This window comes from Chlorocebus sabaeus, chromosome 16 (genome assembly GCF_047675955.1).
Source record: "Chlorocebus sabaeus isolate Y175 chromosome 16, mChlSab1.0.hap1, whole genome shotgun sequence".
NCBI classification, from domain to species: domain Eukaryota; kingdom Metazoa; phylum Chordata; class Mammalia; order Primates; family Cercopithecidae; genus Chlorocebus; species Chlorocebus sabaeus.
Genome location: NC_132919.1, coordinates 14,124,758 through 14,196,846, shown reverse-complemented (window position 1 = coordinate 14,196,846; position 72,089 = coordinate 14,124,758). Strand labels below are relative to the sequence as shown.

At 45.5% G+C, this 72,089-nt stretch overlaps 1 protein-coding gene across 1 annotated transcript; it reads right to left on the bottom strand.

Moving 5' to 3' along the window:
• Positions 1–23,152: 23,152 nt before the first annotated feature.
• Positions 23,153–71,759, bottom strand: LOC103242418 (heparan sulfate glucosamine 3-O-sulfotransferase 3B1). Its single transcript, XM_008010432.3, has 2 exons — positions 70,718–71,759; positions 23,153–27,546 (listed from the first exon to the last, which is right to left on the bottom strand). The coding sequence occupies exons 1-2, from the start codon at positions 71,269–71,271 to the stop codon at positions 26,928–26,930; spliced, it is 1,173 nt and encodes a 390-aa protein (XP_008008623.1). The 5' UTR covers positions 71,272–71,759; the 3' UTR covers positions 23,153–26,927.
• Positions 71,760–72,089: the final 330 nt, after the last annotated feature.

Below are 72,089 nucleotides of genomic sequence, written 5' to 3'. Positions count from 1 at the left end.
CTCCTACTTCCGATCTCAAAGTAAGAGAAACTGCAATGAAAAAACCAAGTTTCTAAGCTCGTGGAAGGGAGGGCGGCCTGGCACTGTTTACTTCATGAGAGAGTCGTGGTTGAGAAAACAGAAATTCTCATGCCGATTGAAGTTTTAAAAATGTTCTGTAGAAAACAGAAACATTCTAACATTTTCATTTAGAAAACAAAAATAAATTCCTCCCTAAGGCATCCATGCTTTGGGCCGTAGATTAGGCCTTCAAAAATTACCTCATCAAGAATATAAACACGTCATTCTGAACGAAATGATGCCAATTCAAATTCCTGGTTAAAGACATTAGCTAGGCACAATGGCTTATGCTGGTACTCAGGAGAGTGAGGCAGGAAATCCTGAGCCCAGCAGTTCGAGACTCTAGCAAACTACAATGGTACCTGTGAACAGCACTCCATAGACAGTGGCAACATAGAGAGACGTCATCCCTAAAAAATAACATAAAATAATAACAAAGAAGAGCCTACCTACACTAAGAGTGAAAGGCAAAAAATGAGGGCATGGTTAGCATTTCATTGATTCCCCTGACACACACACACACACACATACATGGTCACATATGTACATGCTTTCCGTGTATACTCACAAACAAGGTTCATATTGTCAGTGATCTATAAAAAAATGAAGGACTTGCCAAAAAGAAAAGAAACAGAAAATACTTGACAATTAGAATATTTTGGCTGGGTGCGGGGACCCACGCCTGTAATCCCAGCACTTTGGGAGGCTGAGGTGGGATCACCTGAGGTCAGGAGTTCGAGACCAGCCTGGCCAACATGGTGAAACCACGTCTCTACTAAAATTACAAAAATTAGCCGGGTATGCTGATAATCCCAACTACCTGGGAGGCTGAGACAAGAGAATCACTTGAGCCTGGGAGCCAGAGGTTGCAGTGAGCAGAGATCAAGCCACTGTACTCCAGCCTGGCAACAGAACGAGACTCTGTCTCAAAAAAAAAAAAACAAAGAAAGAAAGGAAAAGAAAAAAATGGAGGACGTGGCTAGCATTTCATTGATCCCCCCAACACACACACATATATGTACACATATGTACCTGCTCCCCATATATACTCACAAACAAGGTCCACATGTCAGTGACCAAAAAAAAAAAAAAAAAAAAAAAAAAAATTTCAGGGACTTGTCAAAAAGAAAAGAAAGAGAAAATACTCGAAAATTATAATATCTTGGCTGGGCACAGTGGCTCACACCTGTAATCCCAGCACTTTGGAAAGCTCAGGTGGGTGGATCACCTGAGGTCGGGAGTTTGAGACCAGCCTGGCCAACATGGAGAAATCCCGTCTCTACTAAAAATTATACAAAAATTAGCTGGTTGTGGTGGCACATGCCTCTAATCCCAGCTGTCAGGAGGCTGAGACAGGAGAATCACTTGAACCCGGGAGGCGGAGGTTGCAGTGAGTTGAGATCATGCCACTGTATTCCAGCCTGGGTGGCAGAGTGAAACTCTGTCTCAAAAAAAAAAAGAAAAAAGAAAAAGAAAATTATAGTATCTTTTAGTTACATCTGTATAAAATCATTGGCATTCTATCTGATGGGATAGGGCTCAGGCAATATTTTTCATTCTCTCTTTTCCCAATAATGAAAATAAAAGCATTTAAAAACCCTGAACATAAAACCAGACTGATTGTTTTAACAAAAAGATTAATCAATAGAACCCAAATGTTCAAGTAATTTTTTTAAAAATTTGTATCCCTACTTCATTTTTTCTGAAAAGTAATTTGATAACACTTATTAAAACCCTTAACAATTTTATTCTGTTTGACCTAGAAATTGGAATTTTATAAATCTATACCAAAAAATTTTCCAAAATTCAGACCCAGGTTTATGCTCAAGATATCCACTGAAGTACTGATTACATGAACCTGGAAGCAATTTACATTCTAATAATAGAATTGGACATAAAAGCAAATTATGGTATATTCATGCTATAGAGTATACCACATTCTATATTTGCTCATCAAAAGTATCATAAAAATTATAATCCTTTAGAAATAATATCAACTAAAAATAAGAGGTAAACCTGTATGTTTGGTGTAATTTTGACTATAAGAAGTATATATACATATGCATGTATGTGTACACAAATACATACATGTTTCTGACATTTACAGGAGGTATATATGTGTGTGTGTATGATTTTGCAAGAGACAGATTATTATTCTTACATTTAGTAAATACATATTATTTCTAAATGCATCCATGCGTAAACCACTCCATCACACCTGCTCAATCATTTCAATCAGAACAACCCAGCCACGCTCTCAGGCTGCCAGGACCTCCCAAAGGTTCTAGAATGAGATTGTCACCTGGTATTCTATATTCTTGGATAATCAGGATGAGCACAAAAATTTATAGGAATTAATCACAACACCGATTTGTGAATCATACAAATTAAGACTTCATTTATTTTGAATTAGAAATAATCTCAATCTCCAGACTTGGTCAGACTCCCCTTAATGTACATACCTTGGACATCTCCCGTATGGCATTTATCACAATAAGACACTCACATGCGCTTCTTTGTTTAGAGCCTGTCTTCCCTCATGCATGAGAGCAGAGGTGGTATCTGTTTTGTGCCTCCCTCTATCCCTAGCATCAGCACCACATATGGGATAGCAGATGCCAGCACTGCCCAGTTCCGTGTCATCATGCCCCACCTTTGGGTTCACCTGCGGGGAAGGAGGACAGATGCCAGCAAACCGATGGCGTCCTACCTCAAGTCTCTGCTGCTTTCTATTTAGGAGTTTGCTAGAGATATGCAGACACGTCAATGTCTCCAGGGGTTCATCTCAACCAATGAGGAGCAGGAGGAAATGCCCCACCCCTATCCTCTTCATGGACCATTCTCAGATGCTCCACATGTTTTCTCAGAGTGTCCACAGCAGGATGGAGCCCTCCTCCTTAACACGACCTTCGTGGGCTCTCTGCCCTTCCTTGCCTCACTTTTCTCCTCTCTCATTCCTGCATCCTGGGGTGATCTCACAAATAAACTACCTGAACCCCCATTCCTTTCCTCAGACTCCTCTTAGAGGTAAGCCCAACTGAGACCTGTGGTTCCTAGTAGGTTTTTGATCAATATCCTTTGAACAGGTGGATGAGCGACTAAATTCTCACCGTGCCTCGTCTGGGGCTAACAGCGTGTAGTGAACCCTCTTCTCATAAATAGTATGAAATTATTGCAATAAAGAAGTCTCTGAGAGGAATCAACAAAACCAAATTTGATGGCAAACTTACGTCTTCTGAGTTTTATAAAACAATTAGGTGCTATTAACAAGTTGTTTGCATGGCTAAATAAAGCAGGTCTCTGAGAATCTATGCCTTTGTATCATGGCCATATTTTTCAGTTACAGGAAACCCTCATTGCATCCGGGGAGAAAGCTACCATTTTTGAAGGAGTCCAGTAGTCACAGATTCCCTCATTTCTGAGAAAATAAAGGTCATGGATTAAACTAAATTTAGGGTAGAAACCAAATAGTTCATTTTTTACTAGTTACACATCATTAGGAAAATATTCTCAGCTTCACTGTTCATGAGCCTCCTCGATTTTCCTGATGGCTCCTTTCAACATCTGGGAACAGCTGGACGAACTCGCTGTGCTGCCGTCAGTCCTTGTATGGCCCAGTGTAAACAATCATCAGGACACTGATTAATTTCTCAAGACTTTAAAATAATTAAGGTAACAATCATCCCTCACCCACACACTCCCCCATTTTTACAACCATTTAGGGGGGAGGTGGCGGAGGGCAACCATAACATTCAGCCCAGAGTTCCCATTACTGCCCTGTAGCTTGTAATAACGTGCACTCTTGACGGTCATCAGGGGAAAAGGTCCTCTGGCCTCCTGCAGCTCTAAGGGAGGAGTAAAACTGTTAGCCCCATGTACACCCTGGAGAGTTGCTCACCCCAATCAGTGTGAGGCACTTCTGCCTCTACTTTGTGAATTGGGAGAGGTCAGTATGACTGTGAGTTTCTCCTTAGGGGGAGAATTTACAGTGTGAACCCGTACAAAAGAATATTTAAGAGCGCACACCCAAAAGAATTGAAAGCAAGGTCCCAGATAATGACGTGCCCATGTTCATAGCAGCAATATGCACAGTAGCCAAAGGGGGAAGCACTGCAAATGTCCATCAACGAATGAATGAATAAACGAAACGTGGCATATGCATGGAGGGAATGTTTACCAGCTTTACAAAGGAAAAAGGCCAGGGGCAGGGGCTCAGGCCTGGAATCCCAGCACTTTGGGAGGCTGAGGCAGACGGATAGCTTAAGCCCGGGAGTTCAGACCAGCCTGGGCAACATAGTGAGACCCCGTATCAACAAAAAAATAAAAATAAAAATAAATAGTTGGACATGGTGGTTCACACCTGTAGTCCCAGCTACTCAGGGGCAGAGGTGAGAGGATTCCTTGAGCCCAGGAGGTTTCCGCTGCAGTGAGCCGTGATCATATCGCTGCAACCCAGCCTGGGTGACAAAGTGAGACACTGTCTCAAAAAAAAAAAAAAAAAAAAAGGAAGAAGAAGAAGCTGTTCAAGGTTTCTGGGACAGAATGCAGGTCCAGGGCCTATAGAAAGCAATGATGGATCCCTGAGCATCAAGAATGCATTCACGTTTTTCCTTGGTTCTTTGAGACCCTCCCTGAAATCCCCCCACCAGTTATGCCCTGGTTTCTTGTTTCTCCTCTGGATTCAATTCCACTTTGCAAGCATAGCCTTCCTGACCTCGCCAAGCCACCTGCCTGCTCCTACTCATGGTAGAGCACTGACTGTTCCACTGCTTGGCCCTCATCCTCTGGGCTTCTTGCTTGACTGTTGATTATGTATGCACTGTGGTCTTGCCCTCACTGTTGTACTGAGTATTAATTTCTGGTAGTATGACTGCATTGTAGTGGAAAGGTGATATGGTTAGGCTTTGTGTCCCCACCCAAATCTCATCTTGAATTGTAAACACCGTAATCCCCATGTGTCAAGGGAGGGGCCAAGTGGAGGTAATTGAATCATGGGAGTGATGCCCCCATGCTGTTTTTGTGATCATGAGTGAGTTTCCACAAGATCTGATGGTTTTATATGGGGCTCTTCCCCCTTCACTTGGCAATTCTCCTCCCTGCTGCTTTGTGAAGAAGGTGCATTGCTTCCCCCTCACCTTCCACCATGATTGTAAGTTTCCTGAGGCCTCCCCAGCCATGCTGAATTGTCAATCACAAATTTACAAATTTACAATTTACAAATCTCTGTCCTTTGTAAATTACTCAGTCTCTGGCAATTCTTCATAGCAGTATGAAAAAGGACTAATACAAAGGGTCTCTAGACAAAGAATCAAGAGACCTGTGTTTCAGCAGCTCTGACTTCATGTCCGCTCCACCGCCATTCTTCCCACATCTCTGGACCTCGGTTCCTCCATCTGCAAAGTCGAGGAGGAGGCTCTGGGATCGCCAAGGGCTTTTCAAGTTCTAACATCCTATCCTCTTGTTGACCTGTTCCTCCAAGGAGTACACAAATACCTGAGTGGATGACCAGGAGCATGTGCCACTGTATAACCCCCCAGAGATTCCCATATGGCTGGCACCAACTAGTTGATTGATGGGCTAAAGTTTATTTACAGAGCTGATGAAAGCACATTCAAGGACTTTCAAATGAAGGTAATGTTACAGGTCTGGCTTATGAAAGGGCAGCACTTGGGTTGTGGCTACACAGTGCTCCAGCTCAGCCCATTCAAGCTCCCCAGTCCAGGAAAAAATCTAATGTTCCTATTAAATTCCAAAGAAATTCCACCAATCAAGCTGTAGGGGATGGGGAATTAGTGAATGAGCCATTTGATACAATAGAGACCACATAGCTAGTTGGTTTGATGCACTTGTCTTCTCTTATTGTAGATATTCATAATGGCATCATGAATATTCCAAACCCAGTTAATTTTAGAATGCATTAAGTTATAACTGAAAACACAAAGGGATTATTGGCTTGACCAGTTGTCTTTGACGGTAGAGATTTGAAGCATCTGGAAAATAAGCTACTATGGTTTGAATATGTATCTGCTTCAAAACTCATGTTGAAATTTAATTCCCAATGTAACAATATTGAGAGGTGGAGCCTTTAAGAGATCAGTGGGTCACGAGGACTCTACTCCCATACATAGATTAATTCATTCACGAATTAATGGATTAATAGGCTAATGGATTGATGGGTTATCATGGGAGTGGGACTGTGGACTTTACAAGAAGAGGAAGAGAGACCTGAGCTGGCATGCTTAGCCCAGTCGCTGTGTGATGCCCTGCACCTCCTTGGAACTCTGCAGAGTCCCCACCAGCAAGAAAACCCTCACCTGACGCAGCCCTCGATCTTGGATGTCTCAGTCTCTGTAACTATGCAAAATAAATTCCTTTTCTTTATAAAAAACCCAATTTCAGGTATTCTGTTATAAGCAACACAAGCCAAAATGTCTACCCTTTCCAATGCACTCGGCAGGTTTGCATTTGAATTGTGAGTTCATTGGAGGAAAATAAACCAGGTTGTGAGGGGTCTTCTTCGGATGGAGTGGTCAAGAAGGGCCTCTTGGAGACCTAAAGAATAAGAATGTATTGCTCCAGGCAGAACACAAAGGAGAAACAAAATCCTGGAGACAGAAAAGGACTTAACCTGCTCAAGAATCAAGAAGACATATCTATCAAGAGATTAGGAGCAAAGGGGAGGCTTGCAAAATGAGGCTGAAGAGGCTGAGGGATCTACCATATAGGGCGGTCAAAGTCACCACACAGGGTTCAGATGTGACTCTAAGTGCAATGGGAATGCATTGAAGTCAAAGAGAGACATGATCCTATTTCTATTTTTAAAATATTGCTGTGGCTATATGGTGGCAATTGTACACATATTAGCAGACTTGTTTAACTCTAGTAAGTTCAGTGTTTTCTAAACAAGTTTGATCCTGGAACCATTTTCTTCCCGGAGAGCACTTTGAAGTTTTATGATTCCATTCAGATAGGACACAGCATAGAGCATAATATAGGGTAGATCGTTCATTTCCCAAAGAATTTTTTTTTTTTTTTTGGAGACAGAATCTCGCTGTGTTGTCACCCAGGCTGACGTGCAATAGCTCAGTCTCGGCTCATTGCAACCTCTGCCTCCCGGGTTCAAGTGATTCTCCTGCCTCAGCCTCCAGAGTAGCTGGGACTACAGGTGCATGTCACCACACCCAGCTTATTTTCGTAGTTTTAGTAGAGATGGGGTTCCACAATGGATATGCCTATACATAAGAATCCTTAGTGTTTAAACATCTAAATGTCTAGCAAAGTGAAAGATAATCTGTTCCTCAGAAGCAATCACTAGAATATATCATTCCAATATTTTTATGTGTTTTAAATCATTGAGATAACAATAAAAATTTAATTTTGTATCATCTTACTTTTTTCACTCACTACTAGAGAAGAACCACTTTTCTCCTTGTAACTATTGCTTGCGAAGAGAAGTCTTCATAAAGATCACAGCCAGGCCAGGCGCGGTGGCTCATGCCTGTAATCCCAGCACTTTGGGAGGCCAAGGTGGATGGATCACCTAAGGTCAGGAGTTCGAGACCAGCCTGGCCAAAATGGTGAAACCCCATCTCTACTAAAAATACAAAAAATTAGCCGGGGGTGGTGGCGTGCACTCTGTAACCCCAGCTACTCAGGAGGCTGAGACAGGAGAATCACTTGAAACCCAGGAGGCAGAGGTTGCAGTGAGCCACGGTCATGCCACCACACTCCAGCCTGGGCAACAAGAGCGAAACTCTGTCTCAAAAAACAAAAAACAACAAAAAAAAGATCACAGCCTTTGAGCCTGTATCCATTCTACTGATTCTATTTACATCTAGACTAAAAAAAGTTTCCAAAATAGAAAAGTATGTATAAATTTTCATTTAAACATGATTTAAAGTAGTAAAAAATTAGAAACGTCCAGAATTCAAATAATAGGGGAAGGGCCAAACAAATTATGATAAATCCATAAGATGAACTAGCTTGAAGTCATTAAAAATTCTGTTTTCTTGGCTGTGAAATGAGTTGAAGGAAAATAAAATTTAAAAAAAAGTTTTCTGCAAATATTTGTTGGTAAAGGGTAATAATTTACACTGTAATGTTAAATAAATAAAGCAAGACACAAACTATATCTTCTTATCCAGTTTTATCATATACATATATAAATGCACATGCAATTCTACATAGAAAAAAAATTTAAAATATTATCCTAAAAGTGTTCACTGTGATTGTTTCCAGGTGGTAGGATTCCAGTGATTTTTATGTTGTCAGCATATTTCTCTATAATTTCTAAATTTCCTATAATAAGTAGGCATTAATTATTTTTCTCCAGAAGAGGAAAGATATGCTTTTCAGAAAGCCCCTTGATTGAGTTAATGCATAAAAATCATTAGAAATTTTTTTTAAAACTTAGATAATTCTACTCTACATATGAATGACAGCTGTAAATAAATTATAATTGTGTGACAGTCCTTAATTAGGTGGAAATAGCGGTACTTGAGAAAACTTTCTTGGGTAAAGTTTTAAAGCTTTGGATTCATAAATTCCAAGCTAAGTGCCAGAGCTGTCAGGCCCGTCATCAGACACCGCGTATCCAGGCCAATTTCTGGATGACATTTTGAAATGTTATTCCACCAACTTTGGGACTGGCAATGGTCAAGAAGATGAGGAATTGGATTTTACAAACTCTTCAGGTCAGAATTTACTTTTTTTCAGAGACTTAAAATATTTCTATTCTCTAAAACAACACAGTCCAGCCCGTTCACAGAACAGCAGGCAAAAAATAAATAAATAAATAAAAATTAAAAAGATGTTAATGGTGCATGAAGAGTTTGAATAGGTGTCATAATCTTCAGTATAACTCCCAAGTAACAGCCCAGCCCACAAGGCCATGGGAGAGAGGAATGGAGAGAAGATGGGAGGGGAGGGGAGGGGAGGGGAGAAGAGGGGAAGGGAGGGGAAGGGAAGGGAGGGGAGGGGAGGAGAGGGGGGAGGGGAGGGAAAGGGAAAGGAGGGGAGGGGAGGGAAAGGGAGAGGAGGGGAGGGGAGGGGAGGAGAGAAGACAGAAGACAGGAGGGGAGGGAAGAAGAGGGGAGAAAAGAGGGGGGAGAGGAGGGGAGGGGAGGGATGGGGAGGGGAGGGAAAATGAGGGGAGGGAAGGGGAGGGGAGAAGAGAAGACAGAAGACAGGAGGGGAAGGAAGAGGAGGGGAGAAAAGGGGAGGGGAGAAGAGGGGAGGGGAGCAGGGGTGTCCAGTGTTTTGGCTTCCCTGGGCCACACCGGAGGAAGAATTGTCTTGGGCCACACATAAAATACACTAACAATACCAATAGCTGATGACCTAAAAAAAAAAAAAAAAAAAAAAAAAAAAACCTGCCAAAAAAAATATCATAATGTTTCAAGAAAGTTTACCAATTTGTGTTGAGCTGCATTCCAAGCTGTCCTGGGCCACATACGGCCCGTGGGCTGCAGTTTGGATAAGCTTGGAAATAGCGGGACAGGATGGAGTGAGCTGCCCATGAAGAATAAAGCAGCTCCAGGAGAAGACACCTGGCCCCAGGGATCCACTCTTCTTCTTGTCCGTATTTGTTTTACCAGTTGAGGCAGAGTATTGTACTCGAAAAAAACGTAGACTTCAGAGCAAGACTGGAGTCTAAGCCCTGGTTCAGCTCCCTGAAAGCTGAATAACTACTTTAGATAGTTACCTCTGTGAGACTTCAGTCTAAGCGTAATATGCTGCTAAGAATTCTTACCCTGGTGAGACAAGCTGAACACATCTGTGGGTGGGGCTGTGGGAGCCAAGGTGTTGCTTGGAGTAAGAACCTGCCTGGACGCTTAGTCACTGCTTTGACTCCTGCCTTCTCAACTGTGCGAAGAATATTTCTGACAACAAATGAGAAATATCCCAACTCGCACTGTGTGACAACTTGCACTCTGTGACAAGGTAGGATTGGAGACAGGGAGACAGGGAGACCAAGGTGATAGGAAGTGAATCTTGGCAGGCAGAGACCCAAGGAAGCCTGTGAGATCCCTCAGCGGATGAAAGTATCTGAGAGAACAGACTAATGGATAGGACTAGAGAACAGGCAATAGTACTGCATCACTATAATGTTTGATATTATGTGTCAACCTGACCAGACTAAGGGATGCCCAGATAGCTGGTGAACATTATTTCTGGGTGCGTCTGTGAGGGTGTTTCTGGAAGAGATTGGCATTTGAGTCCACCAATTGTGTAAAGAAGATTCACCCTCACCATGGCCAGACTCGGTGGCTCACGCTTGTAATCCCAGCACTTTGGGAGGCCGAGACAGGTGGATCACCTGAGGTTGGGAGTTCGAGACCAGCCTGAGCAACATGGAGAAACCCTATCTCTACTAAAAATACAAAATTAGCTGGACATGGTGGCGCATGCCTGCAATCCCAGCTACTCCAGAGGCTGGGGCAGGAGAACCCTGCTTTAACACTGAACTTGGGAGGCAGAGGTTGTGGTGAGCACTCCAGCTTAGGCAACAAGAGCAAAACTCCGTCTCAAAAAAAAAAAAAAAGATTCACCCTCACCAATATGGGTGGGCATCATCCAATTCACTGGGGATGAAATAGAACAAAAAGGCAGAGGAAGGGCGAATTTGCTCTGTGTTTGAGCTGGGGCATCCATCTTCTCCTGCCCTCAGATGTCAATCCTCCTAGTTCTCGGGCTTTTGGACTCAGACTCAGACCTACACTACTGGCTCCCCTGGCTCTTAGGTCTTCAGGTTTGGACTGGAACCACACCACTGGCTTTCCCAGGTCTCCAGCTCACAGAGGATAGACCGTGGGGCTTCTCAGCCTGCATATTCACACGATTCACCTGAGCCAATCCCTCATAATAAATCTCTTTCTGTGTATCTATGTACATCCTATAGGCTCTGTTTCTCTGGAGATCTCTAAGTAACAACTGCAAAATGCTAAAGCGTGTATGCTAGGGAAAATAGGCAATCCATGTTCAAAACAAGGAGATGACAACATGTGGACTTCAGTGTCCAAAAATGAGTTGGAAAAGGAAACAGAATTTGACCTGGGCTGCAAAAGGAGGGAGGGACGTGGAGAAAAGGGAGGAAGGGTGGGGGCTTCAGCCAGAGGCTGGTGAAGGAAACAAAGTTGCATGTAAGGGAGGCAGCGAGGGAGGAGCTAACTGGAAGTGTTTCCTTTTGCAGGGTAAAGCAGAGTCCCTTGCTTGGGAGAGATCAGACTGCCTCATATTAGTCACTAGCTCCTAGTTCTTCCTCTGTGACCTCAGATTTAACAACTATGCTTCCTCCTTTATAGGCACAGATTGAGTGCTAGTGTGCATCGTGTCTTCACACCTGGGTGACTGTGTGACCTTCCTGCCCACAACATCCCCACCATCCTCTCAGTGGTGGGAGAGGAGCGTAGAAGTGAGAGATGTTGAGGGTGCATAGGCTGGGGAAACCCACCTGGCCGAGAGCTGGCCTCCTGGTGCCGCTGTGGGGCAGCGCCTCACCAACAGTCATGGCGGTTTAATCCCCAAGAGGGGCTCTGCATGGAGAACAGGTGGCTCAGAATGCACAAAGCTGACCAGCAGCAGGATAAGGATCGCAAAGTACCAAATGGCTGTTCAGAGCTGGACTCAAATCCATGTCTGCAGAGGAACAGAGATCAGAGTGGGTATAAGAGGTGCCCAGGGCCTTAGGGACCCACACAGATTGAAGTCCAGGAAGTCTCTAATTCCAGAGGAAACAGGAAATCCTAAAGCAGGTAAACTGAGGCAGAATCTCATTCAGATGGTCTGAGCCAATGGCACAAGGGCAGAAGAGACTTCCACAGCTTTGAGACTACTGGGGTTTGAAGGACTTACCCTGCACCATCAAACACCAGGTTTATAAAAATGGGACTGTTTTTAGGTACTATGAAAAATGAACCCTATGCTTTTAATATTCATTCCACCCTGATCAAAATTAACTCAAGAGGAGTGAATGAAGGAAAGCAATGTTTATCAAATATTAACTGTGTGCCAGATGGTATGGGAAGGGTTTTGCAGATGAAATCTCTTTTAATCTTTTTATACTTGTTAGGCCTGTATTACGGACTCCAAGCTATTGTTTAGGAATCTTGGGTTCAGAGAGTTTCACTAATTTTCCCAAGGCAACGGAACTAGCAAATGATGGTGCAGAGCTTCAAATCTGGAGTGGAATGGACTGAGCCTGTGTGTAGAAGGTATAAGAATCTCAAGTTGGGGGAACTGAAGCAACGAGAGTCCCCTATTCTTAGACTGTGCGTAGATCCCATTCTTACTGGATTCCCTTTCTCCTGTTTTCCCACAGAACCAATTTTCAGACCCCAACATGACATAAGTAAAGGGTCATTTGGGCGGAAGACAAAGACTCATACGGACAGCCACATTCGGATCTTTAAAATGGCACTTGCAGGCCTCAAATAGAGCTGATTACTCACACATACACACAGATACAAAAGATAGTCCATCTTGTTGAAAGAGCTTGACAGATTTAATAAGTACCAACTCGATGCCTTAACATCACCATGATAAAGAGGGTTAAAGTTGAACTGCACTATACCGTGTCACCAATCACCAATTTGAACCACTTGACACCCGTGGTGATTAATTTTATGTATCAATTTGACCAAGCTAAAGGATGCCCAGCTAGCTGGGACAACATTATTTCTGGTGTGTCTCTGACCAGCTTTCTGGAAGAGATTATCCCCTTAATCAGTAGACTGAGTGAAGAGGATCTGCCCTCACCAGTATGAATGGGCATCAACCAGTCCACTAGCAGCCTAATAGAATCAAAAGGTGGAGGAAAGGTGAATTTTCTCTCTTCTTGAACTGGGACATCCAGCTTCTCATGCCCTTAAACATTGGAGATAGGGATTCTCTGGCCTCAGACTCAGACTTCATTATACCAGCAGCTCTCCTGGTTCTCCAGTTTGCAGGCAGTAGATGGTGACTTCATGGCCACCATAATCATGTCAGACAATCCCTGTAATAAACGTGTGTGTATGTGTGTATGTATATACATATATATATATAGGTTCTATTTTTCTGGAGAACTCTGCCTAATACAACGCCCCGTGTAATATGTTACTTTGATGTTGTACAAATGCCAGGATCTGTAGGAGCCCAAGAAGCACTGAAGAATAAACACTTAAAGAGAGAATGTTCTCCAACTATTTAGCACATTATCAATGTTTATATATTTTCTGGTCCATGGATCATTAAGGAAAAAAAACTAAATTGATACAATATCAGAGTAAAATTTTATAACAAAATAAATGATTATTTTTTAAGCTTAATAAAATAATACGATTTTTTCCCCAGAGTCCTCAGTTCAGCCAAGATTTTCTCTGACTTCTAAAGGTTCAACCTGATTTTCTGGGTTCCCAGACACTTAAGGACCTCACGCAATCGAACCGTGGCCATGTTAGAACATTAGGAAAGCAAACCAACTGGAAAAGCAGGGGTTAGTCAGCGTGTCGGAACCCTTTCCAGCCACCACCCTGTCTAGGCCCTCATTCTTTATTTTTTTTAATTTAATTTTTTTTTTTTTTGAGATAGAGTCTCGCTCTGTCACCCGGGCTGTAGTGCAATGGTGTGGTCTCGGCTCACTGCAGCCTCTGCTTCCTGGGTGCAAGTGATTCTCCTGTATCAGCTTCTGAGTAGCTGGGACTACAGGCATGTGCCACCACACCCAGCTAATTTTTTTGGTTTTTGTGTGTTTTGTTAGAGATGGGGTTTTACTATGTTAGTAGCCAGGCTGATCTTAAACTCCTGATCACGTGATCCTCCTGCCTCGGCCTCCCAAAGTGCTGGGATTACAAGCATGAGTCACCGTGCCAGACCAGCCCTCATTCTTAAGTGAGTAATGTTGCAGTCTACATTACTGCAACAATGTGTTCCCCCTTGTTAGTTTCCCATCAAAGTTTTAGCATTAATATTCACCCAAGTGTTGAACCTAAAAGCCTGTTTGTCCTCCTTCCTGCATCCTTACCTCCTAAATTCCTTCAGTTTGTTCTATATGGTTCCCAGACTCATTGACTTCCCTCCATCTTCAACACATTACCGTAGTCCTGGCCACCATCATTGCCCATCTGGGTCCCTGCAGCTGTGCCTCCAAGGGACCCCTTTGTCTCTATTCCTAATTCTTCCAATCTATTTTCCCCAGAGGCCAACATCATCTTTTAAAAGTGCTAATCTGATAGTAACTTGGGTTTTTCCTAAATTCCACAGCCTTCAGAGGTCATGCTTTTCTTTCATAACCAAATAAAATAACCAGAGCGGAACCGCAGGAAGCCCCTGCTTATCTTTTACTTCTGAGGCTCGCATTTCCTGGTGTTCCATTGTGATGGATCCCTTCCCTCTCTTACACAATTCCCAAGTCTTCTCTTCATTTCCCAAGAGCAGAGCCAAGGTCTTCAATAGTCCACTGTCAAGGTTCACAAAGCCTGTAGCAATTAAGAAAGACTTTGGGGTTGCATGCCAGAGTGGAATGAGAACATCTCCCAGTAACAACCTAACTTAGGTGTCAGGCTGTTAGGGGTTGAACTGTAACCCCCAGAAAGATACAATGAAATGCTAACCCCTAGTACCTGTGGATGTGAGTGTGGGGAAAAGAAAGATCAGACTGTTATCTTGTCTATATAGAAAGAAGTAGACATAAGAGACTCCATCTTGTTCTGTATTTGAGATGCTGTTAATCTGTGACCCTATCCCCAACCTTGTCCTAGCAGGAGACATGTGCTGTGGTGACTCAATGTTTAATGGATTTTGGGCTGCGCAGGGTGTGCTTTGTTAAACAAGTGCCTGAAGGCAGTATGCTTGTGAAAAGTCATCACCATTCTCTTAATCTCAAGTACCCAGGGACACGTACACTGCCAAAGGTCGCAGGGACCTCTGCCTAGGAAAGCTAGGTATTCTCCAAGGTTTCTCCCCATGTAATAGTCTGAAATATGGCCTCGTGGGAAGGGAAAGACCTGATCGTCCCCCAGCCTGACACCCGTGAAGGGTCTGTGCTGAGGAGGACTAGTATAAGAGGAAAGAAGGCCTCTTGGCAGTTGAGATAGAGAAAAGCATCTGTCTCCTGCCCGTCCCTGGGCAATGGAACATCTCGGTGTAAAACCCGATTGTATGTTGTGTTTACTGAGAAAGGAGAAAACTGCCTTAGGGTGAAAGGTGGGACTTGCTAGCACAATACTGCTCTTTATGCACTAAAAAGATTTATGAAGATGTTTGCATATGCATATCAAGGCACAGCACTTTTCCTTAAACTTATTCATGTCCCAGAGATCTTTATTCAGGTCTTACTGCTGACCTTCTCCCTACAATGATCCTATAACCCTGCCACTTCCCTTTTTCTTTGATGGTAAAGATAATGATCAATAAATACTGAGGGAACTCAGAGATCGGTGCCAGCATGGGTCCTCTGTATGCTGAGCGCTGGTCCCCTGGGCCCACTTTTTCTTTCTCTATACTTTGCCTCTGTGTCTCATTTCTTTTCTCAAGTCTCTCGTTCCACCTAACGAGAAACGCCCACAGGTGTGGAGGGGCAGGCCACCCCTTCATGTGAGCTTATTTGGAAATAGGATCTTTGCAGAGGTAATCAAGTTAAAATGAGGTCATTAGGTGTCCAATATGACTGGTGTCCTTAGAAGAGGGGGATTTGGACACGGCCCCTGGGAGGAGAATGCTATGTAAAGACCCAGACACAGAGGGAAGACAGCCATGTGACCACAGAGGCAGAGGCTGGAGTTTTGCTGCCAAAAGCCAAGGAATGCCTGGGGCTACCAGAAGCTGCGTCCCTAAATGCCTATCTCCAGAGTTCATCTCCAGAAAATGAGAATCCCTTAATTTACCTTTTTTCTGCCCAAGGAAGTCACAGTTCACATTATTTCTAGTACACTTTTAACCTCTCTCTGTCTTATCCTCTCTCACCCAAACTATGCCCAAAGTCTTCTCTTTTCAGACCCCAACAATCTTACTGTTTCTAAACCATGAGAAAAGCTCTCTCGGACGCATTGTGCCCTCATTAAAAGCTAGCTTTCCAAATATCCCTTTTTTTCCTTACATGTAAAACTATCTTGTCACTCATCTGTTTAAAACTCTTATCCTCTCCCCCTCAGGATATAATCTAAATGCCTTATTCTTTCATGCAGCAGATAATTAAGCAACTCTTAGGTGCTATTGAAAATACCTTGCTGGCAAATAAGAAGCCATGATCTCTTCTGTCATGGAATTTGCAGACTAGTGCCGAAGAAAGACAATAAGCAAACACACAAATATATACGTAACTACAAATGTGACAATCGCTCTGAAGAAAGGGGATTGGATTTTCTGAGCTGAAAAAGAAAAAAAAAAGAGCAGAAGTTAATTTGACTGGGGATTGTTCCAATTATCTATTATTTGAATTTCAAACCACCCCAAAACTTAGTGGCTTAAAAGAAGAATCAGTTATGATGTCTCTTGATTTTGTTGGTTGCCTGGGCTCAGCTGGGTGGTTCTTTTGTTCCATATGATAGAACTACAGTCAACTGGGGGCTCAACAGGGCTAGGACACCCAAGAGGGATGATTAATGTGGTGGCAGTGTAGCAGGAGGAGCCGCAGACAAAACTCCTCAGACACTGAGTTAAAGAAGGAAGGTATTTATTAGGCCGGGGACATCGGCAAGTCTCCTGTCTCAAGAGCCAAGCTCCCCGGGTGAGCAATTCCTGTCTCTTTTAAGGGCTCACAACTCTAAGGGGGTGCGTGTGAGAGGGTCATGATTGATTGAGCAAGCATGGGATACCTGACTGGGGGCTCCATGCACTGGTAATTAGATCAGAACAAAACACGATAGGGATTTTCACAGTGCATTTCTATACAATGTCTGTAATCTATAGACAACATAACCGATTAGGTCAGGGGTCGATCTTTAACTACCAGGTCCAGGGTTCGGCACTGGGCTGTCTGCCTGTGGAGTTCATTTCTGCCTTTTAGTTTTTATTTCTTCTTTCTTTGGAGGCAGAAATTGGGCATAAGATGATATGAGGGGTGGTCTCCTCCCTTCTTAGTTGATGCTGGCTGCCAGCTGGGAGCTCAACTGAGACTATTGACCAAAATGCCTATACGTGGTCTCTGTATGTGGTTTGGGCTTCTCAAAGCATAGAAACAAGCTTCCAAAAGGGAGCATCAGAAGAGAGGAAGCAGAAGTGGGCAGGCCAATTAACAGCTTGTCCAGGAATGGGCTCAAGAGTGTTTCTGTTGTCTTCTGTCACAAGCCCAGTGGCTAGATCAGTGTTGGAGAGGGTTACCCAAGGGTGTGAATGCCAGGAGACAGGGTTCACTGGGGTAGTAGTCTACCATAGGGAGTTAAAGAAGTCCTCACTGAGAAAGTCACGGGCAGGGTTGGGGAGGTAGAGTACAAGTTAACCAGGCAAGGCGTTGGAAGAAATGCATCCAGCATGGGAACGTGGATCCTTCTAGGAGCTGAAGGAAATGATGTGGCTGGAGCAGGGGGACGAAGGAGGCATAAGTGTACAACAACGAGCCTGAGTCAAGCCTTCCCACACACATTAAGGAGTTGACATTTATCTGAAACGTAATGGGAGGCTATTTAAGGGCTGATAGCAGGAGGAGTACACAGTCCAATTCGAGTTTTAAAAGATCCCTCCAGCTGTTGTTGTAGCAGGACGAGCAGCAGACAAAACTCCTCAGACACCAAGTTAAAGAAGGAAGGAGTTTATTCAGCCAGGGACATTGGCAAGACTCCTGTCTCAAGAGCAGACCTCCCCGAGTGAGCAATTCCTGTCCCTTTTAAGGACTCACAATTCTAAGGGGGTGCGTGTGAGAGGGTCATGATTGATTGAGCAAGCATGGGGTAAGTGACTGGGAGCTGCATGCACCGGTAATTAGATCGGAACAAAACAGGATAGGGATTTTCACAGTGCATTTCTATACAATGTCTATAATCTATAGATAACATAACGGATTAGATCAGGGGTTGATCCTCAACTACCAGGCCCAGGGTGTGGTGCCAGGCTGTCTGCCTGTGGATTTCATTTCTGCCTTTTAGTTTTTACTTCTTCTTTCTTTGGAGGCAGAAATTGGGCATAAGATGATATAAGGGCATAAGGTGATATGAGGGGTGGTCTCCTCCCTTATTGTGAGCAAATTTGGTTGGAGGAAGTAGGAGGAGGACATCATGGAAGCCGGGGAAAGGCTGCCACAGTGACTCAGCATATATATAGCTTATGCAGCATATACTATAGCTTATACAGGGCAATAGTGTCAGGGGAGATACAAAGAAGTGGATGGATTTGGGAAATTTTCTGGAAGTTGTCTTGACAGCACTTAGTGATGGATTGGATGTAAGGAATGTGGGAGAAAAAGATGTCAAAAATGACTCCAAGTTTTCTAGCTTGAGCACTCCCAGAAGGAGAGATTAGTGGAGATTTAGGAATGTTTATCTTTCAGATGCTTATGGAGACATCCAAATAGAGATGTCAGGTGGGCAACTGGAGAAAGGAGTTGGGAGCTCAAAAGCAGCTGGATTGCTCTTAATTTGCCTGCATTACAATTTTCTGGGTTTCGTTTGTTTGTTTTTGTGTTTTTTGAGACCGAGTCTTGCTCTGTCGCCAGGCTGGAGTGCAGTGGTGTGGTCCCGGCTCACTGCAACCTCCAACTCCCTGGTTCAAATGATTCTCCTGCCTCAGCCTCCCGAGTAGCTGGGATTACAAGCGCCCACCATCACATCCAGGTAATTTTTGTATTTTTAGTAGAGACGGGGTCTCACCATGTTGGCCAGGCTGGTCTCAATCTCCTGACCTTGTGATCCGCCTGCCTGGGTCTCCCAAAGTGCTGGGATTACAGGTGAGAGCCACCGCACCCAGCCACAATCTTCTGTTTATTCCCTCCAGAACCGTCTTCACTCCTCCCACCATCCTCTCCAGGCTGCTTCCCTGCTGCATGGCCTGCAGTTTCCTACAGGCAGTATTTTTTTCACATCTAGACCTTTGCATGGGATAATGTCCCTCTACCTCCCCATCCCATCACATGGCTACATCTTACCAGATTTATAGCCTTGACCCTCCCTCTACCACGAGCCCCCACCCCCTACTTCTCCCCCCACGACACCTCACCTCGTCAGGGCCCTTGTCATATTGCATTGTGGTCGCATCTTCCCTTGTCCTTCAGCTCCCCCATGGAATGCAAATTCCTTGAAGCAGGAAGCATTTCCTATTTAGGGTTATGTCCCTAGCAGCAATAGACACTTGGTAAATAACCCTGGATGAATGAATTGACCTTTGACTTCAGCTTCTTCTTGTTCCAATTCACAGAGGATATCATATCCAAAGTACACTACTCTGGACATCCCTCTCGTAAGTTGTCTCCCTTCCTTAGAAGCTCTGGAGGCTTCCCGTTGTTTACTGCTTCCTAAGGAGGCTTCATGCCCCTCTCTTCTCTTCTCGAATATGTGGAAACAGAAAGCATGCAAGGCCTGAATGTTTTGAGGTCAGGGTTTCTTAACAAGTGAGGCATTATAAATAGCTTCTACATATCCAAGGAGCCACCAGAGCAGGAGGTGCTGGGGATCAACAGGGAAGATGTAAAGGAGCCTCTAATACCTTCTTGTAGGTATAACGTCAGGTCCAGTGGGCGAAATTTCAATTCCTTATAGGCACCTTTCTCAGGAGACATGGTACATTGAGGTCCTTGAGCCACTTTTAGTTCATTTTTTAAAAAGTCTGTTGCATAGAAGCAAAACTTCCCGAACTCTCAAATGGGGAAGGCTGTCTGTGAGACCACAGATATGTAATTACAGCTGACTTTGTGCAATAAGATAATTACTTAATCTTCTTTTGCACATAATAGTAAGTATGAATAGAAAAACGAAACTAGATGCTAATGATAGCAACTGTAGGTTTATATGAGCTTGTTATAATTGAGAACATGATGGTCACATGGCCAGGCTAAATCTTCGACCTTGAATGACCAGCCAGTGTGCTTTAGGTAGCCAACTGTGGGTTCCGTTGTGAAGGATAAGGAGAAATAATGGTTAATCATGTACAAAACATTGGGGATATATTGTTGGACGTTGAATCTAGGTGAGGGGAAATTAGGGATGTAAAAGATCTTTTAGCTCTCTTAAAAGAAATGCTTTATGATATACAAGTCTATGGTTTCATTTTCAGGAGGTTCCAGAAATATATTATGGATGGCAGTTGGGAGCTGACTGATAAAAGAGGGCCCAACAGTCTTGGAACTATTTGAAATGCCGCAACAGCAACTATGCAGGAGTTTCCTTAAAGGAGATCTAGAGTTATCTGGGGAGACAGCTTCATAACTGACCTTACTGGTGAAATGCATAGTACAGAGGAAAACAGTTTTCATCAACAGTCCAAGCTGTCTAATTTAAAAAAGATAGGAAGTCTATGCTCTAACTGGGTGCGAGTCAGAATTACCTAGAGTGCTTGTTAAACCCTGTGTTTCTAATTCAGTAGGTCTGAGGCAGGCAGGAATTTGCCTGTCTCCCAAGCTTCTGTGTGATGCTCTGTGGTTCAGGGACCACACTTTGAGAACTACTCCAGACTAATGACTTTTAACCTTGTATATACATTAGAATCTCTTGGGGAGCTTCTTAAATATACCCATGTTAAGGCCTCAGCCCCTAGTGTTTCTAAATGTAATTGGTCGAATGGTGTTCAGGCTTGAGAATTTTTTTTTTTTTCTCTTTTTTGAGATAGGGTCTCCCTCTATCACCCAGGCGGGAGTTCAGTGGCACGATCACAGTTCACTGCAGCCTTGACTTCCAGGGCTCAAGTGGGTGCCTCATCCTCTTACGTAGCTGGGACCACAGGTGTGCCCCCACACCCGGCTCGTTTCTGTATTTTTTGTAGAGATAGGGTTTTGCCATGTTGCCCAGGCCGGTCTTGAACTCCTGGGCTCAAGCCATCCACCCACCTTGGCTCCCAAATTGCTGGTATTACTTGCGTGAGCCACCGTGTCCAACCAGGCTTTGGAATCTCTTGAAGTTTCTTCAGGTCATTCGAATATTTGCCCAAGCTCGATGACCACTGCTCTAAACTGTGCCATCAGGTTAATAAGCAGATTTTGTGCCGGGCACAGGGCTCACACCTGTAGTCCCAGCACTTTGGGAGGCTGAGGCGGGTGGATCACTTGAGGTCACGAGTTCAAGACCAGCCTGACCAACATGGAGAAGCCCCCATCTCTACTAAAAATACAAAAAATTAGCCAGGCATGGTGGCGCATGCCTGTAATCCCAGCTACTCGGGAGGTTGAGGCAGGAGAATCACTTGAACCTGGGAGGCAGAGGTTGCAGTGAACGAAATCGTGCCATTGCACTCCAGCCTGGGCAATAAGAACTAGAAATTAACAGCAATGTTAATACAACACAACTAGAAATTAACAGCATTGATTTACTTTCATTGTGCCTTTTAACAAGAGCAAAATTCCATCTCAAAAAAAGAAAAAAACGAAAACTAGATTTTAGGTCCATTTTGTGGTCTTTCTGTAGAAAAAGCATAAAATTGATGAGATGGGGTGCAAAGTCAAGTCAACACTTCTATTTCACACACCTATGCCACCGAGTGGCCAATTTCTAGCTTTGAAGAAACTAGTCTCCACAGAATGCTAGCTTTTGAAAACCAAATCCTAAGTAAGGCTCGTTTTCTGACTGATGCACTTACACTCTGTTCTAGTTAAGTCAGGGTTTTCTTTCCACTGCTTTGCCAAAACGCTAGCCTAATTTTCAACTCCGTGCCTCTCCGAGGCATTTTCTTAGTGGGAGTTCAGAAAACCAAGAGAACTGCCAGAGACGATTTGGGGTTGGGAGGTGGGCACCCATATTTTAGAGACCTAACCATGAATAACATTGAGTAAGTCATTCCTTCACCAAGTCCCATTTATTCTTCATGGCAAGATGCAAATCTCACTTACGTGCCAGTCTTGAACAGTAGAATCTTTGCCAGGAGCAGCGAGTGAGCCTAAGGTAAGGCTAGTGTGGCTTCAGTGATACTCTCTGGCTAGAAATGAACAGCATTGCTTTGCTGTCATTGTGCCTTTTAAAAATGATGATCTCTTGATGGCAAGACATCATAGTTTTTTCCTTAAAATATGTTTCCTTTTAAAGTTAAGTAAAATCAGAGTGTGAATCAAATGGTTAAAGTAGCAAATACTAATTGTACAGATGGTGTGCCAGGTCAAAAGTAAGCAGAAGGTAGTTTGAGACGGATTAAAGACACAGAAATGCTGCCCGGGCGCGGTGGCTCAAGCCTGTAATCCCAGCACTTTGGGAGGCCGAGGTGGGCAGATCATGAGGTCAGGAGATCAAGACCATCCTGGCGAACATGGTGAAACCCCGTCTCTACTAAAAATACAAAAAAAATTCGCCGGGTTTGGTGGCGGGCACCTGTAGTCCCAGCTTCTAGGGAGGCTGAGGCAGGAGAATGGCTTGAACCCGGGAGGCGGCGGAACTTGCAGTGAGCCAGGATCACCCCACTGCACTCCAGCCTGGGCGACAAAGCGAGACTCCGTCTCAAAAAAAAAAAAAAAGACACAGAAATGCTGCCTCATCTGAGTCCTTTCTGTCTCTATCTTGCAGATAAGGATCTCCACCTAACAGAAGAACACTCTGTAAAAGTGAGAAGAGAAGGCACCTATTATCAAAATCCACCAGCCATAGGAGCTGTGCTCACATTGCACCTGTCGTGTGACATGTGGCTGCCCATGCACACGAACCTGTGGCACTGAAAGACTAGGGCAGGCAGCGGCTTCAGTATTCTTGGAATCCTGTGTAATGGACAGCACTTCCTGGGGGCTGCGGGGAAGCTCCACTGGGGCACACGAGCCCCTCTCTCTGATCTTGTCTTCAGAGTCATTTATAAAAAAAGAAAAAATTCACCCTAAATGCTTGTGGATTAGTTGTATATTGGATTGCACCCTTTAAAATCTGAAAGATCAGCCTGCCCTCAGAATGACTCTGTGTGTGTGTGTGTGTAAGTGCGCATGCGCGCACATGGGATTATTAAATAAAATATTGCTACCTTGTCTTTCTGTAATACTTAAGAAGACATAAAGGTACTCACATGTTGGCAAAATATATTTTATTTGTTCATACAAAGAAATAGTATGAATTACCAGAATTTCATTTGCCTAGAAACATCTTTCTCTGTGTAAAATTAATTTGTGTTATACATAGGACAAAATACTTGATTTAATTTTTTGTACATATTGGCTATCCTAACATCCAAGTTATCAAAGACATACTGCTAGAATGTGCACAGTATTTTAGATTACTGGGTTGAATGAGACTCAGGGATAAATTAATGTCACAAAAGTGAAAAAACATCTAACCACACCTTTTAAGTTTTATTGGCCATCCTCTTGACAAGCTGAAAAGAAAAGTCACATTAGCTTCTGTGTCAGCGTCTTAGATATGTACTGTTTCTAGTATACTGGAACCTTCCATTTTCCTTTTTTACAAAAATATCCTGGCAGGATCTGAAACTGTTTCTCCAAATGTCTAAAATGTATCTGTCACTCAAAATGACCCCCAAAGAGAATCCTGGGAAGAAAACAATTTCTCCTCCTCCGTCATCCAATTAAGTATTTATTAAACAGTCACTACACTTAAAATACCTTTCCAGGTACCACCTACTAAGTTAACAGACTACTGTTCAAACGCCGCAAAGAAAGCATGAATTAGATAGAAACAAGAAAAATCTCCCAGTATTTTTTTGTTGAACTTTTTGTTGTTTTTAAACGAGAAAAGAAACAAAACTGAGGAAAAAAAATAAAGTGTTCCAATGAATATCAGAGCTTTTCCTGTAAATTGGAGGAAGCCCAAAACACATGCCAGGACAAATTGTCGAAACAGAAAAGGGTGTTTGTCTTCTGGTAGCTAAAAAGTTAAGCTTGGTGGTCTTGCAGATTGCTAGAACAGGGAGAAATCTAAGGCTTACGTTACCTAACTTCTGCAGGAGGAAGATGACCATCAGATGATGGGGTGCAAGCTCCGGCAGATGCTGCCACCAGATCTGTCAGGAACTTTAAGCCATCAGACCCTTATGAGGAGATGTACATGATGTTTGATTTATTTGTCTTACATAGAAAAACTTGCTATAGTCCATCAGTACTAATTATGGACATCTGTTTGAATTCAAGGATTTGACCCAGAATAGAATTTTGACCCACTTCAGTGTTCATGACTAAATGACCCTCCTTCTACCAGAAAATTTCCTGTTTCAGTTTTAAGGCAGGGAATAAAGAACTTAATAAAACATTGTCCAGCTTGGAAAGAGGGCGGGGCCATGAAGGGGAGGGAAAAGCTCCTGCGTGTTTTCCTATGGCTTTGTTGCATACTCTTCTCTCAACTCTTCCGTAGTTCCACAACGACAGCCACATCAGACCATCCGAGTGGTCAGAAATTAGACAGGGCAAGACTGGGTAAAAGACTTGGATACTGCCTTTTACTTCAAGCCAAATGATGCTGTAAACCGAAAAGAGGCGTTCTCAGTTTGATTTCAAATAAATGAAAAAATACAAGACCAATTAGCACCCTTTTGCAGGTGTTTTTCACACCCACTCATCAAGAAGGCAGAACCACACTATGATTCGGGTATTTCCCTAAGTACAGGTCCCACACTACTTTCTGGAGACAGTGAAAAAGCTATGAAATGGATATAGCATTGGAGAACAGGGAGAAACCTGACATGCGCAGATCCCCCATGAGCTTCCTCCAAAACAGAATCTACACAATGATGGTTTGGCTGCTAAGTGTAAGCTAGCTAGATGTAGGCTAAAACTTTTGGGCAAATACAAACCGGATTTTCAAGACATCACTTAAAGACCAGTGACATCTCTGATCAATTTCCAAAAATGAATTATCTTTTCCTCTTTTCATACAATGTTTCTTACACTATCAGGCAAGTGATCCCATACAACATACAGACGTATCCTTTGTAACTATCCCATCCCAACCATTTTGACAATATGTGTATCTTCCCACATATTCCTTGATGGAAGTATAACTGAAATCACAATTCTTTTACGGTAGAAGCATTCTGGTTTAAAAGGTTTAAAAAACTGAGGTTAAATTAAACATGTCATTATGTGATATTGCTATATGTTTAACCAACTGTCCCTGTATTACTATATGGCTACTCAATTGCCACTATATTGCTATCTGGTTACCCAACTGTTATAAACCAACAGAGAGGCATGGGGAGAGGATTCTGCACATCAGTGACAGTGCTGCTAACCCTTCTGTCAAGACCTGGCTAAAACAAGGGACAGTTGTATGAGCATCAGGCTCAAGGGTTTACAGGCAACATGGGGCCAGCTTTCCCAACCTTTTTTTTTTTTTTTTTTTTTTTTTACAAGGGCCACTCTTAGTTCTTGCTATTTGGTCACTGGCTACTGCCCATATTATCACTCTGAGAGATCATTCTGAGATGAGCTAGGAATTCCAAACATACATCAAGCGGAGGTGTCAGACTCCCTTCCTCTGCCAGGCTGCCTGTCCTTTTGAGGCCTTTGTCTTTTCTGCCTATTGAGTCTGTGAGCCTGCTGCCCAGCACTGGCTGGCTCTGTACCTAGCAGCACCTTGGTAGACACCGATGCCGAGGGACACAGCTGACCCCTCTGAGTCTCGACACCCAGCGCCCTTGGTTTGTGCCGGCGGCTCTGCTAGCCTACGGGATTCTTTGGTGTGTCAAAGCAGAACTGTCTGCCTGGGGAACGCAGCATGGTGTAGTTTCATGCAAATTAAAGGAGATCATCTTGATTTCTAAAGCAGCACCCAAGCATCTCACACATGTGACCTTGGAAAGAAGGGGCAACAATCTGCATACACTTCAAACTGGTTAATGAACCAGGGAATGGGACAGAGGAGGATACAGGGCCATCCTTCAAAATCAAAAGCTGAAGTCAATGGACCCTAGCAATCTGACTCTAAAAGGATGTGGATAGTGGGCGCAGTGGCTCACGCCTGTAATCCCAGCACTTTGGGAGGCCAAGGCAGGCAGATCACCTGAGGTCGGGAGTTCAAGACCAGCCTGACCAACATGGAGAAACCCTGTCTCTACTAAAAATACAAAATTAGCCAGGTGTGGTGGTGCATGCCTGTAACCCCAACTATTTGGGAGGTTGAGACAGGAGAATTGCTTGAACCGGGAGGCGGAGGTTGTGGTTAGCCCATATTGCGCCATTGCACTCCAGCCTGGGCAACAAGAATAAGACTCCATCTCCAAAAAAATAAAATAAAATAAAATAAAGGATGTGGATGTCCTTGTAAAGGGAGTGAGAGATTCCTCCATGTACTGAATGGAGGTGGGGACAGAACCCTAGCGCTGTGGCTTTCAGGCTACATCATTGGACCCGACACCACATATGCAAGGAGGCTGCTACATGAGGTCTGCCCTTCAGAGTACAGCCCTGTAGAGGCAGCTCAGTGTTCCTTCGAGGTACACAGGCAGGAAGAGAAAGGGAAGCTGGAATGGGAGACCCAAGACAAGGAGGCAGCAACTGGAGAACTCAGACGGTGACTGAAGGCTGAATACCCGTAACAACAAAAATCTCAAGTTGTGCTTTTCTTCGTTTTAAATATAACAGGTAGGGGAGAAGAAAAAAATGGAAGCACCATCAATTGTGAGGAAGAGAACAAAATTTTAGAGTTAAACACTTTGGAATGTTAACAGATTATGAAGCTAACTCTCTCAAGAGTGTGGCTAGGCAGCTTAGTGAATTAATTGCTTATGAATTAAAAATAAATTATTATAAAATAGATTTCTGTACATTTTACATACATATAATCTCTGTCAATAGATAAGCCACGTGGGTAAGGTACACAGCCCCGGTCTGTTCAATCCCAGCCAAAGTCGTGCCCGGTCATCTGGTAGAACTTGAGGTTGAAAGGCCGGTAGAACTCGCGCAGCCTGCGCACCACCTCGCGGTCGATCTCAGGGTGGGTCCTGCCCTTGGTCTTGCCCAGGCAGTGGGGCCGGCTGCTGCCCTCCGCCTTCTTCAGGCAGGGGAAGCCCTTGGTCTTGTTGAAGTAGAAGTGCTTGTCCGTGATGATCCGCTTGAGGCCCAGGAAGTCCTGCACGCGGCCCAGCTCGCCGGCCGGGTCGCTGATGAGCCGCTCGCCGCTCACGAAGAGCATCTGGCGGATGGGGAAGTGGCGCAGCCAGTGCTCCAGGTGCTTGGCGTAGATGCCGATCTGGATGGCGCTCCACGACGTGTCAATGAGGCCCGTCGTCCTGTTTTTGAACGTCAAGCTCTCGAAGGTGGGGATGTCGGGCCGCTTGGACAGCGTCTGTGTGTAGTCCGAGATGGCCCTGGTCACCGGGTCCCGCACCACCACGATGAGCTTGGTGTCCTTGGACATGGCCGAGATGCGCGCGGGCGCCTCCCGCGTGACGAAGTAACTGGGCGTCTTCTCCATGGTGATCTGCCCGTCCAGGGTTCTGGGCATCAGGTCCCTGAGAAAAGCAAGCAAGCAAACAAACCAGGGTCAGAAGGTGACGCCTTTCTGGCCACACGTCTTAAGGTCACCGCTTCTAATCCCAGCTCCCTCTTATTTCTGGAAGCAGTGGTAGAAACATGTAAAAATGCAAGTGGAACTTTAGAGATGAAAGGTACATTAGCATCCCACCTGGTTTGGAGGGCAGGTACCATCTACCGGAAACATGAAGGCCCCTTCACCAAGGTTGAAAGAGCAAGCTACCTGTTTCTCTAAGATCCTCTTGTGGGTATAACCTTCCCTTATTTTCACAGCTTTCAGATTGCCCCAAGCATCTCGTGCCAAAATACAAAAGCCTTTGGCCTCTGATAAGCGCCTTTCCTAGAAATATAGCACCCAGGACTCCCAGAGATTTCACTGTCCATGGGTCCTGCCGCTAGTCCGCCTTCCCACACTCGCCAAACCCAGGCAAATGTGCCGTGGACACTGGAAGGAAAACATCCCTCGGGTCCAGCCCAGTTGTGCCAGATTTATCACAGTGACTGCTGACAAAGCCTTTACTCCACAAAGCAACAAAGCACACAGCAGTCAAAAAAGTTGGTGACATCAGATAGGTAAACTGATACAAACATGCCACGAGAAAATTCCCAAGACACAATTCTAGAAACCTCCAAAAATACTTTAGAGGGGGTACTAGGCTCACTACCTGGGTGACGGGATCAATGGTACCCCCAAACGTCAGCATCACGCAATATACCCACGTGACAAATACCTGCACATGTATCCCCTGAATCTAAAACAAAAGTTGAAATTATAAACAACAATTAAAAAAAAAAAAAAAAAAAAACAGGCTGGGTACCGTGGCTCACACCATTAATCCCAGCATTTTGGGAGGCAGAGGTGGGCAGATCACCTGAGGTCAGGAGATTGAGACCAGCCTGGACAAAATGGAGAAACTCAGTCTCTACTAAAAGCTAAAAAGAAATTATCCGGACGTGGTGGTGCATGTCTGGAATCCCAGCTACTTGGGAGGCTGCACAGGAGAATTGCTGGAACCAGGGAAGCAGAGGTTGCAGCAAGTCGAGATGGTGCTACTGCACTCCCGCCTGGGCAACAAGAGCGAAACTCTGTCTCAAAAAAAAGAAAAAAAAAAAAAAAGGCTGGGTGAGGCGGCTCACACCTGCAATCTCAACACTTTGGGAGGCCAAGGCTGGCAGATCACGAGGTCAAGAGATCGAGACCATCTTGGCTAACACGATGAAACCCCATCTCTACTAAAAATGCAAAAAATTAGCCAGGCGTGGTGGCGGGCGCCTGTAGTGCCAGCTACTCGGGAGGCTGAGGCAGGAGAATGGCGTGAACCTGGGAGGCGGTGCTCGCAGTGAGCTGAGATGGTGCCACTGCACTCCAGCTTGGGTGACAGAGTGAGACTCCATCTCAAAAACAAACAAACAAACAAAAAAACAAATTAAATGAGGTTAGATCCAGCAATCCCATTTCTGGATATATATATACAAAGGAATTGAAATTGGTATGTCAAAGAAATATCTGCATTTCCCTGTTTGTTTTATAATAGCATTATTCAAAATTGATAAGATATGGAAGCCACTTAAGTATCTATCAATGGAGAATAGATTTTTTAAGTGTAGTATATATGCACAATGAAATATTATACAGCCTTTAAAAAGAAGGAAATTCTGTCATTTGCAATAACATGAATGCAACTGTAAGACATTATGTTAAGTGAAATAAATCAGCACAGAAAGACAATACTGTGTTATCTCATTTATATGTAGAATCTAAAAAAGTTGATCTCACAGAAAGAGAGTAAAAATGTGGTTACCAGAGGCTGGTTGGGGGATTAAAGGGAAGATGATGAAAGACAAGATGTTGATCAAGGGGTTCTAAGTTTCAGTAAGACTGGAGAAATAAGTTGTAGTGATCTATTTCACTGCACAGTGACCACAGTTAATAATAATGTATTGTGTATTTCAAAACTACTACAAAAACAGATTTTCAAGTTTACCACACACAAAAAATGATAAGTTGGTGAGGTGATGGATATGTTGATTTGCTTGATTGAATCTTTCTTTTTTTTTTTTGAGACGGAGTCTCGCACTGTCACCCAGGCTAGAGTGCAGTGGCATGGTCTCGGCTCACTGCAACCTCTGTCTCTCAGGTTCAAGCAATTCTCCTGCCTCAATCTCCTGAGTAGCTGGGACTACAGGCGCCCACAACCACACCCAGCTAATTATTGTATTTTCAGTAGAGACGGGGTTTCACCATGTTGGCCAGGATGGTCTCGATCTCCTGACCTTGTGATCTACCCGCCTCGGCCTCCCAAAGTGCTGGGATTAAAGGCGTGAGCCACTGCTCCCGGCCATTGATTAAACCTTTCTAGAATGTAAACGTAGATCAAAATATCATCTTGTACCCCCAAAATATGCACAATTATTTATCACAAATAATTTTTTTTAAAAAGGAAAAAAATTAAATGAAAGTCATAAAGCCGACTCAGTTTAGCTTAAATTAGCTCCTTAAATTAGTTAAGGAATTTGGGCTCTAATGTCAGACTGCCTGGGTTTAAATCCTGACTCTACCACTTACAAGTTATGTCACTTTGAATAATTTATTTAACTTTTCTGGGCTTCTTTTTCTCGTCCACAAAAATGGAGCTACCAATACGTATTCATGGAAGTTTAATGAGGATTAAACAATTAATAATTATAATATGATTCGAACACACCTGACATATGGAATATACTTGACAAATATCAGCCACTACTACTGTCATTATTATTATCATTATTAAGTTGCTCAATACACAGTTTATGGCATGTGATAGAACCAAAATTCAGCATATGTGTATAAGTGCTAGTGTGTATACATCACAAAGAGGTGTGTTATCTAAGTGGATACTAAGCTTTGGCCACAGATCTACAATCAGGCAAGTTATTATTTACAAGTCGGATAATTTATTGTGTGCCTGCGATTATTCTAGATATCATGTTAGAGGCTATATCATCTATTAGCTATCTACTATGGAATAGAGATTTCTGATTGATTCCTGCCTAGGCACAGGAATTAAAGGGGAAAAAAAAAGACAATTTCCACATTATTTTTGACCAAATATTTACCTCTCGGTAAGGCATTCTAAGCTTCAAGCCATCTTAATCCACAGAGACCACAATTGCCCTGTCTAGCACCGATAGGGAAACCACAGAAACTTTATCACAGGAGCCAGAAAAGGCAATTCCCTGGAGGGCAGGCACTCCTTCTTCCGGACTGCCAACAGGGAGTTTGAAGAAGGGTGCTTTTCCCTTAAGGAAGATTGCTCAACAGCACTGCAGTCAGCCTTGGTTTAAGCTAAAGCCGGATTGACCCACTTTGCCCATTAACCACTTAAATTAATGTAGCAGTGTCATCAGCCTAATGTGGTTGAGGATTAGAGAGTCTCAGCTCGCAACTTATTTTGCATTTGACCAAAAAGCAGGTCAAGTCAGATAAGGCCCAACTTCTTTTTCCTCTGTGTTAAACCATCTGCAACTAGACAGTTTACAAGAAGTTAATATTCAGAATCAAAGCATTATCACCACGATTGAAGGAATATACCAAACCCCAAGGTTTTTCAGGGCCGTTGCAGAGAAGGGGGTTTAGGGGTATACTCGGTGTCAGTCTGACCTAGTATGGGCTTGGAAGTCAGGCCACCGAGTTTGACTCTCAGCACCTCCATTTACTAAGGTGTGTGACCCTGGGGGATACATCACTTAATCTGTTCACACTGCAGTTTTCTCATCTGAATTAAAAAAAAAAAAAAAAGAAAAGATGATGTTTGCCTCCCAGGGCTTTTGAAAGAACTGCAAAGTTAGCTTTGGTACCCAGCCTGGTACCTAGTAGGCTGTTAGAAAAATGTTATCAATTATCTTCTGTTGACAGGATCTTGGAAAGGATGTAAGGAAGCAAGGTTTTTGCGCAGGGGACTTGTCACTCATTCAGTTCTACCCCACAGTGGGGCAACGAGGGAGGTGTGGCTCCTGGAAGAGCCTAAGTGCAGGAATGTTGGATTCTGCTTTCAGCCTGCCTGGGGTCCACAGCCTTCCCTGAACTCTGCAGCCGGAATTTCCTCACTGGCCCTAAAGAAGGGTTTGTCAGTAGCTGAACAGAATGCTAAATTGGCAATTGTGTATAAGAAACCACATAATAAAGCTGGTAAAAAGGAAATGAGAGATCAGCCGTAAATAAAGGTTCCCTGAGCTGTGGGCAGATTTACTGTGCTCGACCGCCTGCTGGTCCCCTCAACCATATAAGAGCCCCTCTCCCCGGGACAGTCTGGTGTTTGCCTACCTATGTCAGAAAGCACTCAAGGAGCCTCAGAATTTATTTTGATTATTGTCAAAATAACGGAGCCAGGGGAACTACTGCTGTGACAAAGAGACTTCTAAGCCCTTGTCCAGTGGAGGCTCTGGGGCTGCTCTCCCCTCAGCATGCTTGGAGGCAGACAAGCAGTGGCTGAGAAGTGAGATCCACAACAGAATTGATCATTTTGGCAAATGCCTCCTGAGCCCTCTCCAAAGGCTTCCCGGGACACATCTGTAGCAGGCGCTGGGCTCAGACCCTGGCATCTCCCAGCATGCCCCTGTGGATCCATCTGTTAGAGAAAAAAATTACTCAGCTGGGCTCGGTGGCTCACGCCTGGAATCCCAGCACTTTAGGAGGCCGAGGTGGGTGTTCACTTGAGGTCAGGAGTTCGAGACCAGCCTGGCCAACAGGGTGAAACCCCATCTCTCCTAAAAATACAAAAATGAGCTGAGCATGGTGGCACACATGCCTGTAATCCTGGCTACTCGGGAGGCTGAGACAGGAGAATCTCTTGAGCCTGGGAGGTGGAGGTTGCAGTGAGCTGAGATTGCGCCATTGCACTCCAGCCTGGGCAACAGGGCGAGACTCTGTCTCGAAAGAAAAAAAAAAGAAAAAATTAGTCAATCACGCTTGTTAAATCACAGTAGCAAAGACTTTATTCAAGACCATCGTGATAGGTGTAGAGACCCACTGCGGTGGAGTCTTGCAGCGATGGGGAGACAGATTGGCCTCAACTCAGAACACACTATGGGCAAGCGGGGTTTATAACCAAGGATCAGGGTGGGGTCAGTGGATAGAAAATGACTATGAGGTGCCATGAGGTATAAGAGAAATTCTGGCTAAACCGATCTAATGGGACTCTCTCTGAAGACAGGCCAAAGTGACCAGACATCACCCGGGGGCTGGTGGAGGCTGAGGAACCTGATAAGACATCAAGGGTGAGGAGTTCATGCTAAAATGACTTATCAGGGGCCTTCGCTAAGACTGGGTTTTACAAGGAAGTGCACAGGAGGTCCCGGGAGAAGGTTCAGGAGGCGGACTGAAGTTTGGTCAAGCAAAGAACTTTGTTACACCAAGTGAGAAGCATGGCAGGCCTGAGAAGTGTGTGAACGGCTCCTGGCACAGAACCATCCAGGCAAGTCCCTCTTTGCCCCTTTGGCTGCTCTTCTTCCGCCACCCTCACCCCACCACCACGCAGTCCTGGAGTCAAGTTCTTTCCATTCACTAACTGGGCACACCTTCCTCTTCCTCCACCCCTCCTCTAGGCACGCCTTCCTGCCCTCACTCTCAGAAACCTCTCTCATCTCAATAGTGGCAGAGAGAAGAAAGGATGAGGATGCGGCCGAGGGTGAGACCCCCTCACATGGAATCTGCGTGCCCATCCCAGCAACCTCAGCAGCGTGTCCAGCCCCAGGCTGGCCTCCACAGCCAGCATATGATGCAGGTTAATTGAGTCACTCATTATGAAAGCCAGTTTCTCAAAGGGATAGTCAGAGCTCATCATTATATAGCGCCCTAGAGCTTGCGAACTTTCACCTGCTTTATCACCTACTTTAGCGCCTTTGTGGTAGTTACTGTAATCTCCAATTCAAATGAAGACACTGAGTCTAAAAGAGAGAGGGTGACTCGCTTGGAGATGGGTCACCAGCTGCAGGTCAGAGAGTTGGGACATATAGTCAGCTCTTCTGATGGGCCTCCTTCCATTCATGATGATCCTCTCTCTTAACCCACCTTTGCTTCTTCTTAATATGATTTAGAACATGTGGAGCTACACACCTGTCCTCTCTTTAAATAGATTTCTGTATTTTTTTCTTTCATTCATAGATTAGTAGCCTAATCGGTATTTCTGTGCTAATCAGATCACTGCCGATCATAACTGTTCAAATAGGCCTCCAATTTCGAAACAATAAGGTTCATTGTTAACTGCCTTCTATGGGGCCTGGAAAATTACCAATCATTGCAACAGCACCTCCTCTCCAGCAACGCTGCCTCACCTCTTCTTCCCCTCTTTACCGCGTGGGCAGGAAGGGATAGCTTTTTGAAAAGCACATAAATCTGGCACATATCGCGAATAGACATTTGTGAGGCCGATGGGGCTAAACAGCATCTCCAGTCCAAAGCTAAGGAAGACACAATGCTCAAAGCCCACAACAGTATTCCTTGGGACGAGCCTAGGAGATACTATCCAGGTATGTGTGCCCACATGAACACAGGGTGACAGAACCCAAGAAAGATCCTACTTCTTCAATTAAACCTAAGGGCAAAGCAGGCTTGTCACCCCATTAAGGTTTGGGGATGACAAGCACAGTGAACTTCCAGGACCACCAGTGGCCTCAAAAAACTGGGCCGTAGTGCATGATTCTGAGAACCAGGAGTATTGGAGTATTTCAGGCTTTCAATTTGTTTAAGGATATTTCAAGGAAGGTATTAAGCCAGGCTGGGTGTGGTGGCTCACGCCTGTAATCCCAGCACTATGGGAGGCCGAGGCAGCTGGATCACCTAAGGTCAGGCGTTCGAGACCAGCCTGGCCAACATGGTGAAACCTCGTCTCTAGTAAAAATACAAAAATTAGCCAGGCGTAGCGGCTCCCACCTGTAATCCCAGCTACTTGGGAGGCTGAGAAAGGAGAATCACTTGAACCTGAGAGAGAGAGGTTGCAGTGAGCCGAGATGGTGCCATTGCACTCCAGCCTGGGCAACAAGAGCAAAACCGCGTCTCAAAAAACAAACAAAAACAAAGAAAGGTATATGGGCCGGGCGCGGTGGCTCACGCCTGTAATCCCAGCACTTTGGGAGGCCAAGGTGGTCGGATCACGAGGTCAGGAGATCGAGACCATCCTGGCCAACATGGTGAAACACCATCTCTACTAAAATAAAAAAATTAGCTGGGCGTGGTGGCATGCACCTGTAGTCCCAGTTACTCGGGAGGCTGAGGCAGGGGAAATCATTTGAACCTGAGAGGTGGAGGTTGCAGTGAGGTGAGATTGCACCACTGCACTCCAGCCTGGTGAGAGAACAAGACTCTGTCTCAAAAAAGAAAAACGGTATATGCCACCTCTGTGGCACTCAGTTTCATCCTAGTTGCATTTTAAATCATGCAGGGTGCTTTCAACCAGCATTAAATGTCTGGTCCCTCCCCACACACCCATTGAATCAGGCCCTGGATGGGTGGGGCTTCAACATGGGATTATTTTAGATGATTCTAATGTGCAACCAGGACTGGAAACCATTATGCTGTGGTATCTGTGGGCCTGGAACTTGTCATGATCTAGTCATTTATTCTGCTGATATTCATGTGTGCCTAAGTGGAGGTACTATGTGGGTATAGACATCCACCACTGTGGGGGGAAAAAGTGAGAAAACAACATTGTCAGCAGAAATGAAACTTCTTCAGCTAATCCAAGACTAGTTATTTGAGTCAAGGCTAGAGGAGTGAGGGTCACACGCTCAGATGCCTGTAGACCACCTCCCAGGGCCAGTGAGGGCTTGTGTCCTGATGGTCTACAAACTGCAGAGAAAAGAAAAGCATTCCAATCAGGCAGGCCAGGTGCGATGGCTCACGCCTGTAATCCCAGCACTGTGGGAGGCTGAGGCGGGCAGATCACCTGAGGCCAGGGGTTCAAGACTAGCCTGGCCAGCATGACGAAACCCCGTCTCTACTAAAAATACAAAAAAAAAAAAAAAAAAAAAAAATTAGCCAGGCATGGTGGTGGGCTCCTGTAATCCCAGCTACTCAGGAGGTTGAGGCAGGAGAATCACTTGAACCTGGGAGATGGAGGTTGCAGTGAGCTGAAATCGTGCTACTGCACTCCAGCCTGGGTGACAGAGTGAGACTCCATCTAAAAAAAAAAAAAAAAATCCAATCAGGCTAAGATACTTGTTGCCCCTAAACACACACTCACACCCCTCTGAGAGTTGGTTACCCAATAGGAATCAGGCTACCAGTAAAACAAAACAAATCAAAGGAAACTAGAAGAAAGATAAGTCCACCTCTACTGGTGTGATAAAGAAAAGCTAACAGAGGTATCTAATTCTTTCATCATCAAAAGTTAAATAATATTACACTAAGCAGAAGAAAGACAGGTAAAGAATAATACTAGTATTACATTGTCTAATTTATGCTTGTATAAGAGTTTGTGGCTGCAAATTAAACTCAGTGCTCTTTTAGAGTGTATGAGTGCGCTCTGCCTCTCGCCGTGGGATGCCTCAAGCAGAGTCCCCACCAGCAAGAAGGCCCTCACCAGATGTGTCCCTGAAATCTTGGTCTTGTCAGCCTCCAGAACTGTAAGAAATAAATTCCTTTCTTTCTTTAAAAAAGGAAAGAAAGAAAGGACAGAAGGAAGGAAAAGGAAAGGAAGGCACTAAGTTCTCCTTTAAAAGAAAAAAATTCCATGAAAGTAAGAATTATTCATGGCATAAATTCTTGTTTTCCTTTTTCCCAATCTTGAGGCAGGATGCTCAGAATCACGTTTGAGGATTTAGAATTTCCATCCGCAGTCGGAGATAGCCTCTGCTCCTTGCCTTTCCTCTCCATAATAGAGAGGTCAGCCGAGAAGATGAGCTGACTTCCTGCCAAATCAGTTTCCCACTGGGGAACGGCGGTCCCAGGGCTTTGGAGAAACACGAGACTTTACCACTAAGCACCCCAGCTTTTGCTGGCGCTTTTAAATACTGCAGCTAGAAATGGACTATTAAAAATCAACCTTGAAGGCTAAAGGCATAGGAAATTAAAATGAACCAGAGTAGTTCTAAAAAGCCCTGTAATTCTGATGTTACCCAGTACCAAATGTTGCCCTAATTTCTTCTTCTGCTTCTTCCTTTCCTCGGGTGATATCCCTCCTCCTATAGCCCAGCAATTGAAGTTACTGTTTGAACTGGTAAATTACACAACAATAAAAAAAGAAGATTATTGAAATGGGCGTAACCTAACTCACAACAGGCAAACAGATGCCTGGAAATTTATGTAAAACAGATGATGGAAGTTAATGTGCTTCAGAGAGGAGAGCAAGCTGCAGCCCACATTGAGTGGGGGTAGGCCCAGTTTTCCAAACCAATTGAGGAAAACTGGGAAGAGCAAAGGAAACCTTCACCCCACCCACTTCTCCTGGCCCGTTAGGAAAATGACTTCCTTGTTTAGTTGCAGAAATACCCCACGTTTTCTGAACTCCAACAAAGATTCTTTTTCTTTTTTTAAACGTACTTTTTAACTTCTATAGAGTGAAAATCATTCTTGGTGTCCAGTTCTAAGAATTTTGACAAATGCATAGAATTATGTAACCACCACTATCACCAAGAGGGAGAACAATTCTAGCATTCCCCAAAATCCACTTATTCAGCCTCTTCCAATGCAGATTTTACAAGTTCCCTTTGAAAGGGCCAAAGGTTGCCCAAATCCTTGTTTTGACACTGCTTTGGGGAAAATATTGATTGAAATGAAAAAATGGTCAGTAGAGATATAGAAAATTTTTTTCCTTTTTCTTTTCTTTGTTTTTTTTTTTTTTTTTTTTTTGAGATGGAGTCTTGCTCTCTTGCCCCGGCTGGAGTGCAGTGGTGCGATCTTGGCTTTCTGCAACCTCCGCCTCCTGGGTTCAAGCGATTCTCCTGCCTCAACTTCCAGAGTAGCTGAGATTACAGGTGTCTGCCACCATGCTCAGCTAATTTTTGTATTTTTAGTAGAGATGGGGTTTCATCATGTTGGACAGGCTGGTGTCGAACTCCTGACCTCAAGTGATCCACCCACCTTGGCCTCCCAAAATGTTGGGATTACAGGCATGAGCCACTGCATCTGGCCAAATCTTAATAAAACTGATATATTTACTGTTGGTTTTTTTTTTTCTTTAAAGACAAGCTATTTTTGTGAAGATATCTGCTCCTAATTGGCATGTCCCAGTGGTTACCTTCCTGGGCTTCAGCTTCCTCATCTGTAAAATTAGCTCAGCAGTGGAGTCTCCAAAGGTTCTGCCCATTCTGATAAACTGTTCTCACACCAATCCCAAGAGCTTCAGCTTTTCTGGGCCTTTCTGGGCCTCAGCTTCCTCATTTATAAAATTAGTTCAGCAGTGGAATCTGCAGAGGGTCTGCCCATTCTGATAAACTGTTCTCACACCAATCCCAAGAGCATGGGACAGGAAATTGTGATGTCACATCCGCTTTACCTTCCAGGAAGTCCAGATCCAGCCTCTGAGAAGTCACAAATCAAAAATATGACAAAGAGAAATCTTTACAAACACAAGAATCAAGAGTTCTAGGAAGGCTATGTTTCTCCCCTCCCCACTCCAAAGCAAAACTTGTTCCTAGCATCTACACAGCCACAAATCTGTCTAGGAAAGAAGGATGCGTCCTTAAAAAGAGCAAAGAAAATAGAGAGCGCAGGTTTTTGAGTGCCTGATAAACCAACTAGCATCAGCAGCTAAACTCAAAAAGAAAACACTGGGATCCTGGGGGTTGGGTGAAGGGCAAAAAGAGATGATTCAGAGAATATTTTAGGGCAGTGAAACTACCCTGCAGGAAAATATCATGTAGATTCCATGTCATTACAGGTATGTCGAAACCCGTAGACTATGCAACACCACTAGTGAACCCCAATGTAAACTATGAACTTTGGGTGATAATGAGATGCCAATGTAGGTTCATCTATTGTATCACTTTGGTAGGAAATATTGATAATGGGTGAGTTTATGCATGTAGGGGGTGAGTAGGAGTATATAAGAAATCCCTGATGAGCCTGGCGTGCTGGTACACCTGTAATCTCAGCTACTCAGAGGCCCTGAGGAAGGAGGATTGCTTGAGCCCAGGAATTTGAGGCTGTACTGGCTATAATTGCGCCTCTGAATATCCACTGCACTACAGCCTAAGCCACACAGTGAGACCCTATCTCAATAAATAAATAAATAAATATCTGTACCTTCCCTTCAATTTTGCTGTGAACCTATAACTGCTCTTAAAATTAAGTCAATTTAAAAAAAAATGAAAAAACACTGGAATCTGGCAAAGATTCTTCTCCCAATCAAACGACTCCGGCTCCCCCAAACTTTTCAGCTAGGCCTCAACTTTTGTCTTTCTCTTTGTCTCTGCAATGTCCAATTTTAGCAATTAATTCTACTGAGTTGGTTTAGCTAGAATACCCCATCCTCTAAAGCTGATCAAAGGTTCTCAGCCTTGGCCAGGCGCGGTGGCTCATGCCTGTAATCCCAACACTTTGGGAGGCTGAGGAGGGTGGATCACCTTGAGGTCAGGAGTTCAAGACCAGCCTGACCAACATGGAGAAACCCCTCTACTGAAAATACAAAAATTAGCTGGGCATGGTAGCGTATGCCTGTAATCCCGGCTACTCAGGGGACTGAGGCAGGAGAATCGCTTGAACCCGGGAGAGGTTGCGGTGAACCAAGATCGCACCACTGCACTCCAGCCTGGGCAACAAGAGCGAAACTGTCTCCAAAAAAAAAAAAAAAAAAAAAAAGTTCTCAGCCTCTACCATCCCTCAGGTGATGTTGGGCCACCCTGGCCTGTCTTCAGTAAGAATCTGGTTAGGTGGGTTTAGCCAGAATCCCTGGACCCCTGATGACTCCTCTTAGTAATTTTCCAACCACTGACAACCTCTCACCCACTGCCCAAAGACATTCCCTACTCCTCCCACACCCTAGCCCACCCCCTCACCCACAGCACCTTGCCTATAAATCCCCACTTGTCCTTGCTGTGTCAGGAACTGAGGCCAGTTCTGAGGTCTCTTTTCCTTTGTTGCAATAGTTGTTGAATAAAATCTGTTTTTATATCGCTTTGACGACTATAGTTCTGGTTTTCTTTGACAGATCCCATCTCTCTCATTTCTTTCCTACGAGAACAATCATTTTCTCCTCTGGGGACGAACAGGGTCTCACCCCTTAACCAAGGCCAACATCATCGGTATTATTCTCATCACCTCTATTTTTGGAGCTGCGGGTTCTTCCTGGGGTGCAGGGAGCATGCGCAGCTTTGCTGGTCTTGAAACCCCTAGCAACCACCGCCAAGCACTCACGAAAAAGAAAAACTCTTCTTCCTACTCAGTAAAACTGAGATTTGTCAAAGTTAGCACGTCTTAGCCTAAGACATTAAAAAAAAAAAAAAAAAGATAAAAGGTCCTCTTTCATGAAAGGATGCCCCTCGGTTATAAGGGACTCTGCTCTGTACCCTCCCCGTGCTGAATGGGGTTGCCCAAGCCCCTCCGTGGCCTCTGCTGCTTGGAGCTGGATCCTTAGCTCCTGCTCTGTTCCCTGGGGAAGGAAATGTGATAATAAGGGACATGAGGCACCCAAGAACCGGTGGGCTGGAAGCTGAGGGCTTATTTCAGGCTCAGCGTTGACTGGACCAGTTGCTCAATCTTCCCATTCCAGGGAGATGGGTGACACTTACTTAGGTGACCAGCTTGAAAGGGCGGTGGGAGCGGTTGCAGACTTTTAGGTTAGCTGGGAATGGGGGAGGGTAGAGGACGCTTGCAAGAAGCAAACTTCCTAGCTGCCAGGCAAGTGCTAGAGGTGGAAGACCCTGGCAGGTTAAGCGGGGAGGGCATCTGGTACTGCAGACCAATGCGTTTAAGTGTTTTCAAAAGAAAATGCAAGGAAAAAAGAAAGAGTAGGCCGCAAGGTCATTAGAGTCCTAATCACAGCATTTTCTATAGTACCAAGCACGGCCCAAACTACTGTCTTCTCCGAAAGCCAAGGTACTAATCTTAAATAGTCTCCTCCCCAAAACTGCCTGGGATCTTTCCACATGATCTTATACATCACAGGGAACCTCAGGGGTCAAAAAGACAAAGGTTGCAGTCTCTCCTCTCCCCTTTCTTCTTCTACTGAAAGATAAGACACCCAGCCAGGGATGCGAGAAGGGTTTTCCCAGAAAACTTAACACAGTCATGGGGACAATGACAGAGGAGAGCTGTAACTTGAACTGCAAGCTGTAACTCTGGGAAGTTTCTTCTTGAAAGCAGCTTTCATCCCAGGGAGTGGGGTTTGGCGGGAGGCGGCCGGGCGGAAGATGTGTATCAGCCCTGCCACTCCTTATCTGGAACCTCCTTCCTTTCCTAGGAAGCCTCAAAGCCACCTTTTCTGAGAACTCCCTTCAAAGGCCCACATCTCCATAAATAATTATCTCCATTTGGAGGAGATGTTTGCATATCAAAGAACTCCTTTGGGAGGGTTTAAAATAATTTGAACTGAAATTGTAAATAGTTACTGGCTCTCAATTTCCGATTTCGCAGCAGGATCCGTGGGGCTTCCGGAAGTGATGTCATTATTCATTAAAAGTTTACTAGGCCTTTTCTCTTTCCTTTTTCAAATGTTTTAAAGGTAATGGGTAGGAAAGAAGAAAAATAACAAAGGATGGACTCTCCAGCCCTCCTCCTCTTCCAGCCCCTCTCTCCTTTCTCCACGCCTAGCCCCCAACCCCCACCACAAGGATTTGGCCTCCATTGTCCTAGAATTTCAATACTGCTCAGAAAGTGAAAAGCCCTTGAATACCATAAGGGGGTGGGGCTCAAAAGAGCATCTCGCTTCTCTGGGTCAACCCAAGATCCCTTTCATTGGGGCAGAATCCTCGGTTATAGGCCCCACTTCACAATGGCCAAAAGTTCCTGTTCCTGGAAGGGGCTGGGGGTGGGGGTGGAGGGAGGGTTTCAATTAAAAGCTAATAGTCTTTTGTGGGTGAGCTCTCTGGGGTACTGCTCCTGTTTACAGGACCTCACTGTATGCCGGGATAAATCCTGTGAAATCAGTGATCCTGTGTCCTATTTCCTAGGGGGCCGGGGGGGAGAAAAAAAGCAAAACAAAATCCAACGTAGAAATAAAATCATTATAAAGAAAGAACAAGAGTTTTCTGGGAAGCAGACTTTTTAGAAAGTAAAATTAGTGCTGCCAATGGGCAGGGGCGGGGCAGAGCTGAGTACCCAGAAAGAAGGGGAGGAGGGCACCAAAATCCAGCCGCAATTGAAGTGGTTCTGTTGTTTCCTGCTTGGACGGATTCTTCTCTGCACACGCTGGGCCAACGTTTTGTTTCTGATGAGTCCTAGCTTCCCTATCTGTAGCACCCTTCTTTTTCTCTGGGCTGGTGGGGGCTCCAGCCCTATGTGGGTTACTTCCTTGGCAACGAAGGGTCATTCCTCCAGCAGGCAGCTTGCAATTCGCTCTTTTTTTTTTTTTCCCCACATGCCTCTATAGTCCCCTCCCTGCTCCCAGCTTCATTCCCAAGAAAAGCAGCATTCCCTGTACCCTTGGTAGCACAGTGTAAATGTTTGTAAACAGACCTTCAGCCAGAGAGCTTCCAAAACACTCTGCAACACCAGTCAACACAGAGTTGATGAAAATCACTAAACCTCTACCTGCAAGCAACACATACACACTGGGAAACCAGGAGAGAAACAGGATAAGGGGAGGGGCTGCCCAAAGCAGAGTGGGCACTGGGCATATGAAACCCTAGGTTCCTGTTCCTGCCCGGACACAGGCAAGAGGTACTTGGACAAGACCCTCAAAAGCTTGGACTCAGTTCTCCATGTATAAAAATTAATGGATTGGTTTAAAAGGGTGTTCCTCAGCTCTAACGTTATTACGACTACCCTTTCTCCCACCACTCCCCACATACCACTTCCTCCTACAGCCAGCAGTAGGGTGGCACAAGCTGGCAAATGTTAAGTAGAACCTCTATAAATATTTGATGTTTGAATATGTACAAAACGCACCCCAAGGGCATCAGTACAGGCCACCCCCAGGAGGTGTCATCAGATGGTGTTCAATGTCAAATGTACCCTAAAATGAGGCACTCAGTCTGGTGAATCAAAAGAAAAGTGGAGTTCAAGGTCAGGCTGTGTGGCCTCAGGCAAGGGCCGTCTTCGCTCATCTGTAAAACATTTGTCCTGCCACTTTTACGAAAAAATTCTTCCAAGAATCCAGTGTAGTTTGTAGGTGGATACACTCTGAAAGCAGCAAAACCCTACCTAAGGGTAAGGTGAGATGCATCCCACTCACATCCCCTCTTTATATCTCCCTTGGCATTTGGCTCTGGATGAGAGAAATGATGTTAAGGAAGAAGAGACATAAAATTGGTTTTTAAATTTAAAGGCTCATGTAACAACAAATATTTAAAAGAGTTTGCATTTCCTGTAATTTTCCCCTTGTGGTATGAAGCATTCCATTTTTGGTGCCCTCTTTCTTAGTCCCCCTGTAGGATGTTGGAGACAAAGGAAAACTGAGTCTCCTTCTGGGGTTAACATCACTGAATGAACTGGATGATCAGCCAAGGAGGAATGGAAAATGAGGCAGCTTTTAATACAAGCTCTTTCTTTTCTTCTCCCTCTTTCTTTCTTTCTTTTCTTTCTCTTTTTCTTTCTTCTTTCCTTCCCTTCCTCTCTCTCTTTTCTTTCTTTCCCTTCCTTCCTTTCTCTCTCTCCCCTTTCTTTCTTTCTTTCCTTTCTTTCTCTTTCTTTCTTTCCCTCCCTTCCTTCCTCCCTCCCTCCCTTCCACTCTCTCTCTCTCTTTCTTTCTTCCCCTTCCCCTTCTCCCTCCTTCCTTCCTTCCGTCTTTCCTCTCTCTCCCTCTCTTTCTTTCTTTCTCTTCTCATGGCAAACAGTTAGGTTGAGAAGGAGAGAAACAGCCCCAGTTTAGGGGCAGGGGTCCATCTGAGGCTACTAAAAAGAAACAACCACTGTGGGAAGACTCAGTATCATCAGCGACCTTCCCTACCTCCTGAGTGCAGGACCAGCAGGAGTTTGGGACAAGAGAAATTTCACTCAGCGCTTATCTGACTTAAGTCGTGAGATAATGGCTCCATCCAGCTCTCTGCTTCCCTTGTGCTCAACAGAGCCCTACTTCATGGCAATCCACTAAAAACAGTACAAGGTTAACTAAGTCAATAAAAATCTGAAGACATAAGCTTGAGTTCAACTAAAATGAAGGGAAGCGAGTGCAAATAAACCTCCATTATCATAGGCTTTAAATAGCTCAACAACATTTTAGAAAAGAAATGAAGCGCTCGCTCACTCTTGTTTTGTATTATTTTATTTTGTAGAGACAGGGTTTTGCCATGTTTCTCAGGCTGGTCTTAAACTTCTGGGCTCAAGCTATCCACCTAGCACAGCCTCTCAAAGTGTTGGGATTACAGGTGTGTGCCACCTTGCCAGGTGCAAAAGAAGCAATTTCTAACCAGAAAGAAGATCCCAGAGAGTATAAAACTTGAGATGCTACAGACAAAGTAAAGGCTACTGTTTCTTATTTCACACTCCTTCTTGTCATCAGTACTTCTTCCTGATTGGCTTGTCCATGTGCTTGAGGTTGACCAAGAGATGTCTCAAGAAAACAAGAGACATGGCAATGCCAATGGAAACTCTAATTGGACACCCATCAATTAAAGTCCACACCCCCTTCCCCAGCCTTTTTGGAATTCTCATTTTGTGAAGTTTAGATGTTACCCGGAATCAACTTTCAACAGGAGAAAAGTAAACCCAACCTCCCTACATTCTCATCTTTTCACTGTCATGGTCAACCATTTATTCTAAAAGCCCAAAACATTTGCAACAGATCAGTATACAGAGTCCGACCTGCCTTGTGCATTTCACCTCCAAAGATATGAGAGAAGGAAAGCGTTAGAGGCTGAAGCTATGGACAAAGGTTCTGCATTATTTGCTCAGGTTCCATGATTAGCTGTTACAGTCTATGAGAGCGTTTTGGTAGATGATGTTGCCTAACTGGTGAGTCTTAAAATTTCCAGCAACTTTTCTGTGCTTTAGACAAAGCATTCCCGTTCGTCTCCCATTCCCCACTGCTAAGGAACGACACAGTAAACACCAAGGAGATTAAGTAACTAAACCATCAGTGAGAGAGCTGCTAAGAATTACAAGTGAGATTAGCCTTTTACCCTGCATTGGCCTGGTGAAAAACTGACCCTGTGACTATTTTTAAGCCTAATGACCATTTCTAAAAACAAAATCTCTAATTGAAACTTATTGCCTTCCATGTTTTGTCTTGTATTTGTTTAGACTGTGAGTTTTAAAGACTCTATCTAAAAAAAAAAACAAACAAACCAAGAAAAACAGCAAAACGCCAGGCATTGCAAGCACTGGAAAATATTTGTTGAACGAACAAATACATGAATGAAAGAAAAGGAATCAACTAGCAAGGCTTAAAGCTAATGACTGGAGGTCATGATGCAAATATATCTAGAGACTCAGGGGTGAATCGAGGGCAACTTGGAATAATAAACAGGTGGGGCCAGGTTTCAGAAGGGTGATGGTCTCAGTATCCTGATGTCCAAAGATGATACATATATGTATCATCACACCCATTACGTTAAGTGATACAATGACATTAAGTGGCTATACCCATAAAAGTCTTGAACTTAAATGCTAAGCAAAAACACACAACAAATGTGGTAAGATCAGAGTTCCTTATTTTATCTGTGGATCACAGCAAACCCTGAGCCCATCTCCCAATTGAACTTGGAATACTTTACCTCTGGTGGCCAGCAATTAACGTCTGTTCAGACTAATAAATGGTTACAGTTAATAACAATGAGAAAAATTGCACTAATTAGCAGATTCGTGTTAATTATTACTTATTATTTTGCCTTAATTATTATTACAGTTAGTTTGCATTCCCAAGCATCCCTCAGGTGATGGCAAATGTCTCCTAGGTAGCAGCAAGAGGAAAGAAAACTCAAATTTAAGTTTAATATTTGTCATGATGACGAAAGAGTCAGTGATATGGCCAGTAAGTGTTGTTGATCGGGATGATTCTTGCCCTCCAGGGGCTTACCGTTTATGTTGAGAGAAATTCCACACACAGGTTTACCAAGAGATATTATACACTTGACTCAAAAATGAGAAATGTGAAAAATTGGCACTCAGAGATTGTGCTCAGGGCAACTGAAGCTGCTTCTTCTTCTTCTTTTTTAAGACACAGTTTCGCTCTTGTTGCCCAGGCTGGAGTGCAGTGGCATGATCTCCGCTCACTGCAACCACCACCTCCCAGGTTCAAGCAATTCTCCTGCCTCAGTCTCCTGAGTAGCTGGGATTACAGGTGCGCACCACCACGTCCAGCTAGTTTTTGTATTTTTAGTAGAGACGGGGTTTCATCATGTTGGCCAGGCTGGTTTCAAACTCCTGACCTCAAGTGATCCACTCGCCTTGGCCTCCCAAAGTGCTTGGATTACAGGCATGAGCCACAGCCCTGGTCCTGAAGCTTCTTTGAGCCTGCCCCAAGGGAAGGTAGAAGTGAAGAAATCAGGAACAAACGATGTTCCTGTTTAGAAACATGAACAAAGCCTACTCAATGAGACAGCCATTGGGCCATTTAGCCAGGACTGAAGTTTTCGTTTTTTGTTTTTCTATTTGTTTTTAAGAAATGATGGCAAATAAGGTTAGAAAAATGGATTGGAAAATAGGCTGGGAATACCCTCATCCACTCTGCCCATCCCTCCATCCTTTGCTTCCACAGACATCTTTCCGAAAGCCAAATCTGGAAATGTTCATAGCTTCTCACTGTGTTGAGAATGATCTGCAAACTCCCTGGCAGGGCACATGTGCATTCACTCACTCCAAGGGAATTCTAAGTTCCTCCCTCTCTCTCTTTCCAACCCTCCTTCCAACTCTGCTTCACCCCAGCTATCAGCAAAGCACCTGTGGTTTCTCCAGTGGGTCATGAGGTTTCTTGGCCCCCATGGACTTCCCTCCTCGTTCCTTTTTCATAACTATTACGTTCCTTCCTGAAAATGCACACACACACGTGTGCGCACACACACGTACATGCACACACACACAGAATCATCATAACCTCTATCCATCTGCTACAGCAGTCCTCCAAGGCTGTGAGAACTGGCTTATTTGCACTGTGGCAAAAATAAACGGTTGCTAGATAAAGGAAGAGTCAACAAATGCAGGAACAAATGCTAGACAGAATTTGGATTTGACCTCTGAGGCAATGAGAAGCCACAGAAAATGTAGGAGGTTGGCGGCATGAAAACCTTGTGTTAGGCGTCAGGGAGCCAGAGCTTACCAGCAGCATATCTTAAACAGGCTTAGGCTTTGAGCTGATTATAAACTCCGCGAGCCTGCTGAAGACCAGTATTTTTAAAATGTGAAGAAATACGGAATAAGCAAAAAAAAGATCACTAGGTGCCTCCAGTGGAAAACTTGCATTGTTTAGAGCATGCTCGCTGACTATCTGACTCTAGCCTTTGATTGCTTTTGAGAGACTCTGCAACTTTCTAAATTATATAGACAGCAATATAGCAATCCAATATAATTCTTGATTCTTGACCAGAGATATGCAAATAAATTCTTTCTGGTGGGAGTTCTATGGACTTTCTTCTCTACCTCCTACTCTGTGGAAGAGGTCAGTTTCTCATCTATTCCTCAATTTAAGTCCAAGTAAATTTGTATTATTTTGACTTCTCCTTTGAACCAATGGTAACATTTATCTGGTTCCTTCATTAATAATGAGTGAAATAAGGCTTTTAACATAGTCATTGTATACCTGGATGAGAGCATGATTTTAGCTTTTTCTAAGAAAATTATCCTTTAACAAAAAGACTGGATTAACCATGTGCTTCTTGCAGGGGCTCTATCTGTGCCAGTAGCCATTGCCCCATGGCAACCTCTTTATGCCAACCCCTCAGCTTAATACTAAGAACAGTCATGGTTCTCTTTGAGCAAACAGCTTGTTTTTGTGATTTGTGTAATTAAGGTTTGCCCTTTTTAAAAGCTGTGAGAAAGCTGTGGATCAGGTCCATAGTCATTTGGGGTGCGTTTCTTAGGACAACCCTGGGTCCATCTTACATGCCCGTTTTTGGTTTTCTTCTTTAACTGTCATGTTTTATGTGCTTTTTGAGCTTTATGTATCATTTTTAAGAATCACCTTAATGGTGGCTCACACCTATGATTCCGGCACCTTAGGAAGCCCAAGAGTTTAAGACCAACCTGGGTAACACAGTGGAGACCCTATCTCTACAAAAAATGTTTCAAATTAGCCAGGCGTGATGGTGTGCCTGTAGTCCCAGCTACTCAGGAGGCTGAAGCGGGAGGATCACTTGAGCCCAGGAGGTCGAGGCTGCAGTGAGCTATGATCACACCATTGCACTCTAGCCTGGGCAACAGAGCAAGACTCTGTCTCTAAAACATATTTTTAAAAAACAAATGATAGATAAAAATAAATGAAATTATGTAGATCTGAATGGGGAGGGGACAGTGAGGATGTAAAAGAAGGGGCAGCTAATTCTAAACATTTTGCTACTCAGGAAGCTGAGACTGGAGGATTGCTTGGGGCCAGGAGTTCAAGACCAGCCTGGGCAACATGGCAAGACCCTCATCTCTAAAAATAAACAAACAAACAAACATTTTAAAGGAAGATAAAAAGAAAAGTCAGTAACAGGTTAGAGATGGAGAAAGGAGTGGGGACAAGGAGCACCCTCGATTTTTAAGCAAAGTTGATCAAGGGCATGACACTAAAGTACTTTGCGTACACCCACAGAAGTAGGAGCAACCCAGGTAATTTTAGGGGTGGAGGGTGAGTTAGAATTTAGGTGTTCATCCAAGAAATGTTATAAACAAATGAAGATTTAGGTCCTGTGTCCACGTGTAAAAACAGATCAAAACTGAGAGAAGGTAAGAATAACCCCAGATTATAGGCTAGAAAAGGGCTCCTGGGTCCAGAAAGGTTCATTCTGGGCAGATGAATCAGCCTAGGTTGGGGTTGGGGGCAGGGGTTGGGGGTGCACCAAGAATAATTTACTGCCTGTCTCTGAAAAGCTCAGTGGTGTTCTCTATTCTCTGACAAAATCAAGTAAAGACCTTTAAGCTGTTACTTTCCCAAATGAATCAATTTCCAATTCCCTGGGCTGGGAACACAGGGCATTAAGCCCACAAGCAAACACCACCCAAAGCAGAGAACAAGAGCTGGGGTCTCTATTGCCCCATTAGCACGTTTTGGAGATTAATCAAGCTCAAACCTCTCCAAAGACAATGTTTTCCTGGGTTTGCTAAACGCGCATCGATTCACTTGTCACTTGGAGACAGTCAGGACTGTATCAGGTAACAAACTGAGGAACGGAATCAACCAACTACAGAGCTAAAGCTGGTGCAGTCATCAGCCTCCTTACATCCAATATGAAGTTATCTCAATGAATCTGGAATTGAGATAGCTTTCTTTATCAGAGAAATGTGTCTATCCAAGGAAGGATCCCCTTTCCTGGGCTCCTCCTTCCTCTGAAGACAGATGATTCTTCACTTGTTCAGAACAGAAATAGGTCTTATTAAACATTACGACAGAATGCTACCCTTGCTGACTGCAAAAAGGTACAGGGATGCACCCTCTGTGCGGCAAAATGCAGGTATAAGACATATACACGGCCGGGCACGGTGGCTCACGCCTATAATCCCCAGCACTTTGGGAGGCCGAGGCGTGGATCACCAGGTTACAAGTTCGAGACCAGACTGGCCAACATGGTGAAACCTCGTCTCTACTAAAGATACAAAATTTAGCCGGGCATAGTGGCACGCGCCTGTAATCCCAACTACTCGGGAGGCTGAGGCAGGAGAATCACTTGAACCCAGGAGGCGGAGGCTGCAGTGAGCCGAGATCACGCCATTGCACTCCAGCTTGGGTGACAGGGCAAGACTCTCTCTCTCAAAAAAAAAAAAAAAAAAAAGACATACAGACAATTCTCGGTTCTCAATTTCAGGAGATTCACAGATTCCAGCGCAACTGCGGGCCCAGATTAAGAGCCTTGGCACAGCCCAACAGCTACTCACCAGCCAGTGGCTGGTTGGTTGTTCTGCTGGTCAAAAGCCTGGTTGACATGCTCTGTGTTAGGCGTCAGTGAATGAGGGAGAGAGGACATGGACTCTTCCAGACTTTCTAGATTTCATCCATCTGGGAGGTTAGCATAACACTTAGGCCCACCCAAACACTCTGCCTGAACTACACACACATGAGATCTGCCTTTATATTTTATTAAGCATTGAAATGATGAGTCCGCACAGTTTTGTGAAATCGCAAAGAAACTGTCCAGTCCAATACTCAAAGTTCATGCTACAGAAAAATAAGTTTGCCTCCTGGAAAGAATAAATAGTCTTCCCTTTTATCAGAAGATGATTCTCTCTCCCTTGGCCATCATGATGTCAGCTCTAAGATTTGCATAGCACTTTACCCGCCACAAAGGACTAGATATTCAGGATCTCATTGGCTCAGTGTAATAACAATGAAGGGCTGTTTCCTTCCTTTTAGAAAAGGGGACGGTGAGGCTGAGGGAGGAGAGATTGAGTGGCCCCAGATCAAATACTGTGCAATATAGCAAAGCAGGGACTCAAAATCCAGAATGTGAAACGCTGAGTCTCATGCTCCTCCCACTTCTCTACATTTCTAAGAACCTTCTAGATCAAAATGCTCAAATATAGTAACCACCCCACCTCTGACTCATCTCTAATTACCCACCCCCTTTCTAAAGAGATTTTCATCTTATTTTCCTATCCGACAATTTAAAAAAAGGTTTGGGCTTAAATTAATTTTTTGGAATTATAGGACCTGTAAATTATAATGAAATAAACAGCACTTTATACATACATATATAAAAGAGATGATGATGATAATGATGGTGATGTGTGTGTGTATATATATATATACACATATATATATGAGAGACAAATTAATTTAGAAAGTGGAAGCTAAATCTTTTACTGGTTCTTTGCACTTCTGCACCAATGCCTTTATTTTAGGAGTTCATTTGTCACTCAATCCCACTGAAACGAATGATCACAAAACTGAAAATAACCAGATTAGCCTCTTCAAACCACAGCCCTCATTCCTCTGTCCCAATTCCTATTCTGTTTTACGTACTTCAGCCCGTATTTTTTTCAACCGCATCAGTGTTCTATGGAAGAAAAACAGCACTTACCCATATTCTGGAACTAATATTACAGGCCAGAGTTGCTCAAGGCAGCTCACCTAAAAGGTTCTGCTGGTGACACAAACCCAGCTGGAAAGAAGGAAAGAACTGCAATTTCACAACGTGCTTTACGGGTATCGTGGGCTCATGAACCGACCCAAGGCTATCCCCTCTCCCCTCCTTCTTCCCTTTGAATAAACCAAGTGTGTAAATGGAAAAGAGAGCTGATTCTAAAGGTTCAGAGGCCAGAAGTCAAGTTCAATCCATCTTTAGAAGAAGGAAGATACATGAAGCTGTGCCAGGCTCAACAAGCCTCTCGAACCAGCAGACGAACAGGCTAATAAATTAGGACGGCTAAACCACTGAGCCGAGGAGCCAGAGTCAATCCAATAGGCTGCCTCCTCTTCTAGCTCATTAACTATTTGAGATTACCATCATATGGGGAGTAGCCTCTCAGCTGGAAATTAAATTAGCTTAGCTATAAACCTGGAATGTAGACAGAAAAGTGTCTGATGAGTGAGCAATCCTGGGGAAAAGATCCACCACCAAATGCTTGTCCAAACTCCATCCTCAGGCACTCCAAGCTGGCCTTCCTTTACAATTTCTCTTTTTGAACAACAAAAGGAGTGAGACTTTCTTACTGGTGTTCAGAAAATGCACAGTAAATCAAGGTTGTACACACACACCCCACAGTCCCTGCAAATGGTCTGTGCAGAGGGCTGAGCTCAGTAAGAAGGGCAGCAGGCACTAATTGCACACTCAGAACAGGTGTGTGCCTGCAGAGCCACCTCTTAATTACCAGGTTTGGCATTTTGGCACTGGCAGCCTGGCACTGAATGCTGGAACTGAGCGGCCAACGGGGCTGTTCGCATTGTAGGTCCGTGGAGCTGAGAAATGGAATTTCTAATTACATGGCTTCAACCTAATGAAAGACTCCTTCCAGACAGGCAGAAAGCAACCAGATTCGAGGACGTGGAACCTGGAACACATCCTGAGAGGATCTCCAGTGCTGGCCCTTTTCTCTGAGTGGCATCTTTTTTGATCACCAGCAAAAGTCAATTGTGTTCAACGCTACTCAACAGCATCTTACAATTCCCACTTCTGAGCTGACATACTGGAAAAAGGAAAAAAAAAAAAAAGCGCAGGATAACCTGTACTAGTTACCCTTTGATGTCATGAGATTAAGGCTTACTTACAAACATCCTCAATCGCCCTCGTGGTGTTACTCTCTTCTCCCGGTCTGTCCCTGCATCAACCATATTTTTTCATAGGAACCTCCTTGCCTTTTCACAGGCATTCCTTCTGCCAAGATCTTCTTTCCCACCCAATCTGTACATGAACTCTTATTTATCCATCAAAATTTCACTCCCATGTCACCTCCTCCCTGAAGCCTTCCCAGTGCAGCTCCTCCCTGCCTAGACAGATTGAAATTCTCCCTCTGTAGGGTTTGTTTTTGAACTATATCTCTTTTTGCATGTATCATGCCATACTGTATTTAGCCGTCTCACCCTCTCCCTTTATTCTCACGCTCTACAGTCTCTCTCTGCAAAGCAGTCAGAGTTTTTCTAAAATGTAGGACAGGTCCTGTCCCTTCCATTCATAAAGCCCCACACACGCTGGCATCCCACACTAAGATCTGCCTCTCTGACCCTCTCTGTCCTCATCTTTTTACCTTTTCACCTTTTTAAAAAGGTCTTGCTATGGAAAAGCATAAGAATGATATAATGGACTTTGGGAACTCGGCGGGAGGGTGGTGAGGAATCGAAGACTAAACATTGGGTCCAGTGTATATTGCTTGGGTGACTGGTGCACCAAAATCTCAGAAATCACCACTAAAGAACTTATCCATGTAACCAAAAACCACCTGTTCCCCAAAAACTACTGAAATAAAAAAAAGTCCTTCCTGACCTCCAGCCTATAGTGTCCCTTTTCTCCCATCACCCTCTCCCACAAAACTGTCTACCCTCTCGCTCTTGGTGACATCATATTTTTAATAGTCTACTTGTTTATTTCTTTACCGCCCATCTCCCTACTCAAATGTAAGCTACAGGAGGGCAGGAACAGTGCTCATAAAATAGGCACCCGATGATATTTGTGAAATGAACAAATCTTTGAATCCCAGAGCCTGACCCAGAGTAGATGCTCAATAAATTAATAAAGTCAGTACTTAAATTCTAAGGAACAAAATGAAAATCAGTGGACATTCAGACACAGAAAAAAAAAGAGCTAACTAGAATCAACCTGATTCCTCCCCCTCTTCCCTGTGTCCACTGTTGGTTTCCAAATGGATATAATCAATCCTCAGGGACTGCCCTAATGATGGTCTCCTCTGGGAGGAGGGTACACAGTACCTGTTCTCTCAATACACTCTTACTGAGTAAAGAGAAGCCAAAGGATTTTAGAATGGAGACAAAACAGCACCAAATCCAAACCAGAATGTAACCGACAAGCTGCTAGAAAACTGTCTATGGGGGGCATGTGTGAGACAGAATCTAAGCCCACCACTACACTGGGGCTTGCAATCACTCAGGAGGCATCTTTATCTGCAGCCCAGACTGCTGCTGTCTGCTAGTGCCCCTCTCCACACCTGAGCTTCTGGCACCTATGATCCATCTGCCACATCTGGAGGCTGATCAACCGCAAGAAACTCACAGCCCTCGCTGATGTGCTTTTGCACTTCCCATCCCCCAAACCCACATCCCCAAAAGACACCATCTGGGTAAAATGAGGTGGCTTCCATCAAAGTCCTCGAAACCAGCAAAAGCTTCAGTCTTGAGGAAGCCAGTACATCTGCTGCCTGGCAAATGCTCTTTTCACAGAACCCAAAACAGTCATGGGTCTGTTCTGTACTTCTGTTTCCAGCTGGGACTGGAAGAAAACACCACCCTAAAAATAACAGTGAAAGACGGAACATTCCCTTGGAGGAGACAGATGGGAAGGAGACACAGCCAGGGCAGGGGGCCACCCAGCCACAGTGGCAGCCCCCTAACCAGCTGCCTCCTGGCTGTGTCCTCTTGAGTCTACCTCTCAGCCTCTCTTCTCTGTCTCCTCTAAACAGAAATAGGATCTGATCGGGGCAACCCAATTCTGAGCTAGACCTTATCAATAACTGCAATCACTTTTATACGCTAACAAGGAAGATTGCTAAACTTAACTGAGTTCCTCCACAGTGAGTGATGGGCCCAGGACTAAATCACACTGGGAGTGCTAGCAAGCAGGAGCCAAGCATGGCTGCTTTAGACTGCTTGCAATTCTGAGACCGAGGGTGAAGGTTCGCTCCGACCCTGCCTGGCTGAGCCAGAGAGCCGTGGCCAAACGTGGCATTCCCTCATCTCTTCCACTGTGCCTGCTGACATGCCCCTCCTGAAGAATGACAGGGATCCTCTCTCAGCAGCACTGGTGAAGGGAGAGGAGGGGTGGCAGGGCCCAGTCTGCAGACCACCTGCCTCTCCATACCATCGGGCTGGAGAAGCTGGCCTGGGGAGCCTAGCGGGGTGTTGGAGAATGGCTCTCTTTCCCTCAATACTTCAAACCACAGAATGAAGGTGCCGAGGACAGTTATCCAAGCTACCCAGGGAGGTGGCAGGGAGAGGGGTGTGTGGATTCTGCAGGGGCAATGAGTGGGGATGAGGAAGCACGTTCCAGCCATATTTGCAAACACCACAAACTGCTGCTTGTTCCTTTGGGAGCCTTACTGGAATCGCTCAGCACAGCTAAATGTCGTTCATCTTAGAAAACCATCTATATGTTTTCTTGCTTTCTCTGTCTTGAAATCACAAATTTTTAAATTTTCCTTGCAAATACATGAAAAGAATTTGAATTCACAACTCATAGAAAGCTTGTGAGTATCTCTGGTATAGGAGCCCTGCTGGCCCGAAAAACTCCCTGTCTGTAGGATAAACGTCCTCTCTTTAATGTGCCATTCCGGCCTCTCCACCTCTGAGCCAGCCTCCGGACTCCTCTCTCCCCCAATCCCAGGCACCCTCACTGTTCTGCCCAGGCTGCAGTGCTCTTGTGTGCTTCTCTGGGCCTTTTTCACACAGAGCTTCCCAGCCCTGAATATTCTGATTGGTTTCCAGGACAACCAGCCAGCAAGCTCCTATCCATGCTTCAGAGCCCAGCTGGATGCTAGCTTTTTCTTTGGGCCTCTTTCTCTCCTCTCTCTGCTTCTACAGCATTTCTTACTTTGTTCTATACACCTCTCACCATGGCCCCTTGACCAAGATGGTGAGTTCCTTGAGGATTTGAACAACGGCTTAAAATCTTGTTTTCCCAAATGTCTGCCTATCACTTAACCCATTCTAGGAGTTCCAAAACTGTCTGGTAGATAAAATTATGAATGAATGAATGAATGAATGGTAGACAAGACGATATTCCACTAGTAGTGCCATCTAGATGCTCTGGTCATACACTGGCAATAAGGCTGCCCTTGTTATTGCCTGATTTTCACAAGGCTGCACAGAAAGAGAAGGTGGGTATTAAATTTCCCTTTAAAAGATATGTAACTTTATAGGAAGGGAAGTGTGATAAGAATGAAAAGCTAGTCGAGTACATGCAATAGAGGATCCCACTCTGGTGTGAAACTGTTCACCCACAAACCATGTGAAATATCCTTGCCAAACGCCTCCTCCCGAGCAAGGGCTCAGGTAGACGTGAGCAGGCTATCCATGCAGGTGTTACAATTTCCCTGAATACGAAGAATCTATGGTAAGTGTATCAGGAGATAATAAGATAACTGTGGCAAGCTTAGAGTGCTTGCAGGAGAAATCCAGATACTCCTGTAACTTTAGTTTTATACAAACAGGTAAATCAATCCCCATCTCTCTCTGTTAAAAGGCTCCACTCGCCTCCTTCCCCAGTGACACCTAATCTGAAAGTTTCCTTTGTTTCTGGTGCTGTGTGAACTGCAGAACACTCTTCAGTGTTCCCCTTGGCCACACAAAAAGGGGAAAAGGCATTTTTAAAGAAAGTTATTGGCTTCGATTGCAGCTCAAGGCTGCCAATGTTTACATGTGGCACTCACGTTATTTAGTGAAGACCTCAACATTACACCCAGGGTGAGCAATCATCTCGGAGCTAGCATAAAACATACACAGACCCCAAGAGGAGTTACACAGTGCCAGGCAGGCTGAGAAAAAGCTTCACCTTTTCCAACACCATCAAACATCTTGCTCCATAAACACCACCGACACAGAACACTTACCTTTGAAAACAGACATAAGCTGCTTGGGGGAAAGCTGAACCTGCAATTAGCCTGCTTACGGAATAACAGCAAGCGGAGGCCTACCAAAGGAGCTTTCTGCAAGACCCGACTTGAAATCCTAATCAGCAAGTCTGTTCCCCTGGCCTCGGTCTCAGCCTCAGCCACTTTTTATCCAGGGTCCTTGATTCACTGCAACTCCACTTCTTGCTCTTTATTCTTTTTGCAGCAATCATCTGGGGTCCGGGGAGGGTGCAGACACATTAGGTTTGAGATGACATCACAGTGGGAGATGTGCAGGAGAGGAAGAACTCAAGCTATAGGAATAGGAAGCCTGCTGCAAGGGGTAAAGGCGGACGGAGAGAGAGCGGGAGCACAGGATTAGGGTCAGACTCTTAGAACTGCAAGAAACTTCAGAGACCTGTTTGGCCAGTATGGCCCAAATTGGCACCTGGATGGACACAACGTCTCAGGATGCTGGTAGGTATGAATGAAAGAAGGGTTCTGTACTCATGGGGGAAGTGCTAGGTGAAACAAACATTTATTTACTTTAATTTATAAATAATTTTTTTTTGTTTTTAGCTGCAGTATTTATCAGGGCCTTTAATATGCTAACATGGAACTCTTTTTTTTTTTCTATACTCTAACTATTAAACAATCTTTTTTTTTTTTTTTTAATGGAATCTTGCTCTTGTTGCCCAGGCTGGAATGCAATGGTGTGATCTCAGTTCACTGCCACCTCCACCTCCCAGGTTCAAGTGATTCTCCTACTCCAGCCTCCCGAGTAGCTGAGATTACAGATTGCAGGCACCCACTACCACATCTGGCTAATTTTTTGTATTTTTAGCAGAGACGGGATTTCACCATGTTGGTCAGGCTGGTCTCGAACTCCTGACCTCAGGTGATCCACCTACCTCGGCCTCCCAAAGTGCTGGGATTACAGGCATGAGCCACGGCACCCAGAAGAACTTTCTCTTCACTCAAAGAAGCGTGGAACAGTGCATCTCAAAGTGTGACCTGCAAGACTACCCACAAATTGTCCTGGAGGAGATACACGCAAAACCTGAGAGGAAGCATTTAAAACTATTATAAGTAATTTGAAATTGCGACAGCATCCAAGGTCATATGATCAGTGAACTCACTGGCCAGTGTGCGTGTTGCTAATTGTATGGCAGGAGGCACACGGCATACTCTGTGTGCTTGTCGCATGTCACAGGACAACAAATTGAGCCACAGTGGATTGGGGGAAAACGTGGTCCTACAGCAGAGTTGGCTGAGAACTGGTTTAGGAAACGCTGCTGGTTCCAATTTCTATGGTACACATCGGGTATGCTGCTGACACCAGAATAACTGGGTGACCTGACTAGGTCACATCACAATGTATCCACAGCAAAAGGCTGACCTTAAGACTCACCAACTGGGGAACCCAACAAAAGAAAAGTCAGTTAGGGAACTAAAAAGGTAAAAAATAGGAGAAATATGTCACTGAAAATGATTTCATCATCACGGTGATTCTGATTTTAATGGGCAGCCAGCTAAGCAGACCTCCACACATCCTCTCCTGGGATCCCTATGAAGGTGTAAAATGAAAAAGTCAAATAGATAAAAGCTCCTGCCCAACTCTCACAAGAATGCCCGTGATGAACTGGATTGAGGACATTTAATCCTGAAATGTACATACCTGAAAAAAGTGGGAAAACCGTTTCCAGCTCCCCACTCTGGTAACAAACGAGAGAAGCTGCCCAAGTGTGAGACAGGAAGGGGCAGGGAGGGCAGAATGTGGGAAGGAGAGAAGATTCCCCCATCTAAAAGCCCAGGGGCTCACCAGGTCCAGCCATTTGTTGCCATGAGAAAGGCAGACATGGTACTGTCCCATCCTTTACAAAAGCAGCAAGAAATCGGGATTTGTATGTGAAATCTCCCAGCCTGTCAACATAGGCAATACATGTGCATGTTTTAAAACTCCATGAATGGCCGGGCGCGGTGGCTCACGCCTGTAATCCCAACACTTTGGGAGGCCGAGGATGGCGGATCAGGAGGCCAGGAGATCAAGACCATCCTGGCTAACACGGTGAAACCTCGTCTCTATAAAAATACAAAAACTTAGCTGGGGGTGGTGGCGGGCGCCTGTAGTCCCAGCTATCGGGAGGCTGAGGCAGGAGAATGGCGTGAACCCAGGAGGCGGAGCTTGCAGTGAGCCGAGATCGCACCACTGCACCCCAGCCTGGGCGGCAGAGCAAGACTCTGTCTCAAAAAAAAAAAAACACAAAAACCCATGAACATTCACTGTTAAGCTTCATTGATATTAGGTTCAACAACAGGCAAAACTAACTGGTGGTGGTAGAAGGTGAGATAGTGGTTGTTCTTGGGATGGGGACAGTAACCAGAAGGGCATACAGAGGTAGCTTTGGGGGTTCTTGAACTGACACTTCTTGGCGCTTGTTACCAACAACATACTTGTATGTTTGCCTTGTGAAAAGTCATCAGGTCGTGCACTTCTGATTTTTATACTTTTCGATAAGTATGTAAATAAAAATTTAAATAAGAAACCCAGGCCTGGCAGGGTGGCGCACGCCTGTAATCCCAGCACTTTGGGAGGCCAAGGCGGGTGCATCACCTGAGGTCGGGAGTTCAAGACCAGCCTGACCAACATGGAGAAACCCCGTCTCTACTCATAATACAAAATTAGCCAGGCCTGGTGGCTCATGCCTGTAATCCCAGTTACTCCGGAGGCTGAGGCAGGAGAATCGCTTGAACTCGGGAGGCAGAGGTTGCAGTGAGCCGAGATTGCGCCATTGCACTCCAGCCAGGGCCACAAGAGCAAAACTCTGTATCAAAAAAGCAAAACAAAACAAAAAAAGAAACCCAAACCCCACAGATTTATAAACAATGTAATGTCTGAGATTTCTTTCAAATAATACTGAAAAGAGATAACACAGCACTTCCTTAGAAATAATGGAGGGGGCCAGGCGCGGTGGCTCATGCCTATAATTGCAACACTTTGTGAGGCCAAGGTGGGTGGATCACCTGAGGTCAAGAGTTCGAGACCAGCCTGGGCAACATGGTGAAACCCCGCCTCTACTAAAAATACAAAGTTAGTCGGGTGTGGTAGCGTATGCCTGTAATCCCAGCTACTTGGGAGGCTGAGGCAAGAGAATCGCTTGAACCTGGGAGGCGGAGGTTGCAGTGAGCTGAGATCACATCATTGCATTCCAGCCTGGGCAACAAGAGTGAAACTCCATCTCAAAAAAAAAAAAAAAGAAAAGAAATGAAGAGGGGAAGTCTTGGGGAAGGTATAAAATAAAGCCATGTCGAGAAGTGGTTAAGAGAGTGGTGTTCATATGCAGGCTGCCATCTCTCTGAGGTTTCTCCTTTTGTGTAGGGAGAGCTAAATTAACTGGTGCTTCAAAGAAGAGGATGTCCTGCAGAGAAACAATGCACACAAGCCGTCTTGGCACAGGTAAGGGTGGTGACTAGCAGAGCTAGCAGCTGCAGAGTAAGTAAGGGCCAAGTTCTCTGTGGAGTGCATGAAGTTGGGATGGGCCGGATCAGCTTTATATAAGACATTTTTGGCCAGGGGCAGTGGCTCACGCCTGTTATCCCAACACTTTGAGAGGACAAGGCGGGCGGATTACAAGGTCACGAGTTCGAGACCAGGCTGGCCAAACATGGTGAAAGCCCGTCTCTACTGAAAAAAAAAAAAAAATACAATAATTAGCTGGGTGTGGTGGACCGCGCCTGTAATCCCAGCTACTCAGGAGGCTGAGGCAGGAGAATTGCTTGAACCCAGGAGGCGGAGGTTGCAGTGAGCCGAGATCATGCCACTGCACTCCAGCCTGGTTGAAAGAGCAAGACTCTGTCTCGGGAAAAAAAAAAAAGACATTTTCATGCACACTTGCTGGTGACTGTACAAAACCCAGTGTCTCCACGGGTGGGGCGTTCACGGTGCTGGACAATATAGCTCAGAAGCAATGGGCCCCAGAGTGTAAAATATTGGAGGAGGGGTGTCAGTGTGATCCCAAGAACTGAGAATCCGAGTGGCGTGGTCGTGGGGGGCAGCACAAAGGGCAGGTGGGAGAGAAGGGATGAGTTGGTAGAGGAGGGGACGGGAGCAGGCCTCAGTCAGAGAAGGGGAGTCAAATGCACACATGTTGGGGCAAGGGCTACAAGGGATGGCAGGAAAGTGCTGGGTTGACACACGGATGGCGTGGTTGAAGACTGCGACCATCAACATGGGCATCACAGCAACAGAGACAGGCTACGAACCAGTGTGGGGAGTAAAAGAGAATAGGGACAGAAAAATGGATGAAAAAACAGAACCTTGCAAATGCTTTTAAGTGGAAAACTCTACATCTTTGGGAGGAAAGAAACAACAGAAGAGACGACTTAAACTGGTCCAGAAGGAACATGGCATTGAATTGCAGCCAGGTAGACAGCCTCCAAGTTGTGGAGTTTGAAAGGCCCTCAGGGAGTCATTCCCTTCTTCCTTAGGTCCAAGAGGTAGAGCCACCTACAGATACAGCTGTATGACCTTAGGCAATCTCTGTGAGTTTCCGTTTCCTCCCTTGGAAAATAACGGAAATCACACAGGAAGCATCACTGTTAAGATTAAGTAAGCGCCTGGCCCACTCGCCTGCACACAGCAAGTTTTTGCATACTGAGGCTAAGACATATTTTTTTTTTTCCTTTTCTTAAATCACACAGTCGCTGACTTTCTGGCCCCTTCTTACCTCCTTAGCCCTCTTTGGAAAGCTACTGGAAAAGTAAAATGCAAAAATCACATTTTAAAATTCGTACTACCTTATCTCATGCTTCTGCTTCCTCCTTAAATGGTTTTCAGATTTACCAGTAATTTAGTAGGACTAATGATTTCAAAAATAAAAATAAAAAATCAGGCTTAAATTGCCTGCAGATCTCCTCGAGCCGGTAGATGTCAGTCCACTGACTAAAACAGGTTTCTCAGGGACAAGTTCATGGCTCCTGTACTTCCTCAGTGCTTTAAGTGCTGCCTTGCTCTAGATAAGAGCAAGCGCTCCCATGGGATTTTTGAGGCAGTAAAACTACCCTGAATGCTACTACAATGTGGGATACAGGTCATTACGCATTTGTCCAAACCCATGCAATGTACAACACCAACAGTGAGCCTTAACGTAAACTGCGGACCCTGAGTGATGATGTGTCAAATGCGGGTTCATCAGTTGTAACAAATGTACCAGTCTGGTAGAGGATGTTGATAGTGGGAGGCTGTGTGTGTGTAGGAGTGATGGGTATTTGGGAAATCTGTGTACTTTATTAAATTTTGCTGTGAACCTAAAATGGCTCTAAAAATATGGTCTGGGTCTGGCGTGGTGGCTCACACCTGTAATTCCAGCACTTTGGGAGGTTGAGAAGGGCAAACTGCTTGAGTCTAGGAGTTTGAGACCAGTCTGGGCTAGCATAGTGAGATTTCATCTCTACACATTTTTTTTTTAAATTAGCCAGGCATGGTGGTGTGCACCTGTAGTACCTGCTACACCAGAGACTGAGGTGGGAGAATCGCTTGAGCCGGTGAGGTAGAGGTTGTCCCACTGCACTCCAGCCTAGGTGACAGAACAAGACCCCGTCTTTAAAAAAAAAAAAAAAAAAAGGTATATTTTTTAAAAAGTGCTCAATAAATCCTTGTTAGATGAGTGAAAAAGTAAGTAAACACGATTTACACGAATGTATTATTCATTGACTATAGAAAAGGATTTTAAATGGTCATCTTTGGCTTCCTCCATTAATAAGTATTTTAAATCAATGATAAGGTAATGATCACTGCCTTTCTCTCTTTACCCCATTACTTCCCACACTCATCCACCCACACACTTGGGGATCTTCCATGGGAACAGGATGTTTACTGCTTTGTGTATCTGTGTCAACTGGCAGCACTAGCATATGCTAAGTGCCCGGAGGCAGACTGGAACAATCAGAGAAGAGGGCACCAGGGACCAGCCCGACCGCACATCAAGAGGAAGGGCTGGACCCAGCCAGGAGAGTTTCCTGTGCACAAGGCCAGGACGGGCAGGGAGAGGCTGCTCAGCTAGGAAACAGCACCAGGAGCTATCTGGAAGAGAATTACTGGTCTCTAATTGTGTGCTCTGTGTGTCTCTCCCCAGGGAAACTGTACTTTTTTAGTGGAAGTAAGAACGGAATTTTGTATTTCTTCAACATCTCATGCAACAATATTCAACGTCTTATGTGCACTTCCCGACGTGCCCTTTCCATAGGCCTTTAGAAACGTGAGGATAAAGGTTGCCTTTTTCAAATCCACAGGAGTTCTCGGCACCAAGGAGGAAGCCTATCCGCAAAGGCTAGGGCTGGGGCGTTTGTGGGCTGAGTCCACCTCGGGCAGCACTAGAAATGGGTGGGCTTATCAGTGCCCACGAGGAGAGATCCCCTCTCCCCTCTGAGGCTGTCCAGGAGAGCCTTCCTTCCCCTCCTTTGGGTAGGAGCGGCTGCAGGGCCCTGTGCACAGGGCTTAGGGTTAGGAGGACCAGCCTTACATGAGTGAGCAGCGGGGAAGGTGCTGGGGAGAGGGCGGACCACTCGGTTTGAGTCCAGGTGAGATTCAGGAATCGGAGGGGGCTTGAGACTTACTGGCCTTTTCCTTTTCCTCCTCTCCTCTCCATCCCAGTCCTTCCCACTGTCTTCATCCAGTCACTTAATGGGCCAAATTATGGAAATCAAGGTATTCTATGTTATCTCCTGAATCTGCGGAATCGCCTTACAGGCACCCATTATAAAAGTGGGTGGAAAGAGGATTATCCATTTCTTTCCCCCAAATAGAAAAGGGGGCGGGGAAAGGGAGAAACGAAACGCGTGCTCTTTGCAAACTGACTCCACTAAATTCACTTTCTTGCCAGCGACCCCTCCCGCTTCCCAGATCCAAAATAAGGTCGGAAAAAGCCGAAGTGTCCTCTCTGGCTGTAAAGAATCCACTAGGGCCCACGTCCTGCCAGCGAGGGCTGCCTAAGGCGAGGCGGTCTCCCTGCAGGACTCGGGAGCCGAACATTCGGAGAACAGACATCTCCGCTCCAGAAAACAGAAGAATTTGTGCAGGAGGGTGCAGACAGGACAAAGAGAGAGGAACCAAAGGAAGAGAGTACAACAGATCAGCTGATAGGCTCGACTTGGAAAGCGAAGGCAGCTCAGGACCAAATCAGCGGCACGGAGTCGAAGCTGAGCAGCGGAACAGCCAGGCCAACACCGGCGGGGGCGGGGCGCGCCCGCTCAGCCCGCCTCTCTGGGCGGGGTTCTCCTCTCAGGCGGAACCCCATTGGTCTCTCCGCAGCCCCTCCACCCAATCAGCGCGAAGACGGGTCCCGCCGGCACCGCCCACCTCGGGTGCCGGCAGCTCAGCCAGGCTCAGCCCAACAGGTGAGGCCGGACGGCGGGGCTGGTCACGTGGCCACGGCCGACTACCCGGCCGGCAGAGGGGCGGGGGAGGCGGCCCCAGTCTCGGCTGCCAGCCCTGCCCCCGCACTGGGAAGCTCCGCCATCTGTCTCCGGCTCAGCGGCTCCCGGGCCAGAGGCGGCGATCCCGCGCGACACCAGGGCCTCGCCGATTGATGCCCGAGGCCGGGCGACTCGGAGCCATTTTCCCTGCCCGTGGCAGCGCCCCCGGCCACCCTTCCACAACGCAATGTCCAAGCCAACGCCCCCCTTGCTCCCGAAAGGAGCGGACACGTGGCAACGTCGTGGGCCGCTGGGGCCCTGCTGGACACTTCCGTCCCCAGACCTGAAAAGGGGGGGCGGCTCTCCCCCCAGGTCCATTCATTAAATCACGAGTGGGATTCTCACTGCTCTTCCCAATGTTTCTTTCACTCTCCATTTGCTTCTCAAACCTCACGTTGCCCAGAACCATCTTTCAGCATTTTATGGGTTTCTAAGCAAGGGTAACAGTGTTAAGTAGTGTGGGGCAAAAAACTTGGGAGAAAACAGGGATTCTGAATCCTACGTGTAAGGTGCTTCACGGACACACATGGAATCGTTCACATTCTAGGCAATGGTGTTTAAAACAGTGACCCCTTGGCGAGAGAGTCTGGGCCGAAACACAATCAACTTGATGTTAAACCAGAGTCTTATTTTTTCACATTTGCCATATTTAGAACAAAAATATCTTATTCCAACAATGTATGGTGGGTGTACTTTTTTTTGCTGTCCAGAAAATATAAACTCCTCTCGGACAGTACTCTTCAACCAGCTCTAAATCTAAAGATACGCACTCATAATTTTTACAAACAGCAATCTTTGGGAGGCAAAACCTGTGCAGTACCACTTTGCTATTTAAACATGTTTCATCCATGACACAGTGAAGTACATTTTCTGAATGAGCCAGTAAAAATATATTTTTGATATTTTTCAGGTTACAGAAATGTGTGTGAAGTTTGTATTTAAAAGAACTTATAAAGGAAATTTATATTACTTTTATCTATGTACAAATAAAATTAATGGTGGGTTTTATTAGCATTAGCAGTATTTTAACACATAGCCTCTTGGCTGCCATAAAAATTATTTATTATCATTTTATTAAGATGGTAATTGCTTCTCACATCCTAAACTTTTCCCCAAATCTCTTGACAAGAAAAATCAGAAATAAAAATCAGCATGCACGAACATCAGTTTTATTTGATGTTAGTTTTATTTTGGCATAGTTTGAGAGAAACTCGAGAGTTCCAACAAGGTAATGTTTTAAATATATAAAAAGTTTCATGCTCTACTTACAATTAGTTTTCAAAGATATCAGTATCTCATTTCTTTTCGGTCATGGTAAATGTTTTCATTCGAGGTAGGCAGCATATTGTTTTCATTACCCTTTAAAATATGCCACATACTTGGGGGACTCATTTTGCTGGAATTCCTGACTGTCCCAACAGCCTAGGATTGAAATTTCTCTTACTGTCTGAAATCATCGACTGTTAAATGAGAGAGGTAGCGCCCTATTTGGAAACTAACTCTATTCACAGCAAAAGAAATGCTCATTATGCCCTGCCTTTAGAGTAGGCATTTTGTGTTTCTGTCAATCAACTTAATTTCCATGTTCATAGAGTGAGAACATAAAGTATTCAAAAAACTACTGACATAGAAACCAGTCGGCAAGCAGCCTGAGTCACGTATTTCAGTTCTGAAGCTTTAAATAAATGCCACCTCCCTGATTCATAAAACGAGCTGACGGGTGAGTTTGTCTTTTTAAAAATTCCTGGTGTGCTTTTAATTATAAATAATTTTAGCGATTCAAGGAGTCATTTCATATAACCAGAAAACCTTATTCCTACAACATATTATAAACCAAAAGATAAATTAGCATACATATGTGGGATGAGGTTATGTGACATTGACTTTTCAAAATATTAAAAAGTTTTTTTTTTTTTTTCAGACTAAAACATCAAACTAGAAACTCAGAAGCTGTGACAGGTCATTTTAAAGTTTCAAGCAATACAACTTTAGCTGGAAAACTATCTTTCACAAATACTAGTCTGTGCTAAATTATAAATTTTCAATTATCGGATTCCATTAAAAATCATAATCTAGTTTAGCCAACATGTAATTCCTATTTGTAGTATTCTATTTTGATAAATATTTTTGAAGACATGTACTGCAACCTAATTTTTAGAGACCTGTTCAATAATAACATATCATTTGGAAGATAATAAGTGTAATCTAATTCATGTATTTTAGCATCATATTTATCTAAAACAAATGGGTTGCTATTAAATTTTGACTATTTTATTAACTCAGAGCATCTGGGAAAACACTTATGATTAGGTTAATTTATGTTATATTTTCCCTTCAACTTGTAGAAGATTAATCAACCATTTTATGGTCTAATTTAGGTGCCTAATTAAAAACAGAGTTCAACACATGCTCCACTGTCTTGCTAATAAATCTTGACAGCTTTGTAACATGACGGTTTGTATTTCAAATTGTTGCATACAAATGTAGATTTTTTTTTTTTTTATCTTCACCCAGCATCTTGGAAGTGAGTTACATACTTGGTTTAAACTCTGGGACTGAGAGAGTGCAATTACTTCAAAATGGATTATCCCCAATCAGATCTTATCTTAAATTTCCCTCAGTGAAGACAGAAACATTCTTTGCTACCAGGTTTTCTGAAGTAGACTAGAAAAATAGGGGGCAGTTTTGTTTTCTCAGCATTTGTTACATTGGAAATGTAGGGAATATTGCTATTTTCAGCTATTAGCCTTCAAGAGAGAGATTTCTGAAGTTACAGAGTTTTCTATTTTCATTCTAAACAAATCTGCTGAAAGTGTTAGCTGTAATTGTCTGCTGATTAATCAGTACAAGTTAATTACGGACTTGATTTGGGGGCACTCTTTTTTATGAACAAATTAATTCCAAGAAGTTCTGGAACATGTCATTTAACCCCACAACCTCCCAGGCTTAAAAAGGGCAAATGGCAGAAGATAAATCTCAAGAGGGACACTATGTTTTCTCTGTCCGGACGCTTGAGGGATTTTTTGTCATTTTAGTGACTCCCTTGATTCTAACTGTCCTTTGCAGAAAAATGAAACTGACACAGTGGTGTGATTATCCTCACTCTAGTTATTAACCAATGTTAGATGTAGTAACTAGGCTGTTTGGGGGCTGATATTGTTTTCAAGTGAATGACAAAATCTGCAGTCTGCACTGAGACCACTAAAGGCATGTCAGGAAGCTGTCAAACTCTTCTAAGGCAAACTCAGTTTTGGACCCATACTCTATGATAAATATCCCGCTTCGATCACTTAAGCGAGGAAGCGTGATCCAGAATGATCCAGAATGTTCTCTGAAGCAGAACTGCCTGAGTTGGTACATTAGCTTTGGTTCTTCCCAGCTGTGAGATCTTGGGCAGATTGCTTAACCTCTCTGTGCCTGTGTTTCCTCATCTGTAAAAGTACCTACTTCACAGAACTGCAATGAGGATTAAATTTGCTAATCCTGTAAAACTTGAAACAGTGCCTGGCACATAGGGAAAACATTCGGTAAGTGTTAGCTACCACCATTATTATGCCACACACACACACACACACACACAATATACTTTGTTTAATGCTGGCCAGAGCATTAAAGTGTCAGCTTATTTTGTATAATCCAGAATGGGAAAGGGAGGCAGAGGTGGTAGAGGGAGTTTCTGCCGCTGTACAGTCTAAGGCATATTTTTGTATAACAAGCAATAATTACTCAATATTTCGCTAACTTAATTCCCAAACGGAGGTCATTAAAATTTCAGAATATTTACCAACACTTCAGTAAAATCACAAAGTGAAACTTTAAAAGTTACAGATTTATTTTTTTGACCATTCAAAGTTTAAATGAACATCCCAAGTGTAAATGTACAGGGCAGGTGCTTTCTCCACCTTGGCATATGTGAAATTGTCCTGAAACACAGCCCCATGTTTCCCAAACACTATGGGGTACCCATGGAACAGGAGATAACACCCAGTTTCACCAGCCTGCTTGATGAACCTCTCTGTGGTGCCTGCTAAGTTTGGGAGGCCTGATTCAAGAGGGTTGCATAACGAATTGGAAAAGTCAACCGAGAAGAGTCATCATCGCAGACTAAAACCAACTGCAGTTCCAGGGTGGATGGACAGTCCGTACTAGCACGTTTGATTTTTGCGGGGTCAAGGAGGTAGAAAGGCTCCCACTCTCTGGCCAGTGGCAGGGTCAGCTCTGTGCACCACCTCGGTGGGTTCCATCTCTCAGTGACCCCTCCTGATCAGGCTGATGGTGTCTCCTTTTGCCAAGTGGAAGGAAGAGCAATCAAATTCCGAGATGTCATGCAAATCTGCCAGGCCGTGGGCTACTGGTTAGGCCACTAGCAGGCTGTGTATCAACCGATTAAACCCGTTAACGACTCCCAGACACAGCCACGACCTCGTTCTCTAACAGATTACGATGCTGATCCTCAGACTCAACCATCCGTGCCCATCGTTTTTTGTTCTTAATGCCTTCAAAATGTCTCCCCACTCTCATATTCTCTAGTTTTTGAGGACTTGTTTTAACCAGGTTTCTGAATTACAACTCTCCCTGGTTAATTACTATTTATACTCTTCTCCAATTGGCTGCCTGACTGCAGGGACAGAGCTGAGGTACAATGGCGCACACCTCTGGCAAGGAGCAAAGCTTGGCAGACAGGAGAGAACTCCAACGCGGGCGGAGGGTGCACTCTGCGCACCAGATATCAGGTAAAGCGCTCTGGGTCAGGAGTCTCCTCCTGGCGGCGTGGTCTGTTTAAAGTTAAAAAGGCCGCCTTCGAAATAATTGTGACGTCCATATCTTTGCCCAGACATCCATTCATTATTCTTAAGTAATTAAAAATTTTAAAGTAAACAGATAGCATTTGAAATATTTTTCCCCCTTAGAAAATATCCACCAACCCTGCGGCCGCGCCAGACGGTGCTGGTGCAGTCCAGGAACGCAGTGTTTGGGGCCAGTTGCGGCATTTACAGTGGGCTCCTCCGGCCGCCCGGTCCGCCGGGTCACCGCCCCGGGCCCTGTGCCTCCTGGACCCGGGAGTCCTGCTTGTCAGTTCTGAGAGATGGCTCAGGAGGACGAAGAACCTCCCGCCTCCGGCGGCCCAGTCAAGCCCTTGCGACCCCCTAGGTCCAGCCGCCGTGCGTGGCCGCTCGCAGAGCAGCCCCCCGGGCGCAAGTACCCACCCGAACCTCCCGGGCCGCGCTCTCCGCTGCTGGCGTGCGGCGAGGGTTTCCATGCGACTTCGTTCTTCATTCAGCGTTTTTCAGTCAATCAAAAAGAACGTGGCAGGTGGAGGGCAGCCGCCTAAGAGACTGCGTGAGCCCTCCTGTGGGGATTTCCGTAGCTTGCCCCAGGTGCTTCAAAACCGCCTGACATTAAGGGTTCAGTCCTTTTCCTGCCAGTTCCTCCCAACCCGGCCCCAAGTGTGTCTGATCTCAGAAAATCCTAGGCTGCCTCAGGGCTCTGGCGGGTTCCACCTGGAAGGGCGCTAGTTATAGCCTGCCGCCCGGCCCTGGAATCACCATCCCAGGAGGAGGGGGAGTGGTGGTGGTAGAAGTAATAACAATACAATCGATGACAATAGCTAACAATTGGAGAGGCCCTCACGTGCCTGCGAGGCACCTTACCGTACCAGCGCATTCACTCTTCCCATCCCTGCCCAGAACCTGCATTATTCCCACTGCACAGATGAGAGCATCGAGGTTCACGCAACTAACCAGGACGTGAATCCAGGCGTCGGACTCCAGAGCCCCCATTCTTGTCCACCAGTATCCCGAGAATGGGTCCCAGCCCGGGAACGGTGGGAAGGGTGACTGTCACAGCTGGCTAAACCTCGAGACTTGGGCAACTCCTGACAATAATAAAAAACATTAAGGACAAAGGGGAAGGGGTAGGACGAGGCTGGGAAGGGAGCGGTTTTAATCCGCGGGGTCAGCCCTCTTTTATTCTCCATCCCACCCAGGTCCCGAGAGTGGGGTGGGCACAGGGAGAGGGGGTCAGTTCTCTTCTCCTCTTTTGTTTTCCCAAGTCTCGAGCCTCTGTGAAGCTAATTGGGCCTGGAGGGGTGCCTGAACGTCGTGTTGGCTGGGGTTGCGGGTGGAGACCCCAACGAAAAGGTGGGGGCCGGTACCTGGGCCCCTGGGTGAAGACAGTTACCGGAGGTCGAAATCTAGACCTCCTGCCCACTCGCGCCTTACCCGAAGCTCAGGAAACCGAACAGCTCACCCCAAAGACCAGCAGCTGCGGAAAGCAGTGGGCAGACGTAGTGATTATGACCCGGGGGCCGCTGTCCCTTTGGAACCTGACCCGCAACCCGACTAGAGAACAGAATTTCCGGAAACCGCGACCTCAAAGCAACCCTCATTTCTCAATCAATGGGCCCCCGAATATTCTTTGCCCCGGACGTGTAAAAGCCCCGCGGAGACACGCGTCCTTGCTTTCGCTATCCCAGCACCGAGGCCAGGGAGGCGGAAACGGGCGGCGGTGCCCGGGGGCCCGGACGCTTCAAAGCCGCGCGCCGCTCCAGCCGGTTGCAGTGCGCGCCTTTGCCCGACAGGGACCAGCACAACTCCACGCTCTGCGCGCCGCCCGCCCGCCAGGCGGAGGTGCCGGGCCACCCGCCCAGCTCACCCTCCCGAGCCCAGGCAGCTCGCGAGCGAGGCGGGTCTGACCCCCTTGGGGTTCCGGTAACCAGGCGGACTGTAACAAAAAGTTAACAGACTCTGCAGCCTCGGCGGGACGCCGCGGCCCCCACCCCCTCTCCCCATCTGGGAAGCAGAAGCTGCTCTAGAAGTTCTTTGAGGGCGGAGACCAACCAAAGGGACGCAGAACATTCCCAGCGTCTCGGGCTCCGGGAGGAAAAATTTAAGACTGGTCATAAAATACTATTCGAGTCGGATACCGCCATGGTTGGAGGGTGGCTCGCTTTGCTGAGCGCGGTCTCAGACGCTGCCCTTCTTCTTTGCGGCGAGGTCGCCTGATTAATTCAAGGGCACCATAGACCACTGAGCCGCCAGTGCTCCGCGAGAACTTTCTGGTGTTGTGACGAGAACCGAGCGGAGCGCAACCCTCACCGCACCCAGACAGGATGCGCGGCGCAATCTGCGGTGGTTTCCCTGCCCCGCCCCGGGTGGTCCGAAGCGGTAACACTGCCACTTCCCTATCACGCGCCATGTCTCCCTTCGCTCAGGGTCTGAGTCGACGATGGAGACCCTGCCCCTGACAGGGAAACTCACCGGTACCAAGCGAGGCCCTTGTCGTAGCTGCGATCGAAGAAATGGGGCTCCGCGCCCACGGCGCGCACGTCGGGGTGCACGCGCAGAAACTCCAGCAGCGCCCGCGTGCCGCCCTTCTTCACGCCGATGATGATGGCCTGCGGCAGCTGCTTGCTCCCAGACCCACTGAAGAAGCTGGAGATGGGGCTTGGGGAGTCCGGCACCTCGGGACTCTGCTCCTCAGGGCTCGCAGCGCCCTCGGCCATCACCTTGCCTGAAGCCAGTGGGGTGGCTGGCTGCGTCCGGAACGGCAGCCTGGGGGGCGTCCCGTCCGGAGCTGTGGCCAGGGCTGGCGGGGCGTGTGCGGCGCGAGACCCGGAGCCCAGCAGCAGCAGCCCCGGCGCGGCGGCGCAGGAGCCGGCGCAAGAGTACAGGAACATATAGAGCCAGACGCAGAGCATGGCGAAGAGCAGCGCGAGCTTCCTCCTCACCGGCGGCGGGGGCGGCGGCGGCTGCGGTAGGAGCCGGCCGGGGACATCGAGGCAAGATCTGCCGCCACTCAGGCGCTGCCCCATGCGCTGCCCGCGGGCGCGACCAGGGGCATGGCTCAGCACATGGCGTGGGTCCCGCCAGGCAGTGAGCGCAGAAAGGGTTTCCCGGCCCGCTGGACGCCTGTGTGGCTCGGTTTATTGCCCCCGCGTGCCCGCGGCCGCCGCTGCTGCTGCTGCTCTTCCCCAGGTGGCGGCGGCAGCTGTAGCGGCGGCGGCTCTTGACATATTGCCCGGCAGGAGCTGCAACTGCAACGGAAAGTCGGGACGGCGGTAACTGCTGGCCGAGGGTCTGCTCCTGGGGCGCGACGACGCGCTCGGGGCCTGGAGGACGTTGCACTCCCGCGCCCTGGCCACTCTAGACGGTGCGCCCCGCCGCACGCCGGGGCTGCCTCCTTGCAGTCCTAAGAACTGAGCCTGGAGCAGCCCCGGCACTTCCCCGCAGAGGCTGCGGAGGCGAACTGCGCAGGAAGAGAGCTGGGGACCGAGGTGGAGTGGGCGGTCCCGGCCTTCCAGAGTGACGGGCTGCTCTACCTACCAAAAATCCCGAACGCCATGCAAATACAGGCACTTCGCCGAGCTCTCAGCAGCCAACCCTCTCCCAAGACGTGGGGGTGTGGAAAGGCTTCTGGGCGGTGTAGGGCGGTCGGGGATTGCCATTGGCTGCGGAACAAGGGGCGGGCCCAGAGGGGCGGAGTTAGGGGCTGGTGACAGGAGCAGATGGTGGGAAGAATGCTGCAGTGACCGAGCGCTGTGAGAGGTCCTACCCTACTGAGTGGTGCGTTCCCGCACCCGCATGCATTTCCGCAGTCGCTCCCTAGAAGTCAGCCTTGGCGGTAGTTGCC

What these genes read in the sequence shown, in the direction of transcription:
- LOC103242418 (XM_008010432.3), bottom strand. Translation starts at nt 71,271, where the DNA reads ATGGGGCAGCGCCTGAGTGGCGGCAGATCTTGCCTCGATGTCCCCGGC. An exon ending in AAGGGCCTCGCTTGGTACCG is followed by an intron (nt 27,547 to 70,717) that starts GTGAGTTTCCCT and finishes TGCTTTTCTCAG; the next exon opens with GGACCTGATGCCCAGAACCC.